Source organism: Mesocricetus auratus, unplaced genomic scaffold (genome assembly GCF_017639785.1).
Source record: "Mesocricetus auratus isolate SY011 unplaced genomic scaffold, BCM_Maur_2.0 Super-Scaffold_100021, whole genome shotgun sequence".
Taxonomy (NCBI): domain Eukaryota; kingdom Metazoa; phylum Chordata; class Mammalia; order Rodentia; family Cricetidae; genus Mesocricetus; species Mesocricetus auratus.
In genome coordinates, this window is record NW_024429202.1 from 21,944,542 (window position 1) to 22,016,630 (window position 72,089).

At 36.2% G+C, this 72,089-nt stretch overlaps 1 long non-coding RNA gene across 1 annotated transcript; it reads right to left on the reverse strand.

Annotated features, from left to right (window-relative positions):
• Window positions 1-41,268: 41,268 nt before the first annotated feature.
• LOC121133267 lies at window positions 41,269-57,237 on the reverse strand. Its single transcript, XR_005870080.1, has 2 exons — window positions 57,198-57,237; window positions 41,269-41,609 (listed from the first exon to the last, which is right to left on the reverse strand). It is a non-coding gene; the product is annotated as an uncharacterized LOC121133267 (long non-coding RNA).
• Between the last annotated feature and the right edge of the window lie 14,852 nt (window positions 57,238-72,089).

Consider the following 72,089-nt stretch of genomic DNA (forward strand, 5'->3'; position numbering starts at 1 on the left):
TGGCAAGATTAGTTATTTGGGCAAGAAACTGCTCTTGCCTGGACTATTTGACTGTTGCAGTACACACTGGATATTCAGGACTCACAGGAAAATGACTACTGAACTTATCGACAGTCCTACAGGGTTTGTGCTTCATGAAAGAGTATGACAGATATTCTGAGGACACAGAAAATTGACTGACAAACTGTGAATATAGATGGACAGTTTAAAATTTCCTGCTTTACTGAGAAGTCTGAGAGACACACTGTGGCCTATGGGCTGAAGATGGATGCCACAACATTACAGTGAAACTTCGGGTGAATGTCCAAGTAGTGAGATGTCTTTGTATATTCTAGCATTTATATATTATGCTTCTGTGGTCTTTGATGGAGTTGAAGACAGATAGTTATAGTTATAACTTTCCTTGGTTATGATAAAAGATAAGTTACATATAAAACTTTAGACTCACACAGATAGGATAGATGATAAAATACTTTCTTTAAATCTTGCTAAATATTAATAGACTAAATATTGTTACTATGGCTCTTACTTGAAAACTGTTCAGTTATATATATAATCTAATATGTTAAAGTTAAAACATTTTTATTTAAACAGAATAGAGAAGATGATGGGGGAAATCCTTCTTTATATAAGCATCTCTTACTGGTTAATGAATAAAGCACTGTTGGCCAATATGGAAGCAAGATGTGTGGTAGTAGGAGTGGAGGAAGATTCTGGGAAATGTAGTTAAGATTAGAGGGTCACCATGTGATCTCCTGGGAGGAGAGGATGCTTCAGGAGGGTGTCCTTGGAAAGATAAGTGTTTATAAAAGTATTTATTAGTAATTATGGGTTAATAATTAAGTCAGAAATAGCAATTAAGAAACCATAACAAACAGCCAACTGCTTCATAATTAATACAGTGTCTCATGTGTTATTTGGGGACAACAGTGGCGACAGGACCCAGGAAGGAATTCTGCAACACTCCTGGGTTGAAAAGACTACATGAACAGGAAATGCTAAATAATGAACTCAGGAATTATGGTAAAGATGTCACAACGACTGTTGGTTAACCTTTGCGTTCGTTTTATCTTTAGTTACCTGTCAAAATAAAATTATCAATTCCTGAAGTGAATCAGAACTCTCTCTCTCTCTCTCTCTCTCTCTCTCTCTCTCTCTCTCTCTTCTAATGTCCTCCTTTTCCAGGTGACTGTGTTGCTCCCTGTTGTGAGGGCCACTTCACCTAACTCACATGAACCTGTGACAGCATCAATCGTTTGCTCATAACCAGAGTAAAGTATTATTCCTTCTAAGTTCTAAACACGAGTAATAGCTTGTAAGTTATATGAACAAGATGGGTATTTTTATGTTCAGATACTTTTTATTTCTGCTTAAGGAGATCAAATCCATAGAACCCTTTAATTCATCATAATTTATTTTTGAACCAACCATTTGGGGACACTTTTATTATCTGAGATCTGGAACTTTTTAAATTTTTTTCATTTAAATTAGAAATAAGCTTGTCAATAACAGGTCATTCTTCCTTCCCTACTCCCCTGTACCCCCACTAATATTCCCACACTCCCAATCCCTACTCTACACCCCAGGGAGGGTGAGGCCCTCCATGGGGAATATCCAGAGTCTGTCATTTCATCCAGGGCAGGGCCTAGGCCCTCCCCCATGTGTATAGGATGAGAGAGCATTCCTAAATGTGGGATGGGCACCCAAAGTTCATTGGTATGCCAGGGATAAATACTGATCTATTATCCAAGGCCCCACAGATAGCCTAGGCCTCCTCAATGACACCCACATTCAGGAGGTCTGGATCAGTCCCATGCTGGCCTCTCAGCCATCAGGCTATGAGCTCCCCCTTGTTCAGGTCAGCTCTTTTTGTGGGTTTAAGCAGCCTGATCTTGGCCACTTTGCTCATCACTCCTCCCTCTCTGCAACTGGATTCCAGGAGTTCAGTTATATGTTTAGCTGTGGGTGTCTGCCTCTGCTTCCATCAGCCGTTGGATGGAGGTTCTAGTATGTCATGTAATGTAGTCATCAAGCTCATTATCAGGTAAGGTCATCTATAATTGATAAGATGGATTTTTAAAGGCATTGATTTTGATGCCAGGGAGTTCTATGAGATGGGCTTCTATAACATGAACATTTTATTATCAAAGTTATGGCATCTCGAATTTCAAATGAAGATTAGAAATATGTTCATTTTTCATTCATTCAATTCAAACATTTGAAACATGTTAAAGATGTTTCTAGAATTTTAACAAAATATATTAGTTTGAACTACAAACAGTAATCTGTATTTTAAAATGTTCATTTAAGATATGAGTAATGTAAAAGTAATGTAGTGTAATGCTCATTTAACTCATCCACATTGGAACTCAGGTTAGCAAAGAGTGTATGAGATCATTAAGTATACCTATAGTAGTAACCATAGAATATGTCAGGGATATTTCATTACTGAAACAAGATTTAAAAGTATTAGACATCCTAGGTAACTAATAACTATGTGAAAATGTTTAAAATATGAATGTTGCAAATCACGGTGCCCAGAAATAGATATAATGAACTTTGGTGTACACACATAATTTTACAGGAGATAAAACTAAAATAAAAAAGCCTTTTGTCTACAAAGTTACAGGTATACTAAATAATTAAAAATATAAGAAAGAAATGAAGTATATGCTATTATAAAATAATTATACTTGTAATAGCTGTACTTACTTCCTAGCATGTGGCATCTGAGTCAATATGCAGATGGGCATGTCTTATTAGAAGAGGCAACTAAGCTGACATAAAAGATCAAGATCACCGGATATTAAGGAGAACAGACATAATTTGCTGATCTTCACAGTAAGTTCATAATTAATTTGACTGTTCTGATATCTCTTGTAATTTTCAGGAATACCTGTTCATGCGGTTCTTGATTTCTGTCGTTTAGTAGACAAGGAGGCACACATATCAAGATGAACAAACTCCACACTAAAAGTTTCATTTGATTCTGATTTCATATTTGAAACACGATCTTGCTCCAAAGCTCTGGCTATGCTCAAACTCTGGCTCCTTCTGAGTTAAGTTTCTGTCAAGTCCAGTTTAAGGAATTTTGATTTTGTTTGTTTTTTATGAATATTGAGTATAATTTGTCTGTATACAGCTGTCTAGTTTATATCTTTTAGATTAACTCTAATTTAAGGAAAACATTCTAAGGAATATGCATAGTAAATTGTCCATGTGACTATTTATTACTTTATTTACAATTTCTTCCATATTTTGGATAATATGGCTATTATTTATTACATTAAATTCACAACATGCTAGCATTTTAATTTATAATTTGTAAGACCAAGATAAAATTTGAATGAATAATTTCTCAAGGGACTTTTTATTAAATACATAATCAATTAGCCTTTCCTCAAAATAAATAAACTTTGGAATATTTTCAACTTGGTTGAAATTTTTTAAAGTTATGTTTAGATTTTGAAAAATTTATTTTATTTTATGGGCATGAGTGTTTTGCCTACATGATTTATATTTGCCACATATTACATACCTGCAGATGTTAGAAGGCATCATAAGTGCTAGAACTAAAGATACAGATGTTTGTAAGCTACCATGTGTGGTCTGAGTACAGAATCTTGGTCTTCAACAAGAGCATCAAGTACCTTTAACCACTGAGCCATCTCTCCAGCACCTTTTTGTCATTATATACACACAAACACATATTTATAACCAAGAAGAAAAAACACGTTAATTTTCAGAATTTACCTCATTACCAATTTATAGCAATCTTATAAATAATTATAAATTATTCCTGTCTCTATCTTTAATTTGGCTGGAGGCTGGTGCTTGTCATTTGTCTTTGTTACAAATACATTTCAAAGTAATCCTAATAGAAATATAATTTCTCTTGGCTCGTATTTTCAGAAATTGCTCCATAACTTCTAGGTTTTCCGTAGTGAGGAAGAATACCAATATGAAGTGCTTATTGATTATAGGAGGCAGAGACTCACCAAAAAGACTGGAAACTGCATATAATTTCCTAGAGCTTGCTCTTCATGATCTGCCACCTCATTGTAGGTTCCAAGTTATTTACAATACTTCCAGAAACACTGCCCAGTTATATATCCACCCGTGGTCTACTGATTAGATCAGAAGCATCTGAATCTCTAAAAGATCTGTCTTTGAGCACTATATCCTGAATAAATGAATCATAAATCTAAAATCAAAATGTAAAATGCTACAAAATCTATGAGTGCTGACAAACTGTCGCTGTCACAAGAGGAAAGTCATCAGATGCCTACATGTGATCACAGGTTCACTAAAAATATTGTGTGAAAACATTTCAGAGATATGGTTATAAGTGATAACAGAAATAAATTTGATGTTAAGGATTGAGTTTCTTTTGTAAGATTTACCATTATGTACATGAAAGTGTTTCGATCTTTGAAGTCTGAATACAGGCCTTTACATAAAGACTGCACATTTATAGAACATGACTGTTGTTTCAGAACTTGCAACTTAATGCATGGACTGTTCTTTGCTTGGGATCTAGGCAAAAAATGTCTCATGCAATAATTTTCCACCACTTTCCTAATGTGTGGATGAACCTGTAACTTCTCAATTTTGTTTATTTGAATATTTCTTAACATAAACTAAATGGTATTTCGATATGTTTGGGAAAACAGGAGAAATTATTATCAGTTAAAGTTGTACACAACAGTAAAATAAAAATGAAAAAGCCCGAAGCTAAAACCAACCTATATATTAATGCTAAATTATTGTCAACTTTTTTTTTGGTTTTTTACGAGACAGGGTTTCTCTGTATTGCTTCGGAGGCTATCGGTCCAGCCCGGCCTCGAACTCACAGAGATCTGCCTGCCTCTGCCTCCCGAGTGCTGGGATTAAAGGCGTGCGCCACCACTGCCCGGCTGTCAACTTTTTTCATGAGTTTGCTAAGTATGAAGTTCATTTCAAATAAAAAGTTATTTTTCTTTAAATGTTCTTTAAGCAGAACATTTTTGTCTGCTTAAAATAGAAAAAATACATCTATGCTTTTACATGAAAAAGATTACTTAGAGGTAATTTTAAAATAAGCTTTTTTAGTCAGTCTATCATAGTTACCATGGTGTCCACTGGAGCAAAATGACATGCCATTTCAAACTATCCTTCTGAAGGCTAAAACCAAGAAATGTTACCAAAGGATGATGATATTATTTAGTAAATGAAAATTGTTAATGAAATTGAGCGAACAGGTTAATTGATGTGGGGAATTTGAGACATTTCAGGTGTCATTTTCTTATAAAGGTGCTAATATTCATCCCCTCCACCCTCTCCTTAACAGATTGTGCTGCCCTGCCACATGAGAGTGAATCTCTGCTTCTGAAATAGCCCTTCTTGACAGAAGGCTCATTTTTATATAAAATAAATCTGAATGAAGACAGAGGTCTGTGATAGACAGAACAGAAAAAAAAGCAAAAATGTAAAATAGAAAGAGATGTTTATTTCTTTGAGTATGCCTACAGCAGGTCACCAAATACTGATAGCAGGAATTGGAAGTATTTTATAATTTGGGTTCTCTTCTGGTATATATTTCCCCTGTCACAATTTACACATGTATGCTAAATGCTCACTAAACTCTTCTCAGCTGTTCATGCCACCCAATAGAAGTTTGTTGTTGTCATTATAAGACTCCACCACCAACTCATCTCCAGCTGCTACTGATTGTATTTCCAGATATATTCCAAATCTAGTTTTCTTCATCTCTCTGTACCTGTGTAAATCTGTTGCTGAGGTTACTGCCATAGTATATCTTATCATAGCATCCTTTCAATCATTCTGGGGGATATTTTTACATCCAACCTTGTTTCATCTCTCCTTAGAAATTAAGTATTTTATCCTCCTTCCCTTACCAAATGTAAGTTTCCTATGAGATTCTCTATCCCTACTCACATTAGTTTATTTCTCTTAGATTCCCAATGGAATACATCATTAATAGAAGTTATTAATTTAGAATTCATGTTATCAATCGCATATTTTCCTATGAAGTCCTCAAGCACACATAGAGACAATATTATATACCTCACACCACAAACACATTCTATATATATGGAAAGTGTCTGCTGAATAAATGAGCAAAGATTTTTCTATTTCTTTGTTTGATCTGGTTTTATACTATGTATTTGCAACTAAATGCAACCAGCAAAATTAAGGTTCAATATCTTGCTTAAGCTAATGTTTTTAATGAGTTAAATTAAATAACCAGTGCCAAATTACTCCCTTATCGTCTTTTTATCTGGTTCTTTTAATTTACTTTTAGAGTTTCTAATAAGTACTATATTAATATGTCATCAAAGACTTTTTGACATGATATAGTTTATTATGCCTATATGTAGATCACCATATATCTTAATTGGGCCTAGAAAGTGTACTGAAGATATTGAAGATGTGAATGAATATAAAAATAGGTATTTTCTGAATCGAGTTTCAGCATGCATATTTTTTAAAATGTATTTTCATAGTTCATACTAGAAATGGATGTAATAAAGCAAAACGGATGTATTTTTATGTTTTAAAATCAAACGTGGAGATTATTTCCTATACTCAAATATCATACAGCTTAAAACTGTAGCTTCATATTGTATTACTAGTAAATATTCAACAAAATATATTAATGTGCCCATCTGGGAAAGTGTTTAGAAATGACATGAAGAAATGAGTGAGTATATTTAATAAGGATTTAAGAGAAATGAAACAAAGGGGAATGGAAAATGTCACTGAATATATGAATGGAGAAATGGAGGACACCCGACGTTAACAAAGAGTAGCATATAATAAATAGGGGAAAAATAAGAAATGTGAAAAATGAGGTGGATCATATGTTTTTGGATTTGTGCTCAGTTGGCAGCTGTCTGTATTTATGTGAGGTAGCATTACAGAATATTACATGTCCAAAGGTAGTTTATTGACCAACACCCAACAAATGAAAATAATTATTTTTCTTTAAAATATATATTAAATTTTTTAAGGAGAAAGGCAAATATATTATTTCATTTGACTCCTTAAATAATTTTGATCTTAATATATACTAGTACAAATAAATTATCTGTAAGTATTAGGGGAACATGTAGTACTTCAGATAGTTATAACATTGGAATGAAAAAAGGGAAAACTAGAGTGCTTTTGGAGCGGTGACTGAGCATGGTCAGTGATTTAACTTGATTGAACAAATTTGTCCCTTATAGATGACAGAACTGAAAGGGCTTGAAGTCATCTGGGCTGACGTATTGAGACAGAAAGTATCCTGGGATTTCTATTGTGGAAAACCTGCTGTACACAGAAGTAGCTTTCAAAGCACTTCAGTGAAAAGAAGTTTCTCAGTCAAATCCAGGCAGTCTATTCTTCTCAAAGCAACTAGACAAAATTAAGGTCATGATCTACACATCAGTCTATGTCTGGTCTGATTGGAGCCAGCTAGACCTGCCCTTGAGAATGGGCCTCACTTGCTGATTTTGAAGACGAGAATAAAAGATGGCAGTTCAAGGATCTTTATTTCTATTGGTGACTTTCATTCTTAGTAAAAGGTGTCTTTCAGAAGAATTCACACTTTAATGTGACATAACATAGAATGCAATCGTTTTTAGAAGAGAAGGTGAATTTCCTCTTCTAATTCTTACCCACCTCCTAGCTGGAAGAGCATTTCTAGCCAAATCATCAATGCCCACAAATGCCACTTAGAAAGCTAAGCTTTAAAGTTCATAGCCATGGTGTTTCTCGACAGTGGTGGTGTTACCATTTTGTTATCTGCTCTTAATATCTCCATGATATTTCCATGTGTGATAATGTCAGTTTGCTTCCTCCCCCATGGAACAAAGGATTGTCATCTGAAACCAAAGTAGCAAAAATTAGAATCAGCCTGTATTTAGAATAAGGAGTCACACTATCTTCACATTGGTATCTTATGACACAATCTAAAACATTGATTTCAATCAATGATACTCTATTTAGTCATTAACACCTAGAAGATGCAGGTCAAAGTCCCATGTAATTTTAAATGTGTCTAATGATATTAATCATAGAATCACTGTTTTATTACAATTCAAATTCCATAGGATTTTATTTATGTCTTGGTAATTAATTTTACTCTGGTATCCCAATCCCTGTATAACATAGGCTTACTATCTACTAAGCACCATGTAGCTTGTTTTACTGGCATTCAATTTTGAGGCCATACAATTCTTCTCTTAAACCAATCTTCTTCTGCTAGATACCCAAGCAACTGCTAAAACCCATGGGTGGATTCTACTCAAAGACAGTTGTGGCATTCATCCATCTACATCTTCCCTTAACATTACCCTGAATCCTGAATTAATAGCTCCTCATTCAAGTGTGTGTGTGTGTGTGTGTGTGTGTGTTTTAGGGTGATGGAGGATGTCCTTCTGTATGCTGTGAATATATATTTCTCTTATTGGTTGATGAATAAATGCTGATTGCCTAGTAACAAGACAGGAAGAACAGGTGGGGCTACCACACAAGGAGAGTTCTAGGAAGAGGAAAGGCAGGAAGCAGTCACCAGAGAGAGATACCAGAGGTGAAACCTCAAAAAAAGCTTAAAAGTTCTACAGAACTTACATGTAGCTCGACATATGGAAAGTATTCTTTCCTAGCAACTCAGTTGGTCTGAGACTCTTCCTGACCGCCCAACTGATCTTTGCCTCTTCTAGGTAGTTCTGCTCCTTTATGTCTCTCCCAGGTAGCTCGGCTTATCTGAGAGACATCCAGGCAGAATGACCAGTATGACATTTACACTCAGCAGTCCTTACTGTTTCATAAAATTGAAGAGGTTAGGAGTTAGTGAAGCTTGTCCATTTCAGGGATTTCTGGAATCCTCTGAGTTCCCTGAAACCTGATCCCAAGGAGATTCTTTGCAGTATGAAATGTTTTATCTCCCTTTAGGGCATCCTGTATCTTTAAGCAGACTCTCTCAAAGATGATATGCTTTATCTCAGAGGAAATTTCCAAACAACACAATTCCAAGTATGTCCAGATGCTCTTAGATCCCAGGAGAGAGCATAGGATACCCTGGATATGGAGCTAAAGTCAAACTTGGGTCCTCTGTATGAGCTGTACTCAGTCTTGACTGCGGACCTCTCTTCTGCCCTGTCAACCATGAAATTGGAACTCCTGATGAATTTAAATTCCTTGAATATTCAGATTCTCGCAGAGTATTTATCATCATATAGTATAGGTATTCAATGAGTGTTACTTATTTCATGATTCAACTATGACATGCAGATTGGTAACAAGGACATTGTGCTCTTAAGTCTACTTTTTTTAAGATCAGCAATATTATCCTCTAAAATATCTCAAAATAATATTGAATTTTAAATGGTAGTTGGTTTTTACCATATTTAGTTATAAAGAACTCAAACATCTGTAAATGTACTTTGATTGGTCATTGCTCATTCAGTGATTATCTAGTTGAAATGAAACTGAAAGAATTACATTTTCAGAGTTAGGTTTTAGCAAACAATGCAGAACAAGTGTTACAGCAGTAGCAATATGATTCAAGTATCATTCTAAGCATTTCATTCATTCAACTGCTCATCATTTTTTGCTCATCATATTCCTAAGTTCTCAGAACTTGTTGTCACAAAGAGAAAGACAAAGAAATGTGTTATGATTAACCCTATGACATGTAAGAGCATCGTGTGTATAGAAGATATTAACTTCCTTATTCAGAGCTGTTAATGACAGGAGTCATCAGAGGTACTGGAAGAATGTCCTAGTCCTACTAGGGCTTCCTGTATGTTCTTATGTGTATTCTATTGGAGAATGTGTAGCCTTTTGTTTCAAGGAGCAGTGAGGAGAATAAACAGCTTACTCATGAGGAAAGATACTCAAATGCAAACTGCTAGAGTTTTAAAAACAAAAAGATATCATCTGAGAGTTAATAGACCTGATGATATTAAAATCCCCCAGACTTGACTTTGCATTGGGTGATTTTGAGCAGAATCACAGAAATCCATCTGTGTTTTAATGTGGTTGCCATTTCTGTTGGGGAGAAAGAAAACTTGCAAAGTAAAAGTATTAAGCAGTGATAAAGTTAGGAAACCTTGTTCAACTTAGGGAGTATGGGTGGAAATTGGGCCCTAGCTTCTGGATCAGGTGAAATTTGAGGCGAAATATTAGTATAATGGTTAGACAATTAATAACAACCTTCTTTGCCGGCGTTGGTTGTGCATGCCTTTAATCCCAGCACTCGGGAGGCAGAGGCAGGCGGATCTCTGTGAGTTTGAGGCCAGCCTGGTCTACAGAGCGCATTCCAGGACAGCCTCCAAAAACAACAACAACAAAAAAAACATACAGAGAAACCCTGTCTCCAAAAACCAAACAAAAACAAAAACAAAAACAAAACAAAACGAACAACCTTCCTTTTCATCCCAACTTTTAAAAGGCTCTATTGTATTGTTTTCTCATCTCAAATTCACAGTCTTTTTTCAATCCAGATATTGTTTTAAAGGGGAACTAGTTAGATTTATTTAGTTCTAAAACATAACATCATATGTATATAATTATTTCATAATACCTATTGCAATATTACATGCCTTACACATATATGTCAAATGGGCATGGTCAGCGCTATGGGTACATAGATTTCTCCCTAAATATATGGTATCAAAAGATCTCTAAATATGGTTTGAAACAGTAATTACCTTACTCTTCTAAAACTGTTAAGATCCTACGTAAAAAAAAAACATGCAGGAAAACTGTAGTTCAAATTTTCAATCCTATTTTCCCTCAAAAGATAAAAAAATATTGAATAACATTTTTGATACCTTACCCAAAATTGAGACAATTTTAAGTGTTTTGAAAAAGCTCTTTATGTGCTGTTATTAGGCTATGAGTCTAGAAGTTAGTTCTAAGTGATACTAGGAATGCTTTTTATCAGTATCATAGGACAAACAAGTAAATACTCAGTTTCAGAACTGTGAAATAACCTTTGTGTCTGCATGTTAAATTCCATCAGGTATATTTTAATTTTTGTAAACTGCTTACTGACGTTTTTTTCTTCTTGTTACAGTGAGCATATTGAGTACACATGAAACTTTAAAATCTGCATCCTGTGATGTCTGTAAGAATATGGAAATCCTTTTAATTTCTTGTTTGCTTATATCTACCCAGTCACCTATTGCTACAAATAGGCATGTACAAAGTGAGTGGTTAATTCTCATTCACTTAATATGTGTAATTTGCATAATTAACTGTGGCTTAAAACACATAATAATTGCTTCATCATTTCCTTCATACTATTGTCTCTAAGAGCACCTGCTGATCTTAACAAGCCTCAGGAATCATGGCATTGTGCCCTCAGTGTGGATCTGCATCACCCAGCCCATTACAGGCCCATTATCTTTACCACATAAATAATGCTATTCACACACAGAAGAGTCTTGTATGGAATACTAATAATCCTACACAGAAAACCTGAGGGCAACAGTGACACAAGGCATTGCCCAGGTGTCTATTTTGTGTTTGAAAATGGATGATAGTGCAATTTTCAAATGAATTTCCCAGTTTTATGACTTAGTTAATAGAGACAGCTGTGTATCCAAGCCAATTTGTTTATCCCATTTTAGCTTAATCCAAATAAGTGTGTTTTATTTCCATGTGAGATAGTTAATGCTTCCAGAGGAAAATATTCACGATTCTTAAGACAGATATAACTACATAGTACTATTATAGGTAGGTATTTATACACATGCAGAAAGCAGCAAATTTTAAGAATAACAACCATTATAAGAAAATATTCTTGTACTGTGTCTTGGAGACAAGTTCTGTTCTAAATGGCTTACAGAAACAAACAAGCTCATATATTCCTGATAGTAGACACTGGAGAGAGATATAATTCTTATCCTTTTTCACAGGCAAGGAAATGAAGGACAGAGAACTCATTGCAGCTTAAGCTAATAAAGCCAGTAAGTCTAACTACAGATGGTAATGTAAAGCACATGACTAACATATCTACTTGTGCCAATGTCCATGAGCTTTCTACATGGTATTACTGACCTTGAAGACACTATTTTCCAATCTACACAACTTATCTATACCAATAATCTTCACTATATCTATTAAATTATGTTAGTCCTTTTAAAATTCCAGTCTCCTTGTTTGGAAAAATATGAATAATCCTATTTGCATAGACATATATTAATATACATATATATTTATTTTAATATTTATATGTATCTTTCTACAAACATATGAAATCTCTAAAGTGAGGAATCATTTTTTACCATTTAAATCTCTGAGGTATCCCTAGGACACTAAGCATGTTATCTGTGGTATATGAAGGTTGTTATCTGAAATACAGTAGCTGTGGTGAGTGCATGCATCCAGTACAAGACTCACAGAGTCATTGGGCAGATGCAATTATTAGTTCAGTCATCTTTCTCATTTAATTAGAAAGGCACAGCTATCCTTGGACATATTATTTACATTTCCCATGCTTAAAACAGAAGTTGCTATTGCTGAGACACACACACACACACACACACACATACATACACACACACACACACACAGAGAGCAGAGAGAGAGAGAGCAGAGAGAAAAAGAGAGAGAGAGAGAATCCAACATCAAAGTGAAGCCCTGAGGAAAACTCATAAAAATAAGCAAGCAACAAGTAACCATAAATATCTACTTGTCCTTTTGGAATCCAATTTCACAAACAGCTTTTTATACATTTGCAAATAGCATCATGGTCTCTCACTTAGAGTGACTACATAGAACATTGTTAATATTTCCACCACCCCTTCATAAATTTCCATGAACTGCTTCTGAATCTGTTTTAATAGGAGAGTGTGTGGATGAAGACACTCCAGGTCATTCATTTGGATTGGCATTTATCACTTTGTTACATACTTGTGAATCTTGACATGACTGACTGATTACTGATAAAACAGGACCCTTTACTTATAAATGAGACATCTTTAGGTCAATAAAACACTAAGTCTAATTCTTGGGGAAATAACAATCAAGAGTTTATCAAATTTTTATTATTTGTCCCATTATTGCTATTGCACTTTTTAAATTTTATTGAAAACATATTCTTCTCTCAAACAAGACATTTTGACAAGATTCCTTGCCTTCTGGTACTCCAAACTTGCTTCCACTTCCCCTCTCCCCGAGATCCACTGCACTTCCTTTTCCTCTTCAGAAAAGATCAAGTCACCAAAAGACTACAGAAAAATGGGACAAAACAAGATACAATAAGGCAGTACATTTTTAAGGACAGTACATTTCAATTAATTCTTTCATTCACGATAATTTCAGGCACAAGTGAACTATAATATAGTTACATAGACACCCTATCACTCCCTCCAACTCCTTCATCATCTCTTAACACATCCTTCACTAACTTTAAGATTTTTTTTTGGTTTTTACAAGACAGGGTTTCTCTCTATTGTTTTGGAGGCTGTCGGTCCAGCCTGGCCTCGAACTCACAGAGATCCGCTTGTCTCTGCCTCCCAAGTGCTGGGATTAAAGGCGTGCGCCACCACTGCCCGGCTAACTTTAAGATTTTTATAGTTACTTTTTTCTTGTTTTTTAAAAATAATTCAATAATTCCAAATATTGTTACCCATGTGTACATGAGAAAGGTGTCCTAAATTGTAGCTTTGGGAGCTAATTTAAAATAGAGGGATACTCTCTCAGCCTAGATACACAGGGAAGAGCCTAAGCCCTGCTCCAAATGATGTGAAAGATACTGATGATCCCCCATGTAAGGGCTCACCCTCCCTGAAGAGCAGAAAGGGGTGGAAGAGGAGGTTGGTGGAGGGTCAAGGAGGAAGGGAATGGAGAGGGAATTGATATTGATGTGTAAAGAAAGCTTGTTTCTAATTTAAATAAAAAAATCACCTAGACCCTTCCTGCCACTGAACACCTCAGAGGGACCAGGGACAGAAAAAAGCAACCACCTTCATTGGCCACAATTCCGGACTTGTCCCTCCAACCTCCAGTATAGAAAGAGGGGGAGGGATAGAGAGAGGAGAGGAGAGAATAGAGCCTTGAACCCATGCCCACCAGGAGAGGGAGTGACCCGACCTATACCCATTGAAAGAAGAGATGGGAAGGCAACAGTGTAAGATCGATGACTACCTTGTATGCCATCCTAGAGTCTTCATTCAGTGGCCAATGGAAGCAGAGGCAGACACCTACAACTAAACACTGAACTGAACTTCTGGAAACCAGTTGTAGAGTGGGAGGAGTGAAGAGCAAAGGGGTCATGACTGGGCAGGTGAAACACACAGAAGCAGCTGACCTGAACAAGGGGGTGCTCTTGGACCCCAGATTGATGGCTGGAGAGGCTAGCATGGGACTGTTCCAGATACCCTGAACATGGGTGTCAGTGAGGAGGCCTCAGCAATCTCTGGGGCCTCGGGTACAAGATCAGTATGTATCCCTGGCATAAGAATGGACTTTTGGAGCCCATTCCACATGGAGGGAAGCTCTCTCAGCCTGGACACATGGAAGAGGGCCTAGGCCCTGCCAGGGATGATATAACAACCTTTAGACAACCTCAATGAAGAGCCTCAGCCTCCCTAGGGAGCAGAGATGGGATGGGTGGGTTGGTTGGGGAGAGTAGGGAGGACTGGAGAGAGAGGGAGTTGGGATTGACATGTGAAGCAAGCTTGTTTCTGATTTAAATTTAAAACTCACCATAAAAATTTTGGCATGGAAAACTTACCAGTTGTCGAATACTAACAAAAGAGAAAAGAAAGAACAGAAAAATGAAGGAATGGGAGAAAGAAGGAAATAAGAGAAAAAAGAAAGAAAATATTTTCTGTTTTACAAAAATGATAAATTGCCAATAATCCCTCATTATTGGGTAAGACCTGGAGCTCATCAAAGAAGCTATGTTGTGATTTTTTTCTTTTTTGTATTTATGTTGATCCAGTGATGGTAAACACATTTGCTGCGAGTTTATAAATGCTATATCCATTTTATTTAATGGCTAGAAGAGCATTCAAAGCACCCTTCTCCGTCTGCATGCTCTTACTTTCTTTCTCATCTTCCAAGAATTTTCTTTGTGCATGTTATGAAAGTTGGCCTTGTCAATAACTAATGATGACCTACAAATTTTAGCATTGACTGAAAAATCATTTCACACACAATTAATAATTTATACTCTCAGGAAACTTATCTTTTTCTACAATTAATGTAAAACTGTCTTTGTGTGCAATCAATAAACAATTTACCCTTATTTCAGGAGTCTGTTAGGGGCACCATGGCCTTCAGTACATTAGACAAACAGGAAAGAGTTTACGCAACTAAAAAGGTATACTATAGATTCTGACCCTAGATATTTAGGATGTGTTATATCCCACCAGGGAAAATCCTAAAACCTAAAAGGAAATAAATTATGGTGTTATTTAATTAAATGGGAAGCTCAATGTGCTCTGGAGGCAATTTATTACAATAACTGGAGCATCCTACCCATGTAGTTCATTGTAATGAATATAAATCAAAGAATCCTCTCTTAGAAGAAAAACATTTACCAATTGCTTATAAACTATACCTAAGGGCCTCATTAGATTAATGTGCTGCTAGATGTTACATTACCTTAGCAAACTTTGTTTGAAACATTGTTGCCACATTCATCATCACTAACACTTGCTGCTCTCTGAGCACCATGCCTGCCCTTACTATTCCTAGGTCTATCTATATTTTCCAGTTCCTCCTCATGATGTCACCTAACAATCGTCTGACTTTTGGGGGTTTCAAGAGCAGACTCTTCATAACAAGTATCTCCAGGTATAACATATTTAAAGGAGCTATAATTTCTCCTGAAGCTATCTTTTTTGATACTTGATTTTTTTTGAGACAGGGATTCTCTGTACTGTTTTGGAGGCTGTCCTGATACTCACTCTGTAGACAAGGCTGGCCTCGAATTCCCAGAGATCTGCCTGCCTTTGCCTCCCGAGAGCTGGGATTAAAGGCGTGTGCCACCAATGCCAGGCTACTTGTTTTTTTTCTTATATGTTAATCTATTCCATCTTGTTCAAATTGGAATATTGTGGAATATTTCCACTGTTGTCATCATATATTATTTATGATTTATGAAAGCTTGCGTCAGTATTTTGAAAGCAAAGGCAGCCACATATGTCATAGAAGCCAGACATACCCCTTTAATCTCAGCAGCCAGAAACTAGAAGATGGTAGTAAACACATTTAATCCTAGGATTTAGGATTAAGAGGTAGAAGGCTCTCTGTGAGTTCAAGACCACCCAAATCTACACAAGATTGAATCAGCTCAAACAAAGATGATCTCAGCCCCTGGGGTCAAACTCATTTAATCCAGCATTAGAGAGGTATATAAGACAGGATCAAGGTCAGTTTCAGTCCTTCATTCTCCAGTCACATTGAGGAAAGGAAGGCATTCAGTCTCAGGATTCTTCAACTGTGCTAAGTATAGGCATCCCTTTGAGCCTGAGGTAGTGGTAAGAACTAGTGGTGCACTATTTTGCTTTTCTGGCCTTCAGCTTAAAGTCTGAACCCAAATATCAAACTATGAGTCATTTTTTATGTTGTGTTACACATTCTTTCTCTAACCTCTTACTCCATCTCTCTAGCAATTTTATACAAAATATTACACTGTTTTGATACATTATTTTAAAAAAAGATTTGTTTTCAATTGTCCTTCTAGCATTGCTTGCAGGAATGTTGATCTCTCTGGTGAATTGCCAACACATATCTTTTAGTCTATACTTTACAAATCTCAAAACAAATTAATTTCCAAAATTGTTCAAAAATAGCTTAATCACATATCTAAGAATATCAATCAACAGCATACCTTCATTCATACATTCTTGTACCACAAGTACTTTTATTACCCAAAAGCAATATAATTTTAGAACACATATCACTCAAAATATTTTATTTTTTGATCATTGTTTCTGAGTTTAACTTTAATTAAGATACTGCCATTTTGCCACATCTTATATTTTAATATGTTTAAATTAATTTTAACCTTTAGCAGTCAAGCATGAAATTCCTGTCTTGTGAAACTTTCTGATTCCCCCTACCCTGCCCTCATTTGACTTCTATTCCACTCATCACTTTCATTCATGTGTCATCAAAATTCAGTTTCATTTCCTCAGTTCTGTAGATTTCCCAAAGCCTAACTCACACCCCAAAACTCTTATTGATTTTTGTCTTAAATATGGTCAATATCTTGTCTTTCAAGATTTATCTACATCCTAGCATTATTACTTGAAAATGTAATTTGTTAATTATGTACTGATATCTATAAATGGCATTATTTCAAAATTTTTAAAAAAGTTTATTCTTGTGACAACATATTTTGTTACTAAGAGTGGATGTTCTCACTCATTATTATTCACAACCTATTTAGTACATTCTGTGACCTATAACACCTTGATATATTTTTTATTTTATTTTGAAGATAAAATTTAACTAGAAATTTTAAAGTTTGTGGATCTTCATGAATTTCTCAAATGTTTTCAGAAAAGATACAGTAGAGAAAGAGAGGGAGGAAATAGGGAAAAAGAACAATAAGAATATTAGAAAAGGACATGATAATCATACTATTTTATTTTTACTTAAAATTATTTATGGATCAGCAATTTGTCATGCAAGAGCTAGCACAAACACTAGTAAGAGCTTTGGGAAAACACATTTCCAGTTATTGGTCAGGAGAGTGCAAAAGACTCCTAACACAACATAGGCTACTGTAACTGCTCTAAGTTCTCTCCAATTATTTGAAGACCCTATTGCTCATGATACCACAAACTTCAGACACAAGATCTAGGGGAATTGAGCTGGGTATGACAAGCATCCTCAATCATGAGAAGTTCTCACAGCCATTAAGTGAGCTATGCAAGCTGCCAAGGGTGATTAGCAAATAATAGCTCTGGCCTAACATGTTGCTTATAGACCACAGCAAAAACAAGATGACAAGATATCCAAAAAGTGCAAAAAATGACACTAATATCCCAGGGTTTATCAACAGGTATCTAATAATTCTTAAGACTTCCCAATAAGAAAAAAATATCTGGCACTATAAACTTAGCCAGATTCATGGCTGGTCATGCAGTAAACCCTAGAAGAGAACCTACTTTTACTTCCCTCACTATACTATCTAATTGAATCCTACATGAGAGTAAGTACCTCTCATGGCTCACCTAAGAAACTTATTTTTGAACTAGACAGACTCCATCACAGAAAGTCACAATTGGTAAAATGGAAAGAACAACTGTCTATGGGCTGTCCAGCCCCCACTGGTATGTTTACAGTAATGAAGTATTACTCCTACACATACAGCTCACATATAATGTTGGAAATGAGGGTAGAAAGATTTTAGGAATCAGAATATCAGGGCATCTTTGTGAAACAGTATCTTCTGTACATTGCATCAAGGCTCTCCCAATGAAATATGGTCAACTAACTGTACAATAACACTAGCTGGCATGACAACATGAATGAGAAAAATCTCAGAAGTTCCCATGTATAGAAGAAGAGAAGTAGGCAATCAATGGCTTCTAAGTGCCAGAGAATCAGGTTTCCTAGAGATGTGCCCTCTGACAGATTACTCAATTCCAAGTGAACAGAGAAAAACATAATCATATGAGTAAAAATAAAGAGAATCAACAGGTTACTTGTTTATAAATTAAACATATACATGTAAAAACCAATAACAAGTAAAGACTATTCATTAAATTTTGAATAAATTAAATAGCTAGTGTTATATATGTAGCAAAGGAGCTTACAAAAAGAGTTAAGATACAATAGAAATCATAGTGGAAATTTTTGCAACATTTCAATAATTTATTATAAAATTGAAAATGAAATATACTTGTTATAAAGCACAACTTATATCTATTCTCCTTCATAAATTGTTTAAAATATAGATTTATAAGTCTTTTAATTTTATCACAACAACTCTTTATATGGTATCATTAAGACTACCTGATAATAATTTAATTTTTTTCTAGAAGAATGCAATTAACATTTAGTTGATGACACCCTGAAAAAATGATCTAGAAGGATGATAGAAGACCTCTTCCATTGTAAATGAATGACATACTGAGGTAGAAAATATAAAACTTTAGTTATGCTCAACTTTAAGAATATTCCAAATTTCCACCACAATTTTAATAATTTTGAGAATTGCAAAACTTCTGGGTACTATTCAGTGGAAAAAGAACAATGTAATCTTGAAATTTACAGGCAAACGGATGGCACTAGAAGAAAGCATCCTAAGTGACGTAACCCAGTCACAAAAAGAGAAACATGGTATGCACTCACTCACTTATGGATTTTAGACATGAATCAGGGGAGTCCCAGCATACAATCCCACTGCCAGAGAGGCTGGGAAACAGAACCTTCATCCAGTGACTACTAAAGCAGAGACAAAAACCCACAGACAAACACTGAATTGAACTCCTGGAATCCAGTGTTATTATCAGAAAGGGAGAACTGATGAGCAAAGGAGTTAAGACTGGGCTGGTTTAACCCACAGAAACTGTTGACCTGAACAAGGGGGAGCTCTTGGACCCCAGATTGATGACTGTGAAAAGCATGGGACTGACCCAGACGCCCTGGATGTGGGTAACAGTGAGGAGGCCTAGGTAGTCAATGGGGCCTTGGGTAGTATTTGTCCCTGGCATACAAATAGACTTTGAGTGCCCATGACACAATATGAGATGCTCTCTCAGCCGGGACTCTTGAGGAAGGGCATAGACCCTGCCCTGGATGAAATGACGTCACTGGAGATCCACCATGGAGGGCTCACCCTCCCTGGGGATCAGAGTGGAGATTGTGTGGGTGACTGGGGGACCTGATGAGGAGAACGGGGAATGAGCAGAAGGAGAGGGAGCTGGGATTGACATGTGACACAAGCTTGTTTCTAACTTAAATTTTTTTTAAAAAAGCAGGAGACAAACAACACTAAAATATACTGATGCATTTTTTTCTTTTGATTACTTTCAATGCACATCATTGATGCTTAATAGATGTCTCCATGCTTTCCTGACCATATTTGTTAAGTTTATAACAGAATGCTCATACATGTGCTATACATCTTTTCAAATTAGTAAATATCTATGTACATTGACATTTAAAAGACCCCACCAATGATTTCTGAAAATTCATAATCTACATAAATTTAAGAACCTGACTGAATATGAAATATTTTATGAAACTTTTGAGAAATTATTTATTTTATCAAATTGACACAAGTAGAATTAGAAACAGATTCATAGCTGGATAATGCATAAAATTTTCAGTTACTAAAATACTTAATTTGGTTGCATATTACAGCTTCTAACATTATAAATTAGGAAGTACTTGATTCCTTGGATAATTAGTCACTGATAATTTTTGAATCTATGTTTTAATAATTTCTAGATTCTCTTTTTTCATATTGACAGATTCTTAAATTTTAATGGTGTCTCAACTAGAACAACAGAGACAAAATTACTGCGTGACACTTTTTTATTTTTAAAACAATCTTATTTTGCATACCCAGTTCCTTTCCACTCTAGTCCTCCCACTCTCCTCCCCATCTTCCCTTAGTATCACCCCATTCAAAACTCAGGGAGGGTGAGGACTCCCATAGGGAATTATCAAAGCCTCTCTCATCATTTGGGACAGGACCGGGGCTTTCCCATGTATCTAGGCTGAGCAAGGTATTAATCCATAGGGAATGGGCTTCTAAAAGTCAGTTCATGCACTAGGGATAAATACTGGTTCCACTGCCATCACAACCATAGATTGCTCCAACCCACACAACTGACACCCAAATTCTGTAGGCCTAGTTTGGGTTTATGCAAGTTTCTGAGCTGTCAGTCTGGAGTCAGTGAGCTCCTATTTTCTCAGGTCAGATATTTCTGAGTTTTTTCCCAAGATGGTCTTGTGTTCCTTTGCTCATCACTCCTTCCTCTCTACCACTAGACTTCAAGATTTCACCCAGTGCTTAGCTATGGATCTCTGCTTCTGCTTCTATCAGTTAATAGATGAAGGCTGTATGATGACATTTAAGGCAGCATCATCAATCTCATTATAAGTGAAAGGCATTTAAGGTATCATCTCTACTGTTGCTTAAATTCTTAGTTAAGGTCATTCTTATGGATTCCTGGGAATTGCCCTAGTCCCAGATTTCTAATTGAATCCTAATGGCTCCCTCTATTAAGTTATCTCTTTCCTTTCTCTCCCTCTCTGTCCATCTCCCAACTCAACTTTCCTGATTCCTTATGGTCTTATAATTCTCTTAAATGTCTTTAATTTATGAAAAGACTATTTTATGGATACTATTAAAATATTACTAAAGAGAAATACATGAGTTATGTTACAGCATAGCACAGAGTAAGAAATACCCATAATAAAAATAATGTTAAAAGTCAGTGGAGATCAGTAATGAGGTAGTAAAATTATGATGCAATTTATTTTTCAAAATGCAAGCAATTTGCTGATAATATGACACATAAAGATTGTTGATTTGGAATTTTCACAGACCTTTACTGAGAAGTAATAGAAACATGTTTTGGTATGCATAAGGAGCAACCTGATAATTTCTTGGTCCTAGCACTATTTGTCTTAAAGACACAGTCACTTACAGTAAAATCTACAGTCATGTTAGATAATTAGAATTTAACTACTATTTATTGCACTTTAATTTGCAATGAAGAAAAAATCTAACTAAAGTTTATTTAATCAACACACATATACATATTAAACTTCTAATAATGAATAGTACTACATAAATATAGTTGAACCAAAATGAAGAACAACTACATTTACATATGAATCAGCCTGGCAGCTTATAACTTTCTGATGAATTAATGAACAATTAAGTCACTTGAGCTAGCAAAAATATATATGCATTTGCAACAAATTTACAAATGTAAAATCAATATTATAATTCCTTATGATACTGTGTTATTGCTAAAATTTTGTTAGGTTCTGTCTCTCAATATTATCACTTATTATAACTACATCATGGATTTTACTCCTAATGAAAAATTGAGTGTTAGTAAGATACAATATTGATTCTATGTCATTTGAGTTTTAAACATTAGTTGTATGCAGTAAGTTTCTAGGTGATGACAAAATATTGTAAAGATTATGCAACATCTTTCATAGATACCGAGATATCTTTGTGTAAAGAAAGGGAAAATTAAGAGGAAGGCCATTATAACTTCCATGACAGAAACTCAATGTGCAACACCAACTACTAGGAATAAACATTGAAGAGACATAACCAGCATAGACAAGCTGTGTCATTTACTCAAAGAATATGAAGAAGTTATAATTCACCTAAAATAATTGCTTTGATCCATTAACTAAAAAAAGGAAAAAAAGAAGAAGAAAAAAAATGAAACCCACTAGAATGGAGTCTGCATTGACAGTTGGAACTGCCTGGTGTGGGACTGCATGCTTTTGATCTCAAAACTTGAGATGAAAATGTAGGCAGATATCCAGGTCAGCCCAACATACCAAGTTTCAGCAGATGCTGATGACTGTTCAAACCCCAAACCAGAACAAAACAAACAAACAAATAAAATCCCTTTCATTTATTCTTCAATGAGTTCACTTTTAGAAGCTTTTAAATTTATGCAAAAATAAGATACAAGTACAGATGGCTCTCATTTATTCTCCACAAACAGGACTTCCCCTAACTACTGAAGCACAGTTATAAATGCAAAAGGCATCATTGACACCTGAATATAATCTGTAACCCATAGGTTAAGTTTGATATCAAATATTGTGTTGTGTATTCTTTGAGTTCTGACATATTCATAATGCCATCTAAACACCCTTATCATGTCATGTAGAATAGTTTCCTTGCTTTAAAACCCTCTTTTCTCCAGTTAGTTATGCAGTCCCTTCAAATCCCTGGTAGCCATTTGTGGTTTTATAGCTTCCATGTTTGTCTTTTTCAGTATATGACACAATTATATTAATTTTATATTTATCATTTGTATGTTGCTTAGTTTCTCCTAAATCACTGGAGTTAATACCATGGAGTGTAAGTACTGAACCACTGGGTCCAGGTTTGTTTAATTCCATCAGACATGGCCAAATTGATTCCTAAGGTGACAGCATTCTAAATTTCCACCAATATTGCAGAGTTCCTCAATCTTCTTTATTGAGGTTTTTTTTTTGCTTTGTTTTTCTTTTCTCATTGCTATTATAAAAACACCTTGACTAAAACAGTTTAATGGAGAAAATGTTTATAGGTTACATCTCATTACTGTGGAGAAGTCATAGAGACAGGAGCTGAATATGTCATATCCACAACCAGAAAGCAGAGCTCTTGAATGCATGAGCTCTGCCAGCACTTTCACCTTCTATTTAGTTCAGAACCACCACCTAGATAATGCTGCCACCCAATTTTAGGGTAGTAATTCTCCCACATCAATTAAAATAATCAAGGCCATCTCTCAAACAGACAAGCTCAGAGGCCCATCTCTCTGGTGGTGCTGGTTATATGTAGTTGATAATTAACACTATCCATTATATCCTACAGTTGTATTAGCATTTGGTAGAGTCAGTCATTTGAATTTTCCCACTATAATGAGTGCATAGTAATTCCATTGTAAAAAAAATTTAACACAATAGAAAAAGAGGAACAATGACTTACTAATTTAAATTAAGTGTAGTAATGTTACTGATACAGTTAGTTAAATCAAACATCTTTCTAGGCTGGCAGAAGGGTTCCAATGCTGAAAAATCTTGATGTGTAAACATGATTTATATTCTACTCTCTAATCCCAAGTTACAAGGAAAGAATAGATTCCTGAAAAGTGGTCTTCCTGCCTCTGCACTGACACTATGGCCTGAGCCTTCCTGCATTTACACATGTAAGTAATAATTTGATACTTATTAAAGATAATGATAATTATAACAGTTACATTTTAAAAAGAAATTTCATCTCACAATTTATATGCTCAGATAATGAAGCTTTGTTTTGCTTTACATCTTCAAAATCATTGTATAACTGAAATTATGGAACAATACAATGACCCATTTCATGACTTTTATATGGAGAAAACAGATGAATACTTGTTCACAGGAGTCAGGAGTAGCCAGCATATATGAAAAACTGGAAAGGACTGCTGATGAGTTGACAAGATGCAAAATTATCTGTAATGACCATAGCAATTGCAGAAGACCATAGCCCTTTGAAACAGAGAGAGAGAGAGAGAGAGAGAGAGAGAGAGAGAGAGAGAGAGAGAGACTAGGTAGTCACTAGAAAGAACAAACTGAGTTCTAACAAGATTTTTTATTGAGGTAGAGTCTGTGGGTGATATTGAGCAATTGTAAAAAAAAAGAAAGATACCTTCCCTCATCTTTAAGGTAAAACTCTAAACACAATCAGCAAATGGAGGAATCAATATGTGTATCCAACTTTAGCAATATTCCATTTCACCTGGGCAGGTAAAAGTAATCTGGTCTTAGGGAAAGTGTGTAATGCACACTTTGCTCACAAGGAGTCATAGAGGGTAACTAAATTGAATTCATGTCTTTGAAACTATAATCTCAGCCATACATATGAGAGACGTCCCTTCAGAATGGAGAATGAAGCTCCTCCTTCTACCATCTTGTCAAAAATTTGGAAAAACAAGCAAGGGTCTTGCTCCTGAGTATGAGAGGAACAAAAAAGGAACAGCTGAATGTAAAGAATAGTTCATGAGCTGAGGATACAGGGAAGATTTCAAGTTTACATTCATTTCTATTTTACACTTCTTATTTGAAAAGCCAATGGGCACCACATACATACAACATATCTTTACCAATAGGTCACAACCACAAGCAGCACAAATACCTACACATGCATCATGCCTTACTAAGTTAACTTCACACCTACACTGAAGTCCTAGTGGCAGAAAAGATACACAGTTTCCAAGATAAAGGCTGTTTACGTCAGTATCTACCCAATCCAAATGGCCACCTAATAGCAATGATGATAATAGATAAATAGATAAATAGATACAATAACCAAAAAGAAATGGGCACTGAAAGATCCAAAGTCATCAGAAGGAAAACCCACAGGTATATTTTAAATATATGATGAACTTAAATTTTTATAGTGTTAATGACTGAAATGCTGTGAATAGATAATATATTTAATATCAAGCAAAAATTGTTAGTACAACAAAACGAAAATCTAATGAAATGCTAAAATTATTATAGGGAAAAAGATATGACAGGAACTTTAATAGACGTATAATAATCAAGAAGGAATTGCTATAAAGTCAGAAGGGGTCATTAAATCTTTACCATGCAGAAACCCAAGAAAATAAATGAGAGTATTTAAAAAATTATTACAGAGGGCTTACATCACCACATAAAAATATATGGCAACGTGGAAATGCTATTCCTACAAGAGAAGGAATATTGAAAGGCATAATTAAAAAGCATTTTCCAAAAATATCAGGTAAAAATAAGTCACACTACAAGAATTTTAAAGAAACAAAAATAATTTACCATTGTAGATATGAACAATCACATAGATGTTCCTCACATATTTATTTATATATCATGGAATCTAGAACACAGACACCCTGAGAAACAGAAAATATTGCAGGCTCAGTGAGATCAATGCCTGTCTGAGTTCATTAAGGAATCTTATCAGAATAGAAAAAAATGTAGTGGAAATATGTAAAAACATGGAAGAAAATATGATTTCTAGACTGAACATACATAACTCATAGGGAAACTACCTAACAACCTGTCTCCTGTGACGCTATAGCCATCAAATGAGAGTCTGAAAAGTGATAGAATGTATAGAAGCATCATTCAAGAAGGAAAGAGCTGATGACTTTGATAAAATATTATTACACAAACACTGAAATGACAGGTTTCTAAGAGAATAAATAATTTATTATAATGGTTTGGGCATCTATTGCCATGAAACTTAAATAATAATCAACATATATGTATATTCAACCAAATGCTTGAAACTGGACATTGTAAAGTACGCAGAAACCAGCATTCAGAATGTAGAGGCAGGTGCATGAACTCAATGGCAACATGGGCTCCTTTGGGAACACAGACTCAAACCTGAGCTTAACAAGAGCAGCAACTATAGACATTCCAAAATGGACATGGAAATTCACAAATGGTTTCTACTCAACACGAAAACTGCCAACATCCAAGTAATGCTGACAGAAGGAGATACAGTCTTTCCTTGGGAAGGAAAAACCAAGTAATTATCTAATTTCAAATGGTCAATTCTTAAAACATGCTTTCAAGAAAATTACACAGACTGAACAGGATATATAAAAGAATATATATATGTATATATAGCAGCATATACACATATCCATGTAATAGAAATTAATGAAATAGGATAAGAATTTGAAAGTGAGAAAGAGGAGTATATCTGAGGGTTTGAAGTGAGGAAAACAAAAGGAGAATGCAATTGTGTTGCAGTCACAAAAGAGAAAAAAGAAATGAAGGACTGTCAGTATAACTTACAGGTTATACCTAGGCATATAGGGTTAGTTTTCAACACTGCTAAAACCACCAAAAAAACAACATGGAGTTTGCAAAAGTCAACATAATTAATTAAAAATATAAAAAGACAAATAAACATTGACAGAATTTCAACACCATAGTCTCAATGGTGGGTAGATCAACTGTGTACGAATCACATATACAGTAAACCAAAGAATAATGCTTCCTAAACTTAGGAAGAGGTGGTACACAACATATCAGAACCCTCCGGTGTGACATTTGAGTGTTACCAAGAAAATAATGTGATTGTTAATGCCTGAGAATTACCATGAATTTGAGACCAGCTTGGGACTATGTAGTGAATACCAGACCATATTAAAGGAGTTCTTTAGATTCTCTGTCAAGAATATAAACAACAGAAAGAAGAGTAGCAAATGTCTCCAGTAGTAATCTTCCTCTTGTGATCCAAACTCTGGAGGCAGAAACTAGAACTGTGGCTTATTCTGAAATCTCATTTCCAAAACACCTCTGGAATGGAAGCCAAATAGCAATGAGAAGGAAGTAGCAAAGAGCCCACACTAGGCTATGCTTGGTATGATGATCCATGCTCAGATGTCTTTGCAAGAATGAATTTAATTTCTCAAAGGTCTATATGGACGTTTTCACTCTGAACCACATTTTGTGGATTCCTCTGCTGAGAATACTTCCTATAACCTATCACAGAACTTCCTGTTTCAGCATGGATCATGGATGATAAGCAGGAACATGTCATGGTCTGGTAATCTCATCACAATTTGGGCCATCTTTTATTAGTCATTACAATTAAGAAGTGCTCTATGCTCATACCCTGGAGCTCCCTGCTCTGCCATATTTTTCCCAAATTCTCAACTTAAAAAATATCAAAAAACAAACAAACAACTACGAAAACACCTATTATCCAATAACCACTCCCTGAAGTACTTCCTACAGTCAAATTCATCTCTTAGATTCCAACCTGATACAGATAGGTGAATATTATTTTTCTTATTTTAGTATAGACAATTCCTTTGTTCATTTATCAGTCTAAGTCTGCAAATTAGCTATCACTTTATCTTTCAGCACTTATCAATTACAATGCTTGGCTGTAACTTTCATCATTTATAAAGCATCATCTAAGCTTTATCTTCCACAAAGTGTCTGACAATTTCTATTCATAAACTTTATATTCAGAAACTTGGGAGGTGAGTCAGATATCACACACACCACATTCTTTGACTCCTCACTAATATTGTCTCAGATTGACCCATCTCAATTTCCTTCTCACACTTCCACTCATTTCAAACTGGAGGGACACCTCAAAGTTATTGGAAATGTATGTTACACTTTTCTGACCCTTCTGAACTCCATTTTCTAATATCAGTTGTTTCAGTCTAAAAATTCCTTCTTTTATTTCCTTGTCTATTGGCAATACCAACATGAAATGATAGCATTCCTCTATGTTCTTCCCACTTCTTAAAACTGTGTCTCATTCCTAACACACAGAAAGCAGTGTATCCAGACCTGTTTTCACTTTTTGATGTGGAAAATTACCTCTGCTTTTCTCTGTAGGAAAGCCATGCTATGAATCACCTGACAATTAGTTATATCTGTGGTGTTCTAAACCACTGTTACATGTTCACTGTATTATCATATTCGCAATTCCATTTCAGTCTATTAAGTTTCTATATCAGGGCTATTAATTTTAATTGTGTATGTGTGTGTGTATGTATGTGTGTGCACACAGGTGTGTGTGTATGTGTGTGCACACAGGTGTGTGTGTATGTGTGTTCATGTGAATTAATTTGTCAAGAATGACATTGAACTGATCCTCCTGTTTCCACAACCTGAATACTGTTTTACACACATATATTACCATGCTCATTTTAAGCAATGTTGGGGATTAAACATTTAGTCCTGTATAATCGATGTAAGTACTCTGTCCACTGAGATACATCAACAGTCCAGGTTAAAGTACTTTAATAATTTTATCTATTAACACTTTCTATAAAAAACCATGACAAGCATAGAGGCACACACGTTTAATACCAGCACTCAGGAGGTAGAGACATGCTGATTTCTGTCAGTTCAAGGTTATCACTGTGAATTCCAGGACATCCAAAACTACATAGTAATACCTCATTTCAAAAACCTAAACAAAATAACTCATATAAAAGTGCCAAAATATATATCTCTATTGTTTTGTTAGATGCAAATCAAACATGACAATGTAAATGTAGTGGCTTGATAGTATTAGAATCACCTTCCTTATATATATATGTATACGTGCATATATTATATGAATTTTCAGGAATCATGGTATGTTTCTCTATGTATTTTTCATACATCCTTAGATATCTTTCCTCTATCTCCCCACTGAATTATAAATATTTCTCATTATAACCCATCAAGTGTAATTCTTATCGCACATCAAAGGAACTTCTTTTTGAAGCAGACAAAAGGTACTAAATAAAGCCATAACTAGTAAAAATGTAAATAACAACTGACTGTATTGCAACCACCCACAATTCTATGTCTACAAAACAACACCTATATCTAAGGTTGAGGGAGTATTTCAGAAGAAGAAGAAGAAGAAGAAGAGGAGGAAGAGGAGGAGGAGGAAGAACAAGAAGAACAGGAAAAACAAGAACAAGAACAAGATGATGATGATGATGGTATTGTAACAACCAGGGAACCATGAACCATAAAGTCAGATATGAGAGTGTACATTGTACCTAGAACAAGGAAGCTATACACTTGTAATTTCAAAAAATTGGTGGCCTAAACTGGACATTCACAATAACAACAACAGCTAACATGCCAACATGATGTGATAAATTACAAGAACCTTCAACACTTTAGCATAGGTCTATATGCAGTTAATATTTATTGATAATTCATCTTTTCCAGGGAAAAGAACTCAATACATTTATCCAATAACAAATGGTCAACCATTTATTTACATAAAAGCAATACTAAATTGTCTCAGCTGCTTGCATATTTATTTATAAACAACCCTACCTGTAATAATAATAATTAAAGGAAAAGAGAAATGTTGATAAAGTAAGAGTATAGTGTAATAACAGTGGAATGAAGATCACAGTAAATTATTTACATATATGAAATTCAATAATGGCATCCATAATATTAGTAAATATCTAGCAAAATGATAAATCAGTAGTATCCAGGACTTAAATGAAACATCATTTTGAATTAAATAATTATGAAAAAGAGTGACTAAGAAGACTGCTAGAAATTTGAGTTAGCATATTGCTATAAGTAAGAAAATATTTTGGTGAAACAGAAACTAAGGAAGAGAACTTAAACACTCTTGACATTTATTCTGAGAGAAAATTTCAATTAGATCACAAGAAACAAGGTCACTATCAGCAGAGTCATCCTGTCTGTACATAGATGTTGAAGCTATAAAAATTTTTAGATTTGTGTAATTGCTAGATATTGTTATACTATATTAATATCATGTGTATATGTGACATGCTTCTTAAATCACATTATTTGTATGAATAAACATTACTTATATTTAATATTTTTCTTTCTAGCTCTATTTTAGTGTCACATTTTACATTATGAGAGATTAACATTATTTTTAACATTTTATACTCTATTTATAAACAGTATGATTTCTGGGTTAATTAATATTTGTTTCCTTTTTGCCATTAAAACCACATCAAGATGTTGTTTTTATATGTAATCTAAATGCTTTATATATTTAATATTACTATAACCCATTAAAACAATTGCAATATAACTAAAGTAAAGAAGCAATAGAGATGTTTTAAGGCATTTATCCTATTATTAATTATTTACTTTTGAATAAATCTTTACTAAAAGATTCCCAGAAGTAATGACACAGATAAGTCATGTGCACAATAGCTTCCCATTTTCGACTCTTTTCTTTCCATTCACGTGGTAACACAGGTGAAGGAAATACTAAATGTTGAAGACACAATAAAATGGATGACACTGTCTACAGGTTGGGCTGGTCATTATAAAGCCAGATGAGATCTAGATGCAAAAGTGGCAGTAGGGATGATTTGCGTTGAAGCAAAGGCTCAGAGGTCCCTCTGCATACAGAGATTAAAAATGTGTTGATTGTGTACCACAAAAACTATTTCCATTCAGCAAGTCACTGCAAGTCAGCATTGCTGTTTCCAGTGAGATTAAAACACAGATGTGTGTATAGGTTTCAGCTCAGTTCAGCGCACACTCTGCTGCACAGTGGTACTAGGTGCATGATTAACAAATAATTGAATAAGGACTTGAGAGTGGCAATTCCTTGTGTTAGGCTACTTTAACCCCTGGAACTTTGTGGCTTGATAGTTTCTATGCTTCAGCTGCTATCTTAACCCTATGTCATTTGTGGATCATGTGTATGTTCACTTTAGGTGTGGTCATGTATGGGAAGCAGTTCAAAGGATCAGCCTTATGCAGCAATAGCAAATTTTTCAGGGTGTATGAATCTTCCCACATGTTGCACATCCAACAGGTATAACACAAGGACTGACAATCAAGGCATATAAAACTGAAAAGTCACTAGCTTGAGCAGCCTTTCCCCAGCCAGGATGCGAAGGAAACCCAGGAGGGAATCTTAAGAGAATCATGGATGTTTGATGGTTTGCCTGTTGTCTAGCAATGGGAGAAGTAAATGGACCTTATTTAGTGATATCGGTTTCCTAATACCCTGAAAAGCATGCTGGAAACTCCGAATTTCCTGGCAGCCTTCATATTTTTGTATCCTATTAAGTCATAATATCTTTTGAACCACAGTTACAATTCTCAGCTCCCTTGATATTACAAGAGCTTAGCTTCTGAGGGCCTGGGGTAATGTTCTTGACAAAGGATATCAAGGAACATGGTCTTCACTTCCAATTCCTAATAACAAAAAGGTTAGGTATTTCTTTGTTTCTGTTTTCTTTTTTTTTTCTTCTTCGCTTTTCTTTTGTAGTAGACTTCACCCTGTTTTTTTTTTTGTTTTGTTTTTTAGTGTATATGTTACTGGCATCTTATACAATCATTTTTTAAATTTTTTAAAATTATTTTTTCATTTAGGTTTGAAACAATCTTGTTTCACATGTCAATCCCAGCTCCCTTTCCCTCCCCTCCTCCCCCACCCTCCACACCAGGTCCCCCAGTCACCCACCCAATGTCCAGTCTGATCCCCAAGGAGGGTGAGGCACTCCATGGTGGATCTCCAGTGACTGTCATTTCATCCAGGGCAGGGCCTAGGCCCTCCCCCAAGAGTCCCGGCTGAGAGAGCCTCCCATATTGTGGCATGGGCACTCAAAGTGTATTTGTACGCCAGAGATAAATACTATTCAAGGCCCCGTAGATTACCTAGTCCTCCTCACTGACACCCACATTCAGCGGGTCTGGGTCAGTCCCATGCTTTCCACACAACCATTAATCTGGGGTCCAAGAACTCCCCCTTGTTCAGGTCAAATATGTACAGGGCTTACTTGTTTCTAGGGAGTGATTGTCTCTGAAAATCCTCAGGAATGGGAGACAGAAGGGGATATGAAAGGCACCCTATACAGATTCTTCCCTTCCAATTGACAATATCCAGGTATTCGATCACTTTACTGTGGCTTCTCTTATTGCATATGTCTATGTGTAAGTATGAGCATATGAGTGCAAATGTGTGCATAGATATCGGGAGGGGTCGTAGGATTTCTTGCAGCTGGAGTTTAGGTGTTTGTAAGCCACCCAACATGGCATCAGTACTCGGGTCCTCTGTAAGGGCAGCATATGCTCTTACAGGCTTAGCCTTCTCTCCGGCCCATGGAGACCTCATTTCCAGGTTCTATATACTCTGCAGAGAACATTTAAGTATCAAATGATAAGCAAGTTTTGTTTCAAGTTCATCTTACAGTAGTTTCAGAGAAAATAACAAGCACTCTAATTTTCATTATTCACAAACAAGGTGCAATTGGAATAGAGAGGTAGCAAGTTAAAGAATCCCCCATCAACGTTGGGATTATTGACTTTTCATCTAGGACAAGATCAACTGCATATAGCCGGTCCTGCAACCAACTAATTTTTCTCTAAAGGTAGTATTTTAGTGTCTAGAAATGGGTCGTCACGTTAAGGATTTGTTAGCAAATAATGTGTTTTTGATGAGTTTCACACTTCAAAAAATTGCAGCTTGTGCTTTAAAATATACTTGAGTTATAGATAAAATGTATAATGTATTAATAAATAAGAAAATGAATAAAATTTACAGGCACGTAATAAAAGTAATTACTATTGTAGAATTTTTGAAGACACTGACTCACTATGTAGTCTAGAACTTCTTCAAACATGGAACCATCTTGCTTTATGTAGCCAAGTGACTGGGTTATTTTTATAAAGCAGTGTGTCTGGATAAATACTTATTTTGAAAAATGTAGATATTCTGTCAAAGATGTGGAAAAACTAAAGAATGCTTATTCTTAGAGTAAATGTCTTTTAATAATTTTAGAGACTATCATATATTTATGTAATATATACATATTATTTGTATATCATTTGATTAAGACTATGAATTATTCAGATTTATTACATTAAAACAATAAGACTATTTTCATTATTTTTGTATTCATCATGTATTTATGTGTGTGTGCAGGCATGCATGCTTGCATTTGTGCACATATGCATATATGTCGTGGTGTGCTGTGGAGGTCAGAAAAGAAACTATTCTCTCCTTCTAACTGTGAGTCCCAGTCACCAAACTCAGGTCCCCAAGCTTAGCAGCAACTGCCTTCACCCAGTCAACCATCTCATTGGATTCTACATCATCTTCAAAATGTAATAATAAGATCTCACTTTTCATGTGTACATTGTTAAATCAATTATTTAATACTGATATGCAGCATTAGTCACAACTTAGAGGCTATAAATGCTATCAAATCATAAGTAATTTTTGAAAACTGATACTAAATTGAAGTAAAATAAAGAAATTACATCTAAATGGGACATATATATATGTACATATATATATTATATCCTATAAATAGCTGTCATTTTCCCACAAACATGACATATAAATGCAAATATAAATTTTTGACACTGTCAGAAGTATTTACAAATAACTGCAGAAACACCAAGGGAATAAAGATGTGAAGGACATGTAAAAACCATGTTATGTACATCATGCACTAAGACTGCTGTAATCAGATGCAACTTTTTCAGATAAACAGGAGAGATCATAAAAATTCAAGCTAGTTGTAGAGGTGCACAGTTATGATCCCAGCAGGAAAATGCACAACCTAGCCTATGTATTAATGTCCAAGCCAGACTGGGCAAGAAGGTGAGACCCTGCAACTTAAAATCCAAAGAGCAACAAAATCAACAATAAAAAAATTAACGTGAATAGCACAACTGCTAGAAATACTATGACATAGTTGTACGACATCTGGAATTTAATTTTTTGCATTACTACCTCAATATGATTTGAACAGACTTTGTTTCCCTGGTTCAAGGCAGGTCTATAAACTAAGATCTGAACAAGGAGGGAAACTATACCTCAGAGGGGTACATAGAAAATACCAAATGAGAGGGCTTGACCATTGTGCAATTCTTTTAGACTCAAAAATTCATAAAGGAAAAAGGAAAAAGACACTCCACTACATATATTTCCTAGTTAATTTGCAACACATTTTCCTTTCTCAATTGAAAGCTGGAGGCTTTTGGTTACTTTATGTAGGCTTATATTATTTCTGTCAAAAATGAAAACTTATCTTTGTGTAGTTAGTTGAACAAAGTCCATCCCCTTGAAACCAATGAGAGATAAGTAGGAAGCAATCTATCTCTGTGAGTGTCAGGCTAGTTCAATGGGTAAGTGATTAAGACAGAAATTTCTTTGATTCTTTGCACTTCTGTACTCTTACATCTTACTTCATAAGTGAGCTGAACAAATACAGGATGGTGAGGGCCCCTGTGTTAAATCTGACATGTACATAATCTCTCCAAGAGAAAGAAAAGGTTTACTGCCACCTACAGCTATCTCCTGGGTCTTGTATTTCACAGCTTTGTAATGTAAACAGATAGCATGATAATGTTACATCATAGTTGCCCATGTCTTCACTAAGGTGAATTTTGAACATCTCCCAGGAAAGCAGTTTTCTTAAAAGAAACCATTAACACTAAAATCACAATCAATTCACTCACACACACACATACACACACACACACACACAAATAAAAAAATAAAAACATCAATCTGTAAAATAAATACCTGCTCAGACAAGAAATGAAAATGGCTGTAGGAAAATTGCAGGAAGACTTAATCTATTTTTTTCAGAAGCAAAGAAAAGCAAGTTTTGTGAGATAATAAAAATACATGTTTTATCACCTTTATTTTCGTTCCTACTGCCTTGGGATGGTTTCATAATTCTCAAGTGAAGCCTGGCATTTTTGGAACTAGAAACTAATAGCTTGCATCAGGTGTGCATCATGCTATTTCAGTGCTGTTTCTCTGAGACTTCATCAACAAGTAGACTTATGAATGATATCTACATGTATACAAACCCTTGTTTTTTATTCTTTGTGTGTGTGTGTGTGTGTGTGTGTGTGTGTGTGTGTGTGTGTGTGTGTGTGTTTCCTGGGTTGCTGCTGGCATTCCTCACATTCCTCATTCCTCTTCCGCTTAAATGTATTTTTATGCTCTGTACATCAGAGGCCTGGGATAAAATTTGTAAGATTTACTTGATTCTGTGTATTATATGTTCTAAAATGGTAATAAACATGTGTGATTCTATGATTAACACATAATTGGGAGACAGATCCCAAGCACCTCTACTTATCAATATCAAGTTAAAGAGTAATATACTCAAGGTATTATACTTAATTTGAAGTTAAACATGTAAAGATATTTTGATTAGAAATTTTTATAGTACAAGAAGGGAATATTTGTTTATCTGTGTCATCTATATATCCTGTAGTTAGACTTTATTGTTATAAGCAGAAAAATAATACACTTGAAAATAAAGTCATACAATTCCTCGTAAAACAGGCTAGAAAAGTGGTAAAATTCATGGGACATGGAAAAAGAGAGTCAATTCTGAAGTCTGATTTAAGTTTCTTACTAGCTGAGAATCAAGATTCTCTGGACTTTCAGCATTATAAAGATATTTTACTGTGGAACTTGCCTACATAGAGAATATTTTTCTTTCAAGTAGTGATACTTTCAAGTAAAAATGTTAAACTAGCAATGAACAATACATTTAATGAGTAAGAACACTCAGTCTTAATTCTTTCCCACGTGTAAACCTAAAATTGTCTAGGAATTTCATTATTAATAATCTTCAAATTATACTCTGCAACCTTTCTGACTTTGAGTTTTACCATATCAACTGAAATCCCATCTACCACTCTGTAGAAATCACAGTCAGCTACTGTTTACATTCATTAACGAACATCTGATTTGTAAAATCAGAAACCAACAAAATCACACTTGTTTATTTTAAAGTCATTTGAGAAGACATTTCTTAAAAAAGCAACACTCAGAAATTATTTGATGTTAATTACAAGTTTTATTTTATTATTATTAGATGGGATAAATGAATTATTTCAATTTTTCTGAATTTTTAAAGATTGACTTCTGTTTCAGGATGTGGACTAGTTCATAGAGACTTCTGTGTTGCTTCTTTGCAGACTGTATATTCTTTATTGTTTTCCTGGAATATTCTGTAGATATCTGATAAGACAGTTTGGTTTATGATGTCATTTAATTCTGATATTTCTCTGCCTAAATTATTTTTTTCAGATGATCTATCTGTTGGAGAAAGTCCTTGAATCAGTAGTAAACCTTTCTGATATTTTTTAAATTAAATGAGTACAACAGAGTTTGGTGCACATAATTGTATTTTTGATTAACTGTTCCCTTGATTAAAATAAGGTATACTATTTTTTCTCTTTTAGTTAGTTATGAAGTCATTTTGGCACAATTTAGGGTAGTGATTCCTGCTTGCTTCCTAGTTCCACTTTATTGGATTAATTTTGTCAGTACTTTTACACTAAGATATTAACTATCATTAAAGCTAAGATGGTATTCGGACAGACAATAGATATATTATGTTACTTGATCTATTCAGACAGCCAGTGCCTTTTTATTGGTGAATTGAGGCAATTAATATTTAAAGTTATTATTGGAAGTTATATGCTGATTTTAGTTCTGTTATTTTTTGGTGGTAGAGTTCTGTTCTTAATGGTACTATATGCTTTAGTAATTATAACTTTATATTTATTTCCATTCTCTTGACTATGCTCATTCATCTCCTTACTATATTTTATTTAAGTTTGGTATTTCGTATATACAAATTAAGGTGTTTTATACCATGGAAAGTTTTTCGGTGTCTTCAACTGTGGAAGATAGTTTTACTGGTCACCGTAATCTAGGTTGGCAATTGTAGAGCATAAAGTTTTCAAATATCTGTCCATCACCTTTTCTTCTTTGGCACCTAGTACATTAGCCACAACTGTCATTTCAGTTGGATTGAGAAGCACCAATAATGCAAAAGTAAGTTACTAAGAGAAGACTTCCAGAAAACAAAAAGGTGTATGTGTGTGTGCGTTTTGATGTCTTCGTCTTTCACCCTCTAAAAACTTTATTAGAAACAATTCCTTGATAACAGGTGGGTAAAACCCACATTGCTAATAAGAACAATTATCTTGGTTTCTTTTCCTGCTGTGGTGACAAAAATACCCTGACAAAAAATTACGGGATAAATGGTTTTCTATGCATGACTCCCAAGTCAAGAACACAGTTCCCCATGGTGTGGAAGTCATGGCATAGGAACTTGTATCATCTGGTTACATGGAATTCACAATCAGAAAGCAGAGAACAGTAGCTGGGCTTTGGTGGCACATGCTTTTAATCCCAGCACTCGGGAGGAAGAGGCTCTGTGAGTTCAAGGCCAGCGTGGTCTACAGAGTGCGTTCCGGGACAGCCTCCAAAACAATACAAAGAAACCCTGTCTCAAAAAAAAAAAAAAAAAAAAAGCAGAGAACAGACATTGCCATTGTCAGGTCACTTTCTTTCTTATACACCATAGTTTTCCCTCTCAAGACTTGCTCACAGATAAGATGGGTCCCTGGATCTCAATTAACCTGATGAAGAATTCCCTTCTTGATATGTCCTGAACCAATCCACAACTAACAATTCATTACACATGTGGTGTGCCTCAAGCCCTGGTGATCGAAGATGCTGTGAAGTTGAAAATCAGTGTTAAGCATCACAACAATGTTATGTAAGTTCAATGATGGTGACTGGCACCAGTATTGCAGCTTTCAGCAGTGACTCAGTAAGGAAAGTATCTTGGTTTTTACTTAACATAATTTAGTGTACCTGACCTCAAAATCTAATTGCAGAATGGAAGGTTCTTGCATAATGTTTGACAAGGTCATTAATTCCCAGTGGGACATTGGACTGGGAAAACCCAGCAGCTTTCAGTATAAAGGAGGAAAGAACTAGTAAAGTCATTATGTAAATGAAATTAAGACTAGCTACTGAAAAGAGTTTAAATACCTACAACCCCTCTTTGTTTTTAAGGTCAAGAAATATGATGAAGCAAACAATGTACCTGTCTCTTATTCAAAATTCATGAGAACTTGGGCTTCAACAGCTAAGAATACTTTCTGGTTTCGCAGAGGACCAGGGATCTGTTCTTAGCACAAATTCACTTATAACTAGCTCCATGGGAATTAATGATTTCTTTTGCCCTCTGAAGGCATATAAACACAGGAACACACAAATGCTTTGGCATTCACACACACACACACACACAAACATATAAATAATAGTAAAATAGTTTTAATTCAGGGCAATTTTACAATAGTGAATAAACAGTAATTCACTCAGGTAGTAAATTGTATCTCAAAGTTACATAGGCCATTAATGCTAGTGAGAAAGATACATTTTTCCAAATTAATGTTTATGGATGCATTTTTCTGCCCCAAGTATGCATTTATATATCACCTATTACTCTCTAAATTCATAATTTGTGACATTGTATACTATTCTAACAATGTTGTCAGATATACCTCTGGATGGGTCATTTTTGAGAATGGATAACTTGAAAGACACAAGCAACCCTTTAAATATTTTTTTTTACTGTACATGGTAACTCCATAAAATATAAACTTTGAGGAATTATCAAACACAAAGTACCCCCGAATCTAATCAGAAATAGAGTATATTTAAGCACACACTGCAGCCAACCAACATTAGAATCATTATGGGATTCAATGTTTCAGTTTTGAAAAATTTTATGACTCCTCAGCTACCATTTCTGAACTCACATATTTTCTAAAAATTATAATCATACATAAGGTTTTCCTTTGTTTTTATAGCACTTGTCATGACAAAGGTTGTGGTGGTGGCAGCAGCAGGAGCAGAGTGAGTGAGGAAAAGGGCCAAACACAAATCTTATTGGGAAGGACTCTTTGTAATTTAGTTTATTTGCAGAGAGCCTGCATACAACCACTATTTCTACTCCAGTTCAAAGGATGGAAAGGAATGTGAGTTACTCAATATAAATCTGCACTGGAGTTAGTTGCATACTCTCTGTTGATTGCATTTTGCCATACTGTTGTTCCATTATAAATTCACATTACTCTCATGGATAATGGCACAGACAAGAAATCTCATGAAATGCTGCTTTGTAAACAAAAATGAGAGGCCTGATAGTTTTCCATTATGAAGGATTTGTTGCCTTCAATACTAAAAGAATTACTGCATTAATACTGGAGAAATAATGTCCTCATGAGTTCTTGTTTCTAAAATTGTCAGAGCTTCACAAGTTCTCATTCAGAATGTTACATTTATATTGGATTGTAAAACAGCCATCCTGGAGACAAGTGTAAAACAGGTGCTAAAGCACAAAGACTTACGTTTATATGTCAAGTGATTATTTCCAGGAGCAAAAATCAAATTCTAGCTGCAATGCAAAGGAATGGAATTTTACGGTAATAGAAGACACTTTCCAACAAGTCTCACTACAGTATTAAAATATACAAAGTTCTCTACTTCTAAACATTGCTTTTATAAGTGATCCATAAGTAGTTGCTTTGAAATCCTCCCTTTCCTATTTTCTAAGCTTCTCATTTCTTTGTGATTCTAGTTGCTTATGCACAAACAATATACAAAATGGAGAAAGGCTATAGCTCCAAAAGTATAGCAGGGTTGGAACACCAACAAAAAAAATCTATGTAACCTTGTAATTCATGGATTTGCCCACCATACCAGTGGCTAGAATAGTCATTCCTCTGTGATTTCATCCTGGGAACTTTATATCCAAAAATGAATAAAATGCCCCCCATTCTAGACAAAACAGCAATGTATAAGGAGAGACATTCCAAGTGAGAAAAGAGGTTACTACATGTCCCATGAAACTAAAAATGCGTACCAAATTAAAAGTGTTAAAAATATGTAAGGCCCAAATATATTGATGCATACATTTCTTAAGTATAACAGGCACATAAGTTGTTCTTTAGAGACAAATACCATGCAGAAGTCATTTCAAAATGTTTTGGTAACCGCTTTTCAAAGATGAACTAAAGAAGGAAGCAAATTCTCTAGTCAATTACCTGCTGATATGAGGACTGAAAACTCTGGCTTTAAAGAACAGTGTGATCCAGCTAGGGAGATGATTCATTGGGTAAAGACACTTGTTGCTGAACCTAAAGACTGAAACTCTGTCCCTAGAGAGAACATGATATAAAGAGAGGATCAGCTCCCACACTTTGTTCCTTGTGGTCAACATGTGAGCCATGGCATGTTATGCTCTCCAATATAAATGAATAAATGTGAAAAAATTTTGAAGAACTCTATCATCTTTTAAGAGGCAGAGTAACTAACTATACTTGGAAAAAGGGCTAAACACTCTGCATCTTGCCATTCAACTAGCAAGTTGATTTTCCTACTTCTGGTTACTTTGCTAGGCAAATACAAAATAAAACTCTCCCCCCCAATCTATGTAATTCCTTTGGATTCTGTATCAAAGCAATTATTCATAAGTATTTATACCTCAAAAATGACCAAAAAATCAATCAATACCCAGATAATAAATTTAAATAGGTAATTTGGTTTTAATAATTTGTATGTTTTATTTCAGTCTGTCTGAGTTACTGCTGGGGTACTGCGCATAAAAGATAAGCAAGGCTTGTATTTGGAAGAAGTTAGGATGAGAAACCTCCTATTAGCATCAAGAACCAAGAGTGAAAATCAAGGTCGGAACTAATATTGGCCTCATGTAATGATCTGAGGTTGTTGCCCATGTCATTTTTCTTTTTCCCAGGAGCAGTGCTTTCAAATCCAACATAATACCTGTTTAATTCATAGATAAGAGGCAGGGAGAACAGCATGTTGAGGAGAAGGAAGAAGAAAGAGGTGGGAAGAAAGAAGGTAAGAGAAGAGATGGTAGAGGAGAGGAGAAGGGAAGGGAAAGTGACAGAGATGAAGAAAGGAGAGAAGGAGGAGGGGGATTAGAGAAGAGTTATGGGAAGACATGGAAGAGAAATGAGAAAAGTGTAGGGTAGTATAGTGGGAGGGAGAGATACATAGGGATTCACAAATTACTTAGAATTGTCTGAGACTGTGAGAGGTTTAAGAATATAGCCAACTTCTCTGGGTTCAAGAGTGTAAAGCACTCCTCCTGGAAAGAGCCCAATGCCAAGGCAATCTAGGGAACCCTGCCTAATTTACCTCATGTATCTGATCAAAAGGATCCATGATGGGAAAGTAAAAACTCACACAACAAACTGTGAAACCACAACATCCCACAGCAGTAAGGCAGCAGTTGTTTATTTTTAGTGACTGTCACACAGTGTTGGTACAGGGTGGAATCACATTATGATGTAATCTTCTTGAGAGAGGTTTTCTAAGGTAAGATTTGAAGCCTTCCACACTTATCAGATGCTTTCTGTCAGTTTTCTCCAGTTTTACAATTCTAGATCCAAACTGCATGGCCCCCTTCGGCAGGAGGGCTGAGGTTGTGAGGCCAAGTTCAACAGCTGCAAGGCATAGAAGGAGCTTCTCACCAAGCCCTCGCGGCAAAGACTGGTCCGTCTTCTCCCACACCACCAGGGAGTTTAGGAAAGAAACAACGTTCTCATCCAGGAAAGGAAACCTAAGTTCATTAAAAAATGGATAGTGACTACTATTAAAAAGTAGTTATCTGTCATTATTCACACAATGGCTAAAATTTAACCACATTAAAACGGTATTTAAAAACATATATGATTTACAAAAATATTCTAAAATCTAAACAAATTAATTGCCTATGGTATAAAGAAATAAGTTCAAGTTGTTTTAGAGTACTTCTGAGGATGACCCTGGTATACAGCATGATCATGAATAACCTAATTTATGTTTGACTAGAGCATGTCTACAGAAACTGAACTTTAGGGGCATGAAACCAGTGTAAAGGGTTCCTGGACTTGTAACACTGTATCAAAATTGTTTATTTATAATTTCTGTGTGGTAACAAATTGGTCAATATAATAAATACTACATTTAAAACAGAAAAAAGAGTGTAAATCACTCAACTGACAAATAATTCTATGCTGTTAATCCACATTTAATGATTGAGTAACTGTATGTTCTAAACCATAACCATTTTACAAAGAAAAACAAACACTAAAACATGGTGCATAGATAGTTAAAGAGAACATCTCTGAGAAGGAGAAAGTATTTTTCCACTTCCTTCATAACAGTATTATTTGTTTTAAATAAATACCTTGACACTATTATTTGGGGCAGGTGGTAATTGGAAATATATTCAAGATCTATGACCTGAGAGCAAAAGGGACAGAAGACAGCTCTTCTGAACAAAACTGATATGCTATCCACAAGAGTCTGGCATTTAATATTTCCAAAATTATTGTTGTGTGTCTCTCTGGGTAAAAATTTTAAACCAATGGCAGTACCATGCTTTGTGACATAAGAAAAGAGACACAATGATATAAATGTTAGAATACATATGAACAGGCAAGTGATCACTCAAAGGAAAATGTCAGTTCCACCAGCCTGCCCAGCATTGTTCACCAGTTTCTTCACCTCATGAAAATGTTGAATTCAGTTATGTGTCTCTCTAGAATAAGGAGATATTTACTCTGTTATGGTCAGCTTGTCCTGGGTCCCATGCCCTGCATATCATAGTTTCATTCAGTAATTCTTCAAGGAGCCTAAACATAGGAACAAATATTTTGCTATAATTGTGTTTTATGTTTAGAAATGGGAGGATATGTTACCTTAAATTTATACTTTATGAATGTTATATCCATATAAGAAAGCTTTCATCAGCTTCTACCTGATTATCTTTTAAGAAATGGACACATCCTCTCCAGCATAAGCTGTAGGTGTTTTTTACTTTAGTCATTCTGACAGGTGTAAGATGGTATCTCATAGATGTTTTGATTTGCATTTCAATGATGGCTAAGGATGTTGAGCAATTTCTTAATTGTCCTTCAGCAAAGGATTACCAGTCTATGATACACAACTCCAGAGAATCGAAGAAACAAGGAGGACCCTAACAGAGACATATGTGGTCCCCCAGAGAAGGGAAAAGGGACAAGAACTCCTGAACAAGCTGGGAGCATGGGGTAGGGGGCAGGGTGAAATGAGGTAGGAAAAATAGAAGGGGAGAAGATAAGGGGGGAGGAAAACATGAGGCATCAGGAAGATTGAATCAGGGGATGATCAGAGAACAAGAAAAGAGACACTGTAATAGAGGGAGCCATTGTAGGTTTAAAGAGAAATCTAGCTAGGAAAATGTCCAGAGATTCATGAGGAAGACCCCAACTAAGAATCTAAGCAACAGTGGAGAGGCTACCTTAAATGCCCTTCCCCTATAATGAGGTTGATGACTACCTTAAATGCCATCCAAATAGCTGATGGAAGCAGAACCAGAGAGCCACAGCTAAACTCCTGGAATCCAGTTGTAGAGAGGGAAGAGAGATATGCAAAGGGATCATGACCATGCTGGGAAACCCACAGAAACAACTGACCTGAACAAGTGGACCATCATGGGAACAGCAACATAGGACCAAAACAGACTCCCTGAATGTGGGTGACCGGAGGTCTGGGCAGTCAATGGGGCCTCTTTCAGTGGAATCAGTATTTATCCCTATTATGACAAACTTTGATGATTCCCTATAGAAGGTCGCACTCTCCAGTCTCCCTGGGGATTGGATGGGTTGGATGGGGTGGATGGGGGGATCAGTGGGGGGCATGGGAGGATGGGAGGATGGGAGGGGGAACTGGCATTCATATGTAAAATAAGATTGTTTCTAATTTAAATTATATATATACATATATATATACATATATATATGAAATCGTCACAATTTATCCATACTTTATTTGACTTAAACTTATCACTTTCTGAAGGACATAAAAACATCCTCTTTGGAGAAAAGAAAACTTCTGTATCTTACATATGAGGTCAAAAAATAATTCCTCATTTCCAAAGAAGTATACTTGTTATATTGCATTTATTTTACTAAAATTCTCGTCAAACTTGAAGTTTCTTTGTAGAAAATGTATACAGTCTAGTTAAGCTTTCAGGTTTCTGTCCACCGCCTTCATAATAGTGATTGGTAGAATATAGGAAGGAGGGAGAGTAGTGATGAGGTCAAACTTAGTGTATGAATATCACACTGAATCTTATTAAGATTTAAAATTAATGTTGCTTGTAGTTAAAATATTTAAGTTACCTAAAATAATTACTGTGCAATTATTTTAAGGAATACAGATTAATTCTGAAAATATAATGGCTAACTGAAAATCATACATGTGTGTACACAGAATCCATACATAAGGACTCACACACACATTACACAAAGTATATTAAAATTTCCTATATTTTATGACATGATATAATTGCAATATTTCTGAAGACAGTAAAATTGCTTTTCAAAGTCAATATTTTCTGAAAATGATAAACACAAAAGTAAGCAAAAAAATTTTTTTGCTTTGTTTGATTTCCAGTAATATAAAATTAACCTATTTTCCAGTTAAAATATGTTCTAGCACTTTTTTTAGTATATAAAAACTTAAAGGGAGCTTCCATAGTTTTACTAACTTAGGTAAATGCCATGACAAGATTTAAATCGTGGGCAGTTGACAAATGAACCCCAGAAAGGATGGTCAAAATAGAAATTATAGAAACAAATCTTCAACTTAATCCCCCACCTTTCTTTTTGTTTTGAAAATGCACTGAGTTTAAATTGGATTTTGTTTTTCAAAAACTGAACATCATGGGCTGTCCAGATGGCTTGTAGATGAGGGTACTAGCTGTGAAAGCACTGGAATTTGAATTTGATTCTAGAAACCATATAAAACCACATAAAGTTAGATGGAGAGTTCTAACTTCACAAAGTTTTCCTCCATGACACAGTCTGGTTAGTATTCTAACACACCCATACTTATTTTGAAGTTTAATTGTCTTCTCAATATTTTCACAAAAAAAAGTACAGCAGTATCTTAAAGACTCAATTACTTCCAGAATGCGTTGGTGGAAACGGAATGTAAGACAATAAATAGTTTGCCTTACGTAATGGACAATCCTTTAATTAATTATAGTGACTGATTACGTTTATTCATAGTGTGTGTAGTACAGGTTTCTGTTCAAGTAGCATAATAAAGGCCATAATGGTACTATCCTTTGGAAATTTTAGGAAAAGCCTGGTCCCGCTTCTGATTGAAATGTGAACACAACAGTTGAACATGTAATATAACTCTTCTGCCCAAATTCTCATTTTCAGGCAACTTCCCTTTAATTTTTGAAGTATTTTTCTCTGTGAGTTGGTTTCAGCTTCGGGGTACTGAATGTCAAATGTCTCAAATTTTTCCCTAGATGCCATCTCTTCTACTTCACAATTTGTGCTTACTAAAACTGTTAGGGCTAATGTAATAAATGTTAGGGAACAGTTTTTCCAAATAGAAAAAGTGAATTTGAATCCAGGGTAAATTTTTAGATACTCACTTATTGAATTGTGAAAACATTTTGTCTGTTGTTACTTTCTAAAACTACTAACAGATGATAATCACAAAGCATGATTTTTTTTTTTTTGGTTTTTATGAGACAGGGTTTCTCTGTATTGTTTTGGAGGTTATTGGTACTGCCCGGCCTCGAACTCACAGAGATCCGCCTGCCTCTGCCTCCTGAGTGCTGGGATTAAAGGCGTGTGCCACCACCGCCCGGCCATACAGCATGATTTTGAATACACATTATTAACATATTATTAGCCTGGAAAGTCAGTTTACTATATCTTTGGAATTGATCCATGAACACTGAATTGTACAAATCTGGACGTCTCTGATCCAGTGAGAAATAAGATAAAAATACAACTGGGCAAATTCAAGGAACAATAGGATACAAATTGAATAAACAAATAAACAGTGATATTTCTTGCCATTTTTTCTCCACTTTTTCAAGACGGAGTCTCTCTGTATAGCCTTGGCTGTCCCGGAGCTCACACTGTAAATCTCACTGGCTTTGAACTCACAGAGATCCACCTTCCTCTGAAGGTGAAATGCACTGAAATTAAAGGTGTGTGTCGAGCCGGGCGGTGGTGGCGCACGCCTTTAATCCCAGCACTTGGGAGGCAGAGGCAGGCGGATCTCTGTGAGTTCGAGGCCAGGCTGGACCGACAGCCTCCAAAACAATACAGAGAAACCCTGTCTCGTAAAACCAAAAAAAAAAAAAAAAAAAAAAAAAAAAAGGTGTGTGTCGAAACAGCCAGGTTTAACTATGGCATATCTTACTTGTGACTGATAGTCATAAAAAAGATGTGTATAATCAAAGCTGGCAGGCACTCTCTCTCTCTCTCTCTCTCTCTCTCTCTCTCTCTCTCTCTCACACACACACACACACACACAGAGCAAGAGAGAGAGAGAAACACAGAGACACACAATTAATAGGAGCTGATAGGGGATATTACATCCCAGTGAGTCAACATGGTGTAATAGACTTACTTTAAATACTACATTACATGAAGTATGTCAAGCCTTTTCTACCATCTATCCATTCTTTAGCAAGATAAATGAAACCAAGCACTACAAAGAGAATCAAGCCCTAGAAAACATGAAAATAATTTAAACTCCACAAACTATTTTCTACTCACAGACTTCTCTCATTTGAAAACAGTAACAGAAAGATAGCAGGAACAATTTCTTACCATGAAAGCTAAATAAAGAATTTCTAAGTAACCTAAACAGGGCTCAGATTATATCATGCAAAGTTTTAAAAATGTATATGAAACAGAATGAAAGATGAAACGATAACAAAAAATAGAGAGCATTTAGCTTGAATAGTGACAAATGTTTATATCATTAACTCGTTAAATTAGTAAAAGAAATTGTTTCGGGGGTCAACATTAAGAACCTAGATGCATAGAACAAAATAAGCCAAACAAAGGAACATGGGACAGAATCAAGACAAAGCCATTAATATCAAAGTTGACAACATAAGGAAAACACAAACATGGCTCTTCCAAAAATCAATAAAATTGACCAACTGTGGTATGGCTAAGGCCAAAATGTATTTTCCTTCTTATGAACAAGACTCCACATGCTTTGTACTATTCAGATTCAGGTCTATGGTAAGTGTGTGGCTGATTCAGAGGCCAGGTGAGAATTGCTTTTGAATTTTGAGGAGCACTGGGGATGATTTTAAAACTTGATTCTGAAGCATAAAATTACGTAAGATACTTTTTCCATTTCTAATACTGTTAAACAAATTGTAAACTTAAATATAAGGTAAATATTTTTTAGAAACTTCCACTTCATTTTGGAAATGAAAGATTTGTGTTAAGATAACATTTCAAAACAGGAAAATGAGAAACAGACATACACATAAATGTTCAGAAAGATTAGAATACAGTCTTTGGGAAGTGCTTGTCATAATATGAAGTATAAACATTAAGAAATATTTATCAAGACACCACTGTTACTATAAGAACACTTTCCCTTGGCATTTCGTCTGCATTTACATTAATATAAAAGGAAATATGTCTTGTTATCCTAATCATCCTACTGCAATCATCCCTCCTGTTTGCATCAGTGTAGTATAGTTCATAGAATCAGACTCACTGAAAGGGATGTATTTTTCAATTGTATAAAATATAAACAAGAGGCAAAAGTAGAAGAAATATAGGTGTAAAAGGTCAACTTTTGAAACATTTAGCATTGTGAAAAATGGCATTTTCAATTTTTTTGTAAAAAGAAGCTACAGACAAGTGCAAAGAAAGTGTGGTGCAATCCTAGAAGGCAGGAAAGGGTATGATTTGAAGTCTAGGCAAGTTGCCCTCTGGTCACAAACCATCAACTTTTTTGAGTTTAAAAGATAGAATGGCCTTTCACTCTCCACAATTAGAAGTCCCCAGTTGTTACGCTACATGGCCACATACTCTGGGGCTTGGTTTTCTCCTTCAGTTAACAAATCGTGAGGCAATAGTTGACAGAACTTTTTTTCTAAGTCAAACTTACAATGATGTAAGTTTGGGCTTCTCAAATCTGTGGACTGTATCTTTTCTGTATGAGATTTTCTCTGTGTGTCTTCAAATGTCGGATTTATAATTTATTGAAGCTGCACACATCTCTACTATCATTCATCACTCAGCACTGTTTGCTGTAAGAATGATGTTAAGACCTGTTTCTGTAATTCTGTGATTTTTTTTCTAAATCAATAGTTAAAGGTGGGTATTTTTAATCCACATTTAAAAATGAATTCCTTCACTAAATTAAAGGAAAATTTTTCTCAGCTTATTCTGTTTGAAGATAACATGTTCTTTATTTGCTTCTTTGTGTAACAGAAGGGTTTTCACTGGAAAAAATAAGAAAAGTTTTAAGGGATCTATAAATATATCATATAACATTTGTTAGTTTTGCCTCTCTCTCTCTCTCTCTCTCTCTCTCTCTCTCTCTCTCTCTCTCTCTCTCTCTCTCTCTCTCTCTCTTGTGTGTGTGTGTGTGTGCCGTCAGGAGTTGGTTCTTAGATTGTCACACTTCATGGAAAGCACTGAAGGACAGGGAAAAGAAATTAGGCAAATGGCAAAATCAAGAACAGATTTCTTTAAGAGGGCTCCTTCCCAATCCCAGTGGACTTTGTGACTATTAATAGCAAGAAGAAAAGACCTCCCCAAGAGATTATAAGGACCAGTATGGAAGAGGGAAGGAAAGTCAAGAAAGGCAAGCAGGTTTAAGTCCTATACATCATCTATCCAGAGTCCACTGAAAATTCCCTCAGATCTGGGTCCTCTGCTTTCTGTATGAGCTGTCTGTTTAATAATGTTTGTTGGTTTAGGTATCTCTGCCAGTATTGCTTTCCCTTTCCCAACATCTTTTGCCTTATCTTGAATTATATGTTTTATTTTTTTTCCTTTTGAAAATATTATCTTTCTTTTTTTGGCATTTTTGTTATTTAAAACAATCTTACTTTACATATCAATCCCCCACAATTCCCTCACCCTCCCATCCTCTCATGACCCCCACCAATTCCACCAACCCACTGCCTACCCACTCCCCAAGGACAGTGAGGCCTTCAAAGGGGATCATCAAAGTCTGTCACATCATTTGGGGAAGGGTCTAGTCCCTCTGTGTATCTGGCTGAAATAGTATCCCTCCATAAGGAATGAGCTCTCAAATTCCATTTGTTCACTTAGGAAAAATACTGGTTCCAATGTTGGAGGTCCCATAGACTTCCCAGGCTTCCTAACTGACACATACAGAGAGCTTGATTCAGTCCAATTTCAATGCTGGTTCCCAAGCTTTATGACTGGGGTCTTTTTGCTCTCACTAAGTCAGGTCAGATGTTTCTGTAGGTTTCTTGGGCACAGTCTTGACTGATGTGCTCCTTCCCCTCCCTTTCTACAACTGGATTCCAAGCAAGTGGGACCTCACTGACTCTAGACTGGAGAACCTGCATAAGACCGAATTAGGCCCTGAACATGAGTGTCAGTTGGAGGAATTGGGCAGTCTTTGTGGTCACTGGCAGTGGAGATAGTATTTATCCCTAGAGCATGAACTGACATTTTGGAGCTCATTCCCTATGTATTGATACCTTGCTTAGCTGATACACTGGAAGGAGGGCCTTGGTCCTGTCCCAAACGATGTGACAGGCTTTCATGACTTTCCATGGCATGTCTCACCCTTTCTGAGGCATGAATGGGGTGGGTGGGGAGATTGTGGGTGAAGGAGGAGGACAAATGGCTGGGAGAGGGAACTGGGATTGGTATGCAAAATAAGACTGTTGTAAAAGTAAAAATGTGGCGTGATATGAATTTTTTAAAGATATAAAAACCCTGATCATGTGCCAAGGTCCCACATGATATAAGAGAACAGAGCTGTCCTTCAACTGACTTATACAAGCCAAGATATATGCCAACACGTACACTCAGATAAAATAAATAAACATAAAAAACATTCTGAAAATTAATAATTAAAATCTAAAACATAAGCTAAACAATAGGGTTGTAAAATAGGCTGTGATGTCACATATTAGCCACAAATAGCTCAATATGGTTTACCCCAGTTTGTACTCCCCTTTCTTGCTATTATTCTTTTTCCAAATTATTTTAGTTTATTTGAATATTTAACAGAAACTATGGTAATTATGCAGTAACAAAAATATGACTAAGGGCCATACCATTTACAGGAGAAACACTGCAAATTTATTATTTATCATACCAAAACAAGTACTACTAACATCTTTACTCAACAGAAATTTATTGAAAGCCAAATATCTCTCTACCAATTTTCTTGGGATTTGAAAAACAAGATAAAATATATTCTGGTTTTGAAGCTTAGGTTATACTATAAAATTGGATAATATTGAAATTAAATGTTTGTGAGATGATTGTCCCAAAATGTCAGGTTATTTTTAATCATGCCACAATATTATTTTTATATGTAAGTAAAATGATCTTAATATTTCCTCAACTTGACTGAACTCTAGAGAGTTTGTAGCACATTCTAAGACAGGAACTCCCACTTCCTTAAAGCTTTACATTACAAAAATCTGTGCCTAGCCCAACCATAATCACAGAGGCTTTCTCAGGCAGCTGGTGGGAGCAGATGCAGGGACCCACAGCCAAACATTAAGGTGAGAGATCCCAAATTGGAGATATCTTTTGGGTCCCAACACTCTGAACTCTAAGAGCCCTAGGAAGACATAGATGTAGGCAGAATTGTAGGCACCAGAGGGATTGTGGATGCCAGAAGGACACACACAATGGAATCCACTAAGTAGGGCTCACAAGGGCTCAGAGAGTGTGAAGTGAAAATTCGGAGCATGTATGGGTCTGACCTAGGTTCTCTGCATATATCTTAAGGTTGTATAGTGTGTTGTTCTTGTGGGATTCCTAACTGTGAGCGTAGGCAAATCTGTGATTCTTCTGCTCTCGGGAACCTTTCCCTGTCCTGGATTTACTTGTCCAGCCTTGATATTATTTTCATGCCTAGTTTTATTGCATCTTCTTATGCTATGTTCACTTGATATTCCTGTGACACCTGCTCTTTTTTGAAGGGAAACAGAGGGGCAGTGGATATGGCTGAGAGTGGAGGTTGGGGGGGGGAAGGAGAAGCAGAAGGAGGGGAATACTGTGGCAGGGATGTATGAGAGAAAAATAAAATTTTCAAAAGAAAGGAAAAGAAAATTTGTAATTGTAGATTCTGTACCTTCCCTTTGAAATGTAAATGTCTGTTAGACCTTTCCTCCAGTTTTATGATCTAAGAATGTCTAGAGAACCTTGGAGACTTGACAATGAAAAAACACTCTCTAGATAGATAATACCATGTAGAGTCCTGTCTCCCAAATACCAAATATAGATGCTTGAAAAACAGAGGGAAAAATAAACTCTTCAATATCAGGGATTGTACAGTATGATCATTGTTCTTTCAGGTTTCTCCCAAAGATCTATGGTACATAGAATTCCTCCTCTTTTTTTGTTTCAGAGAATTCTGTTATTTCTTCTCTTCATTGCAATAGTTTTATTAAAGTCATCTTTATTTATTTCCTTTTACCTGGTATAGTTTTGTTGGCATTGCTCAGTATATTCACTGCATTATTAATGTTTGATAAAAACTTTGTTTAAAATTCTGATATCCTATTGAAAGAAGAGAGAACTGAGTATGCTAGTTAATTAGTCTTAAGTCCATGCTCATGATAGTGTTAGTGAAAACACTTTTTCCCCCATATCTGGATATTCCTGAAACAAAGCCAGTGACATAGTTGTTATTTATTATTCTTTAAGATAATACATTTTAAAATAACTGTCAAACAACTTAATGTCTGACAAAATTGAAATCCAAAAGCAGCTGATCTTAAAGAGAACCATACAGCCAATATATCCATATATGGTTATTAATACACAGCTTCTGAGTAAAAGGTAAAGGGCAGTGGTTCTCAACCAATGGCTTCTGACCCATCTGGGTGTTGCATATCAGATATTCTGCATATCAGATATTTACATTACGATTCATGACAGTGGCAAAATTACAGCTATGAAGGAGCAATGGAGTAATTTTATGGTTGGGATTCCCCACAACATGAGGAGATGAATTGCAGAAGCATTAGGAAGGTTGAAAACCACTGATCAAGAAAGGGTAAAGCAAGTGTACTGGAAGTATGTAAATGCTTTTTCTCTGGGAATGAAGTGATTCTAATTAATAAGAATAATTTTAAACTTGTGTATTTTCCCAACAAGAAGGGAAAAATTTAACTGTGAAACTCATAACATGTATCCTATCAACAATTTAGAATCAAACTATCATATATATTAGATCTATTCCACACAATAGACAAAAGATACATTAATTTGTGCTTTCAGGGTGATTTTCAGCACCTAAGGTTTTAAGTGCAAGAAATTTAATATGCTTCTATAGCTTGTAGTTTAAGTGGTGATGGGTAAGTAATGTTTCAGTACCCACAAAAAAAAGCAAACCATTAAATAGTGCCCATCATTTTTCCCCAGGAATGCATTGGAGCCCAGTTGGTACTAGCTAATGAAACAAAAATACACAGAAGGAATCCAGAGGCAATGTTTTCTATCTTGAGTTGGGTGAGTTGACTTGGCAGCTGACATCAGTGATTTACTATCTAACAGACATCTCAGAAGCTGCACTGATTTATCCCACACATCAGTGGGGAGGGTAAGGGGGATTCTATCACATCTGCATGACAGTGATAAGCACAGTTCAGTTTCTGAATTTATGACAGGAACAGAAAAAATCCCTGTTTAAACTTAAAATTATATAAATTTACCTTCCTTCCCTAAAAATATAGTGTAGTAATCTAACTCCCTTTGCTCTCAGACCTTCACTGAGTTAATTTGAACGGATTGACATTAATCACGTGTTTATATTTTGCATATCTTGCAACCTAATGTTTAAATGGCATATAAATATATCATAAAATCAGACTGAGAATATGTGTTACTGAGATAAAATCAAAACAAATTAAGGAAGAGGTTCTACTACTTTTCTTTCAAGATTAAACAACAAGAATTTACATATAAGTGGGAGAAGAATATATCAATGCTCTTCTGTCTTATTGCATATTTCATCATTGATAGTTGCCACATTTTGCAAATTTGGTGCATGTTTCATTTAAATCGAAATATTTTAAGAAGAAGTCATCAAGATCTGGAAAAACATCTCAGCAGTTAATAACAACTGCAGTTATTATTACACAGAATAGAGACAGATTTTGGTTCCTAGCACCCAAAATGGGTGATGCACTGTGTCCTAAAAAAATTCAGCTCCCAAGTGTACTTCACCCTTGCTTGGCCTCTGAGAGTATTGGACACACACTTGTATTTTCTCAAACAGACACTCCCATACACACATATACTTAATTAAATATGATATAAATAGTTTATAAAATGAAACCCCTGGATAGATGGTTTAGTTATTAAAATTATTGGCTATTCTTCCTAAGAACATAGGTTTGTGGTCCAGTACCCAAATGGCAGCTCATAACTACATGTAACTAGTACTTTTCGTGTAATGTAACTCTACTGCCTTCTATGAGAGCAAGGCACATATGTGGTGTGGGAGAAACTGAGGCAAGCCTACCCAAGCTACGAGTGCACAGGCCAGCCTGCATGAGCATCTGCAACAGACACTTCCTCAGTGAGCCAAACCTGCCTCCACACCCAGTAACTGCTGAAAAGGAGGTACTTGACCAGAGACACCAACGAGGAAAGACCAAGGCAGCAAAGTCATCTACCTGAGCCAATGGGACTTTGGGAGGGGCTATAGAGGCAGACAAAACTTCCTTAATAAATGAGTCTACAGAATGCTCTGCTACTCACTCATTCCCAGTGCTGCTTCTTCTCACCCACTCCCTCAATGGGTGTCTCAGCAGCGTAACTCTGCAACATTTGGTGCTTAGATACCAGACTCATGGATCCTGTGCTGGCATGGGACTCAAACATTCTTGAATCAGAGCATGCTTCTTCCCATTGCCAAGGCCATTTTGTGGGCTCTGATCTTTGCCTTTTGTTGCTGGCTATGCATTGGCGGATGGATCCTATATCGGTGTACTCTTGCTTTCACTATCAGCACCCTTTTGGGCTCCTCTTCATGCTTGTGCAGCCTTTCTGCACCCCCTCTTAGGTGACTTGTTCGATGAGTTGGCCGTGTCTCTTTTATGACTTTGGTCCTCTTGAAGGTGAGCTTGGGCCCCTCCTTCTTTTCTGTCTTTTACTTTGAGTCTGTCTGGTATCCTTGGTGCATTGGGTAGGAACATCTACTATACTTAGGTCTGACATACTTGCTGGGTTTGTTCCAGTCTGTTTTTTTTTCTGTTTTAGACTTTGTTCTGAGTCTTCTCACCCTGTCCCACAAGTGGTGTCTGAACAGGGTAACCCGCAACAGCATAGTATACATATAGATATGCAGGCAGAGCACAACAAAAGTAATTTATTTAATTTTTATTTTATCTTCTTTTCTCAAGTCAGTCCCCTCTCCTGGACCTCTCATCCCACCACCCCACAATTTACTTCTCTGTTACTATTCATAAAAAAGCAGGCCTCCAAGGGTTATCAACAAAACATGGCTATTAAGTTGTAGTAAACACTTAGCATTTCTGCTTGTATTAAGACTGGCTGAACAAGGCAACCCAGTATGAAGAGTCAGAAACAAGCACTATTCTCAGTGTTAGAAGTCACACAAGAAACCTAAGCTATACAAGTGCTATCTATATACAGGGCTTAGGTCAGTCCCATGCAGGTTCCTTTGTTGTCAGTTTAGTTTCTGTGAGTTCCTATAAGCCCAGGCTAGCTGATTATATGTAGGAGGAAGTCTCATGCCGCCATTAAACATGTGACTTACTAAGTCTATGCCGCCATTAAACATGTGACTTACTAGAGGCGCACTAGAGGCGCATACAGATGAGGTAATAAAAGGGCGGTTTACCACACCGCTAACCACACCCACTTTAGGCAGGACTAAAGACGTATACGGCTGGACGTAAAGACGTATACGTACGTAGGCGGAACTACGTCACTAGCCAAGCCCACTTTTGGGCATGGCTAGGGGCGTTACGGGGGAAGGCATAAAAGACAGCGCACAGGAAGTCTCGCTCTCTTTTTCTGGAGTTCGGCTTCCGGTCCAGTCGCTAGCTGAGATCTACTGGGCTTCTCTGGGTTTGGTAACTTGTGAGTAATTTTCTACATAAAATACTTAGCGTTACTTTCAGTAATTGTGTGTCGCGTATCGTTACAGCGTCCGTTGAAGCCAACAATTATATGAGTTTTCTTCTGAAGTCCTTGAACCCTCTCTCTCTTCACCATAATTCTCCAGCCATGGCCTGCTGTTTGGCCATGGGTTTCTTCTTCTATTTCAAGTTGCTGGAGGAAGCCTCTCAGATGGCAATTGGTATAGGCACAAATCCATGAATATAGTAAAATGTCATTAGGCATCATAGGCCTGTGTGACAAGGTCTTCAAATCTTTGAAGATGGAAATTGGAGAAGATTTCAGAAGATGGAAAGATCTCTGGTGCTGATGAGTTGCCAGGATTAAAATCGTTATAAAAGGGCCACCTTACCAAAAGCAATCTACAGATGCTACACAGTCCCCTACAAAATTTCAACACAATTCCATACAGACTTGAAAGCACAATATTCATCTTCATATGGAAAGATAAAAAATCCAGGATAGCTAACATAGTCAGGTACAATGAAAGAATTTTCAGAGGTGTCATTATCCCTGATTTCTAGCTGTACTACATAGGTATAGCAATAAAAAAACTGCATGCAATTAGTATACAAACAGACAAATGAATCAATTGAATTTAACCAGAAATAAACCCACACACCTATCTACACCTAATTTTTAACAAAGAAGCCAAAGTATACAATGGGAAAGAAGGAAAGCATCTGCAACAATTGGTGCTGTTATAACTGGATGTTGGCATGTAAATGAATACAAACAGATCTATACCACTCTGCACAAAACTGAAGTCCATGTGGATAAAAATCCCAAAATAAAACCAGATACAGTGAACCTGATAGAAGAGAAAGTGAGAAAAAAACCTTGAACACAGTAACATAGGAGAGAACTTCCTGAGTAGGACACCAATATAACAGACATTAAGATAAACAATTAATAAATGAGACCTTGTGAAACCAAAAAGTTCCTGTAAGGCAAATGACACTGCCAAAAGGACAAAATGTCAGCTTACGCCAACCCCACATCTGACAGAGGGCTAGTTTCCAAAATATATAAAGAATGCAAGAAACTAGACGTCAACATACCAAATAATATAATTAAAAATGGAGTACACATCTAAACAGAATTCTCAACAGAAGAATCTCAAATGGTCAAAAAACATGTACAGAACTGTTCAACATCCAAAGCCATCAGTGAAATGCAAATCAAAACAACTCTGAGAATCCATTTACACCTGTCAGATTGGCTAAAATGAAAAACACTGATGACAGCTTATGCTGGAGATAATGTGGAGCAAGGTGAACAATTTTCTGTGGTTGGTGGGAGTCCACACTTATGCAGTCAATCAATATGGGAATTGATTTACCTCAAGACACTGTGATACCACTCTTAGGCATATAATCAAGGGATGCTCAAACATACCACAGGGACACTTGCTCAACTATGTTCATAGCAGCTTTATTGGGAATAGCCAGAATCTGTAAACAACCTATACACCCCTCAACCAAAAAAAAATGGATAAAGTTAAGGTGGCACATTTACAAAATAGATTATTAGTCCACTATTAAAAACAATGACATTATGTAATTGGAAGGCAAATGGATTGAACCAGAAAAAAAATGTTGTGAATGAGGTTAACTGAACATAGAAAGACAAACATTATCTGTACTCACTTATAAATGGATATTAGCTGGAAAGGAAAGAAAAACCACATTACAATCCACAAACCTGGAGAGGCTAAGCAACAAGGAATGTGAAGGATCAGGTGGGAGGTTGGGTGGGGAGAGTACTGAAAGAGACAATTGGAAAGGGCACATTTCAGAGTCAAGTAGAAACCTGATTGTTAAGAGAAGCTTTTTCTTTGCTAGCCGCTTTGGTTTATCCCCCGCCAGCCGCCTGGGCTATGCCGCTTTGAAGTCCCCAAATAAACACACAGGAGGCTGTATTAACTATGAAGCTGTTGGCCTTGCTTGTCTCTTACTGGCTAGCTCTGCCTTAAGTAATTACCCCATAATTGTTAATCTAAGTATGTTTCTTACCAGGGAATAGTTCCCGGCGTCCTACCCCCATGGCGTCACATGTTGACTCTCTTGTGTTTCCCCTTCCCAGAATCCTCCTCGACTCCTAGTCCCTCCTATCTAGGTTTTCTATTGGCCAGAGAGTACTTTATTGACAAATGCACAGGCAAATAACAGGACTTCCCCAACACCTGATGTAAGGGAAACTCCATGGTGACCCTAGTTTAAACTGCTAGCAACAGGGAATATATTCCCTATTGCTGTACACCTTCTGAGACCAGACAAGACTTCCAGGGGAGGGACTGGGACACCAACCCAGACACACAACCTTTGAACTACAGTCTGTCCTGCTTACAGGATGTGCTGGCGTAAGGGTAGCATGGAGTGTGTGGGAGTGGCCAACTAATGACTGTTCAGCCTGACACACATGCCACAAGGGTGAGTCTACCCCTGACACTGCCAGCAGTGGCAAGACATGGAGGCTAGATGACCCAGAGACCTGGGATTAAACCAAACAGGACTGGAGAAACATTTCTTAATAAAAATAATGAATAATGAATCTCCATCATAAGTATGCAGATTCATTGCACTATTAATAGTTTTGAAGACATTCAAAATTCTTGAAATATTTAAGCTGTAACCTTATTACAATTTCTCTGAATTGTAGTATATTTTAAATTAAGCTTCCTAGATATAATTGGTTTATGCTATCTTAACTTTAAAAACCTATTACTAGTAGTAATAGGGTGTTTTGTTTTTCAGTATAATCTTACGTGTTTATTTTTATTTAAATTAGAAACAAGCTTGCTTTACATGTCAACTCCAGATTCCTCTCCTTCCCTGCCTCCTCTGCCTCTCCATCAACCCTCCCCAGTCCCACACTCAATGCCCCTCTGCTCCCCAGGGAGGGTGAGACCTCCATGGAGAAATCTCCAGAGCCTGTAATTTCATCCAGGATAGGGCCTAGGCCCTCCCCCATGTGTCCAGGATGAGAGAGTATCCCTCAATATGGGATAGACACCCAAAGTCCATTTGTATACCAGGGATAAATACTGATCTGCCACCCAAGGCTCCATAGATTGCCTAGGCTTCCTCACTGATACCCACATTTAGGGGGTCTGGATCAGACCCATGCTGGCCTCTCATAGGATGTTTTCTTTACTGAATCACAAAAGGAATGAAGGAGGGATCCACAAATATGCAACCCTTACCTAAAAAAGAAAAATGAAAACCACTCCCTCAATATTATCCCCTAAGTTGTTTTTATGTGGTTAATAAAAGGCACATAAGCTACCTTAGTTTTATCTTTCTGTGGATTGTTATATATTAAATGTTTTCCTTAGAATCCCAGGGTATTATGGTTACATTTCAGCATTAAGAATATCAAATGTAGCTGTCTGAGCTACAGTCAAATAGACCTACATTTTCTTATTCTAAGGGGTTCTCATTTAAAATGTATAAATTCTTCCACAGAAAGTAAACTGATAAGTCTGATTGCCATCCTTATCATAAGAAGTAGAAGAAAAGCTGAGGACATCCTTCCTTACTGTACTTGAGGGTTGTAATACCAATGCTTTTGATCCCACACTTTATAATGGCACATGAAACAATACAACAAAAGTTTGCAGATATTCATTTCTGAATATCAACACAGCATTAAAAGTACCTGTATTGATTTTTATCAATTTTATGCAGCTGCACTTTGAATCATTCAGAATAAAAGAGATTTAATTTTTCCTATATGCTTTACCTTAGTGAACAATTATGACTGTCAAATCTAATTAATATTAACTATTTTCTTAGTAACATTAATTTTCTAGGCTTGACTTTTAATCTTCATACCCAATTATGTGATATGCTTAGTAAGATAACTGAGAGTTTCAGATTCCAGGCTAGTTAAGATCAAAAACTTGAAATTATTTCTATGAATGCTGATTCTGCAAAATAAATACCTAGGATTGCTAATCACTACTTAATGAAGTTAATTCCATGAGAGTCATACAAGCTCAATCATGTATGTATTTGGGGACTATACTACTTGAGTCAATCTGAACTTGATATTCTCTAGGCAATTAGCCTGATAGATTTTAGATGAAATTATTGGACTCAACAATATTGATTCTCTGGAAAACTGCATAAACAAAAGAACTCAAAGGCTAAAGCAGGAAAAATAAGCTGGTAAACCAACCTAAATACCTGGTCAGTAAAACACGAACCATAGTGTATGGATGCCTACTATGCAGGTTGAAGATTCTGTGTACATTGCTATTTGGTATTAATCGTCATGTTCAGGAACTTTTTGGTGTGCATCCTTCTTTCACTTGCATCTTAAAATTAGAAATAGGAATAACACAAATTGCTGACCTGTGTAATCTGGAAAATTAATACCAAAGACAGTCAATCAGAGATGGATAGATTGGTGACTTAGAAAGCTACAACTAAAGATAAACAGGAAGAGCATCCTGAAAACATGACTCCAATATATGATGGCAAAAGCAATTGTAACAGGTGATGAGCAGAAAAAAGTCACCATGATGAGCTTGCAAACATCAGTGTTTATAGGTAGCTGGAATAATGTTTCAATGCACATGCTCATATAATGAGTTTAGTAAATTAATCGATTCGACTTTTCAGTCAAATAGTATTTGCGCAAAATTTATCAGTACCTCAAATGTGTGGACTTTATCTTTGTCAATATTCCCAAATAAATGCAACAACTATTCCCATAGTATTCACATTTTTGAGCAAGTAGGAAGCAGATGACTCATTAAACAGACAAAAAAGGAAAGGAGCCCACAGGCAGATTAATGCACTTTACTTTTATTTATTCATTTTTATTTTTTGGAATAATGTTATTTTCTTTTATTCATTATGCATACCAACTTCAGTTCCCCTCTTTCCCCTCCCCCCACTTTTCCCCAACCCACACCCATCCACTCTTTAGAAATGGTAATGTCTCCCATGGAAAGTCAACAAAGCCAGGCATATTCAGTTGAGACAGGATCAAGCCACTCACCACCCCTTCCGCTGAACATGAAGGTTGAGCAAGGAATCCCACCATGTGGAATGGGCTTTAAAAAGCCAGCTCATGCATTAGGGATAGATCTTTGTTCTGCTGCCAAGGGTCTCATAAAGAGACCAGGTTATAAAACTCCATTGCCTAATGCAAAGCGCTTGGTTCAGTCCCATACAAGCTCCCCAGCTGTCTGTCTAGAGTTCATGAGAAGCCAAATCAGGTCAACTGTCTATGTGGGTTTTCCAATAATGATCTCGATTGACCCTCCCCCCCTTGCTCATATAATCCCTTCTCCCTCTCTTCTACTTGACTCCAGTAGCTCAGTTTGGTGCTTGCCTGTAGGTTTCTGCATCTGCTTCTAATAGTTCTATGATGACAGCTATGGTGTTGTCCTTTTGTTTAAATTATGGGCACAATCTCGATGGAACACAAACAAGAGATTCACTAACCATGGAGTTTATTAAAGGGGAGAGAGTGAGAGGTGGGGTGAAGAGAGAGAGACAGGGAGGGCGAAGGGTGAGAGAGAGAAAGAGAACATGTGGAGATATATGTTAAAAGTGGGGAGCTTGAAGATGCATGCTGAATCCTTACACAGCTCTGTAATGTATGACACAGTCATGATGTGGCCATGCAACACAGGGCCCTTCGAGCTGCCTACGTATCTGCCTGAATGCCAGTATGCATGTCCCACCTATCTTCAGGCTGAGATTCCAACACACACTGTGTTTGTGCTTTTGGATCTGGTTTCCTTACTCAAATTGAGTTTTTTTTAGTTCTATCCATTTGCCTGCAGTTTTCATGATGTCATTGTTTTTCCAGCTGAGTAATACTCCATTGTGTAAGAGTATAATATTTTCTAAGAGAAGTACAGTCCTATCTGACTCATGAACATTGATACAAAAATACTAACTAAAATACTTGCAAACTGAATCCAAGAACACATCAAAAAAATCATCCACCATGATCAAGTAGGCTTTATCCCACAGATATAGGGACTGTTCAATGTACAAAAAATCTGTCAATGAAATCCAACATATGAACAAACTGGAAAAAAATCCACATGATCATCTCATTAGATGCTGAAAAAGCCTGTTACAAAATCCAACACCCCTTAGTGATAAAGGTGTTATCACTTAGGGATACAAAAACATAACTAAACATAATAAAGCAAAATATAGCAAATCAACAACCAAAAGCAAACTAAATGGAAACTCAAAGCAATTCCACTAAAATTAGGAAAAAGACAAGGCTTTCCCCTCTCTCAAGATTCAATATAATACTGGAAGTTCTGGCTAAAGCAGTAAGACAACAAAAGGAGATTAAGGGGATAAAAAATGGAACAGAAGTCAAACTGTCAATATTTGCTGATGATATGATAAAATACTTATGCAGTCCCCAAAATTCTACCAGGGAACTCCTACTGTGGACAAACACCTCAGTAATGTGGCAAGATACAAGATTAACTCAAAACAATCATTAGCCCTCCTATATACAAATAATAAATGGGCTGTGAAACAAACAAAGAAACATCTCCTTTTAGAATAGCTACAAATAATAGAAAATATCTTGGAGTAACTCTAACCAAACATGTGAAGGACCTGACCTGTATGACCAGAACTTTAAGTCTTTGAGGAAAGAAATTTAAGAAGACATAAGGAAATGGAAAAATCTGTCATGCTCATGGATAGGTAGGATCAACAAAATAAAAATGGCAATCTTACCAAAAGCAATCTACAGATGCAATGCAATCCCCATCAAAATGCCAACAAAACTTTTCATAGACCTCAAAAGAACAATATTCAACTTAGCATGTAAAGACAAAACAAAACAGAAAACAAGGATAGTTAAAACAACCCTGTACAGCAAAGGAATTTTTGGAGGCATCACCATCCATGTCCATCACTTTAAACTCTACTACAGATCCATAATTAGAAAAACAGCTTATTATTGGCATAAAAACAGAAACTTAAACCAATGGAATTGAAGTGTAGACCCTAAAATTAATCCACACACCTATGAATACTTGATTTTTGACAAAGAAACCAAAACTGTATAATGCACCAAAGATGGCTGACTTCCTGCTTCTTCCCTCTTAGTGGTAGAGGTAGATTGTGAGAATGAGGATCTAGTTGTGGAATATAGTTAGCTTTCCTTTCTTTGTCTACATAATCCAATCCCCTGTGGTAGTTAAAAACAATAAGGGAAGAAGGAAATTCATCCTACCATAAAACCATAAATATTTGACTTCTGCTTTTAGTAAAACTTGGCTGAGTGTTGAGATCTTGCTTTTCTTGTATTTTTACTCATTCATAAAACACAAGTGGCCACCCCATGAAAGCATCGATTGTAATATAAGTTATCTAGTCAAAAAAGTGGGTGTCAGTGAGGAGGCCTAGGTATTCTATGGAGCCTTGGGAAGTAGATCAGTATTTTTCCATGGCATATGAATAGAATTTGGGTGCCCATCCCACAATGAGAGATGCACTCTCAGCCTGGACTCTTGGGGTGGGGATAGCCCTGCCCTGGATGAAATGACAGACTATGGACACCCGCATGGAGGGCCTCACCCTCCCTGTGGAAAGGAGTGGGTATTGGGGAAGTGGTGGCAGGGTGTGGCAGGATGGGTGGGAGAGGGGGAGTAAACTGGGATTGACATGAGAATCAACCTTGTTTCTAACTTAAATTTAATAATAAAAAGACAAAAAAAGTTCTGTCAAAGTTAAATGCAAATATAATTTTATTTGAGCATCCACACATTGTTGAAAGAGATCCTGAACAGATATTGAGGGCTCTGAATAAACAAATTTGATGCACTAATATTAATGGTGATTGATAGCTTTCTAGTTTAAATAGCATTATGTGGCAGTTTAATAATACTGTCACATGATTATTAACCAAGAATTCCTCATGTGCATAATTACAGAGCTATAAAAAACCAAATAGCTTTTGAAAGTTAACTTTATAAAAATATAAAGGAGATTAAAGTTGAAAATGTTATTTATATTCATATCTCAGGAAGGAACTTTTAATTATCAATTGTTTACTTTTAAACATTACCAAATGATCTTACTTGGAAATTCTTATTCATCTGTCTGCTTAATTCTTACTCTCACACACATATCTGTTTTCATGCTGTGAGAAAAATTTCTAAACCTATTTTTAGTATTCCCATAAGTAAACAAGTAAGTCATATTTTCTATTAAGATTCTAATAATACTTAATTTATCATTGAGTTTAAAATAAAAGGCATTTAAAAAGATTAATTGAAATTACCAAATAAATTATAAATTGTCAAGAATATTCATTTTCTATTATTGTTATTTACATGTGCTTCATGTATATAAAAACTGCTTAAAATTACATTTTTATGTTGCAAGTTCATTACACTATTTTTCTGATAAACAAGACAAGTCAGTTTAACACTATTTAAATGTATAATCTTCATTTTCAATGTTAGAAATGCCTTAGATATTGAAAATCTATCCTTTAGAATTTAGCTACAACCTCATACTTTACCTAAGATAATAAAAAGTTGTTCTTAACATTTATGTGACAAAAAACAATTATCTGTCTTTATCAAAAAGCATATTCAGTACAGGCATCCATGCTACTAAATCTCATCAGCTACTATTCCCTTCACTGAATGGCAAGTCCTCTTTGGAGGTGACATACAACACAGAAGTTTAATGTTCATTAAAAAGCAGAGTTCAAGATGAAGGTTTCTTGAAGAATTCATTCATGGTGGAGAGATATTTTGCATTGACACAGAATTTTGAAGTAACTCAGATTCCTATAAATAACACCTTATCTGTATCCTGTAAGAAAGGCCTTGGTGAAATGCTTCTTTGGGCTGTCATTTGTGTGAATTGGAATGACTAACTACATACTTTGTGCAAGAAAAAGTAAATATAACAATTCCGGAATGAGCTTGGCATGAGCCATTAAACCATTGAAGAAAGTACTGCTTCCCCATCAGAACGATGAGGCACAACCAACACTGACAAGCTTATAGGTTTGCCTATATACTGTTCATGCTTTAAACCACAGACAATAATGTGGTGATATCTTTCTTGTACAAATAAAATCTGTCTGTGGGTCAGAGAATGGAGCTTGCCACTAGCTAACCATAGAGGTCTGGAGGTCTGTACAGACAGGCAGGAAGTGGCTTAGCTGAGCAATAACAGTATATAAGCAGGAACAAACAAGTAATCACTTTCTGTGGAGACACTTAGGACGTAAGGTGTGCTGTGCCTTGCTCCTTCTCTCTGATCTCTCAGCGTTTCCTTTATGTCTGACACTGGCCTTTTATTATCTAGAACAACTAAGGACTCCATTTACATACTAGTGCCCATGTGGCCAGAATATTAAAGGTAGGACAGAGACAAATCACCCTTAAAGAAATAGTTTGAAAATGGGGCTAAGAATAAAGAACTTATAGAAAGACACAGTTTAAAGATTGACAATCATAATGTGACAAACAAAATTCACAAAACAGAAAACGATAATGAAATCTTAATAGAAAAAATTCATTCCATGACTAAGAGTATTGATAAGCTTGCAGATGGAACATTGTTTTTGGAAGATAATCTGCAAGTCATTCAAATAATCTCTAAGGATGAGAATATTAAATCATATATAAATGATGAGAACAAAAATCTGATTTAATAAAATCCTTGGAAGTTTTTACTGTCCAGGAAGTTCAAATGCTCCAAGAAACAATGGAGAAGAGATTACAGGTCATAGAAAACCTTCTTAAAACTGATACACCAGGAGTTATTGTACAAATGAAAGAGAATAAAAAAAGATTTAATATTTCCAGTACCTTTAAAAGTCAGAGATGACATACCACAAGTTGAACCATCTTTATCTGCTATGGTCTATCCTGTTACTATTACTAAACAGCCATTAAATGATGAACACTCAGAAAGATTTACAGATTGCAAATCAGAGCCCATACGTGTGAAAGATTTAAAAGATGTTAAGGAAGCTGTAGTTTCTTATGGCATGCATTCACCATATGTGAGGCAGTTAGTAAAGTCATGGGCTACAGGAAACAGACTAACTCCAAATGACTGGCTTCAATTAATCTCTGCTGTTCTAGAACTGGGTCCACAACTGCAGTGGAAGTCTAATGGGAGAGAGGAGGCCAAAGCCCTTGGACATCAAGGTAGAATTAAGCCTTATGAGGAATCCCAAGATCAAAGTGAGGGTCCTAATACAGATGCAAATACTCAAGCTACATACAATGAATGCATCTTGTCCTTATGCTGCACAGCATCCTTGAATGCTTGGGACAAGGATTCAACAAACATGGAAAAGAGCTGAGTCATATATTAAGGTTATACAAGACCCAAAGGAACCTTTTAGTATCTTTTTGCAAGATTGACTAAAGCTGTACAAATAGGAATAGCAGGCCCAGAGGCTAGACAAGTACTCATTGAATCTGTAGCTTTTGAAAATGCTAATATAGAATGCAAAATTGTGCTTGGATCCTTAAAATTCAGATCAGCATGGATGAATGGATCCTGCACAGAGCCAATATTGAGTCTTTTGATTATACCACTGAGGCTTGGTTAGGAGAAGCCATCTCCAAGGGTATGAGGAGCCATCAAAATACCAAATCCTTAATTGTGGTAGAGTAGATCATCTGAAGAAATTGTAGAGGAGGCATAACCAGAAAATATACTTCTTCTGGGAATAACTCAACCAGAAGGCCCCAACCTTCTGGACTATGTAGAAGATGTGGCAAAGGCCAAAACTGGACCAATGAATGTAGATATACAGAGCACAAGCAAGGAAGTCAGAATTATATGCTTTTCTCATGGTGTTAATGGATCATAAAGAAACTCTCAACATAGTTACTGACTCACTAAATGTAGAAAGAGTTGTTTTATATATTGAAACTGCTGAATCTATACCAGATTACTTTATTGTTTATTCAGTTACAAGACATAATCTGGAACAGAAATCTTCCCATATATACAACGAACATCTAATCATACTGGTCTGCCAGGCCCTCTTGCACAAGGTAATGATGAGATCAATCAACTACTGATAGGAAATGTGATAAAGGCATTAAAATTTCATAAAACACCATATCAATAGAAAAGGTTTGAAAAAAAGACTTTTATGCCACTTGGCAACAAGCCAAGGAAATGTCCTGCTTGTTCTTTATACAACCAAATTCCCTACCTGCAGGAAGTAACCCAAAGGGTACATAAAGAAATGAAACTTGGCAGAAACAAGACTCAATGAACTGGGCGTTTAAGGGGAAAATTAAGACTTTACCTTGATTGAAATAAATGCAGTTCATTTGAATATTGTAAGAAGCAAATTTGACAGACAATGAACATAAATAGAAAACACTGGGAGGTTTATTATGAAAAATTATGATTGTGAAGTATAGTGATGGTTAATGTTACATATAGCCTGACTGGAATATATGCTATGTCATAGGAAATAATGTAATATTATTTAAATGCCGTTGTGGTTTGGTTTTTCTGTTAAGTGAATTTTGACAAACACATGCAATTGATTAACTTCCACCACAAGACAAATATAGAACATTTCCTCACAATTGTAGCTAATTCCTCTGTTTCCTTTCTTGATAGTTGTTTCATTTTAATTATTCTTTTATTCTTTTAAAGAGCTGCACATAGGAGCTGAAGAAATGATTACCCAGTAATAGGCTTGTGGCTCAAGTATTAGATCCTCAATTCAGAACCCCTCTACCACAAAACACCTGGATAAGCAGGATATGACTATGACCCCAACACCACTGGCAAGGGAGTGAGCAAAGTAGGCAGATCCTGGAGTTCCCTGAAAAAGTCAGTCAAGCCAAGTTTGTAAGATCCAGATTCAATAAGAAACCTGATATCCGTTGGTGGTGGCACACATCTTTAACCCTAGCACTAGGGAGGGAAAGACAGGTAGATCTGTATGTCAGTCTGGTCTACAGAGTGAGTTCAGGACAGCCAGGGCTGACACACACACACACACACACACACACACACACACACACACACTTTGGACACATAGTCAGCGACACACCAAAACAAGCATAAATACTTTAAAAAATCACTTTTTTTTTCCTTAGGGAAGAATAATTTATTTTAGCTTAAAGTTTCAGGATACAATATATTGTGTTTTTTTTTGTGTGTCAGAAAAATCATGGCAATATGGACATGAAAACGATTGTCACCTTGCATCTGCAGGGAGACAGATGCTGAAACAGCTCACTTTCTCTTTTTTATTCACTTTGGGCCACCAGCCATAGATGGTGACCCCCCACTCTGGGGGAGGTCTTCTCACTTCAGGTAAACCTTCCCAGACTCTTAGGGGTATGCTTCCACCAAGATTCTATTTTTTTTAATTTAATTTTTACACATATCACTTTCATTTCCCTCTCCCTCCCCTCCTCCCCTACCCTCCAACCCTCCCAACCCCTCACCCCTACTCCATGCCCCCTCCACTCCCCAAGGAAGGCAAGGGCCTCCATGAGGAATTTTCAGAGTCTGTCACATCATCCCGGGAAGGGCCCATGTTCTTCCCCATGTGTCCAGGCTGAAAGATCATCCCTCCAGGTGGTATGGGTACCCAGAGTCCTTTTGTACCTTTTGTATGCCAGAAATAAATACTGCTCCCCTCTCCAAGGACCCACAGATTGCCAAGGCCTCCTCTCTGTCACCTAGGTTTGATGGGAGGGTGTCTGGATCAGTCCCATGATGGCCCCTCAGTCAAGATTCTATTTTTTTTTTTGTTTTTTCGAGACAGGGTTTCTCTGTATTGTTTTGGAGGCTATCAGTCCAGCCTGGCCTCAAACTCACAGAGATCCGCCTGCCTCTGCCTTCCGAGTGCTGGTATTAAAGGCGTGTGCCACCACCGCCCGGCTCTATTTTTCAAAAAATTAGAAAATTTAAAAGTTTTATTTAAAAATTTAAATATTTTTATTTAAAAATTTAAATATTTCTTATTTAAATTAGAAACAAGCTTACTTAATATGTCAATCCCTAGCTCCCTCTCCCTCCCCTCCTGCCCCACCACCCAAGAATCCCCCAACACCCCACAGGATCCCCCCACTGCTTCCCAGAAAGGGTGAGGCTCTCCATGGGGAATCTCCAAAGTCTGTCATATCATCCAGGACAGGGAGTTTTTAACCATTCTCATAAATTATGTATTTGTATTTTTGAAGATATAAGGAACACAACATTGAGAGAAGCAGAAATATTTCATAGTGTTTTTGCCTGTGCTTTTTTTTAATTATCATTTTTATTTTAATTTTAAATAGCTTGTTTTACATGTCAATCCCAGTTCCCTCTCCCTCCCCTCCTCCCGCACTCTCCTTACCCCCCTTCCCCCCCTCCCACCCTATTGCCAAATCCTTCCACATAGGGGATATCTAGAGTCTGTCACTTCACTCTGGGTAGGGTCCAGGCAGCCCCCTAAGAGTCCAGGCTGAGAAAGCATCCCTCTTTGTGCTATAGGCACACACTGACTGTTTGTATTCCAGGGATAGACACTGATCCACAACTCAGGGCCCCATAGGTTGCCCAGGCCTTCTCGCTGACACTCACATTCAGGGGGTCCAGATCAGTCCCATGCTGGCCTCCCCACTGTCGGTCTGGGGTCCAAGAGCTCTCCCCTGTTCAGATCAGCTGTCTCTGCTAGTTTTGCTAGCCCAATCTTTGCCAATTTGCTCATCACTCCTCTCTCTCTGTCACTGGGTTCCTTGGGTTCAGTTCAGTGATTAATTGTGTGTTTGCCTCTGCTTCCATCAGTCACAGGATGAAGGCTCCCAGATGGTTATAGACATCAAGTTCATTATCAGGAATGGGCATTCGAGGTGGTCTCTCCACTATTGCTTGGCTTGCCAATTGGTGTTATCCCTTTAGATCACTCGAGGTCACTCTGGTGCCTGATCTGTCTTCTACACTTATTGTCACCTTCTCAGGATATGGAATCCTCTAGGAAATAAGACTTTGGGTCAGAATTCTGAGTTAGGGCAATTGAGGTGGACAAGTCACCTAAAACTATTGTTTTGTTCCATTGACTGCTGTCTTGAACCAAATCCAAAAGGAAAACCAGTAGTAATTACAGTCTACTATCTTCTGAAAGGGGGAGACATGTCTCATGCTCCTGTGTGTGTGTTTCCCTGACCCCATGAGACTGGGCCTTTGGTATGTGAGCCAAAATAAGCCTTCTAATCTTAAAGAATTTGGTCAATATTTTTCTTTGAAGTACTTGGTAGTAACAGTGTACTATCAGAAGAGTGCACATTTTGAGTTCTGCAGTATATGATAATGAAGAAGTCCCAGAGCATTGCATATTCTGTTTAATCATTCTGACATTCATTGATGAAATTTAACAATTATTTCAATTTTTGTGGGTCCTTTGATATTTAAAGAAAACATTTAAGAAAGGAAATAAATTGCTATCGTACAGATGATTGCATCTCAGTAAAATTTAGACACTGAAATCTGTTCTCCAAGATGTTGGCCTTGGAAGATAAGACATGTGGGGATTTGTCAGATAAGTGCCAGGGTACTCATGAAAGTTATTGAATCCCTCTTGTACGGAGATAAACATTTTTCTCCTTGTGAAAGAACAATGCATAGACACTCCTTGTGTTAGTTTACATCCCAGGCTATTGCTTAGAAGATGTCTAGTTTATGTTGTTCTCCTATAGAAGTTTGAATGTATTGATGGGAGTGAATGGGAGGAACTTCAAGTTAGTCCTTTGTTGCATAAAATATCAACAGACATTCCTCTGCAACTGGGTCAGTGAAAAGGAATAACACAATAAGAAAGTTTATTATTTTAGAATACACAAGAACAGAATTTTTTTTAAAAAAAGGAAGTCACAGTCAAAGCATTAAGTGAGAAAATGAACACAAGAACCAGCGGAAACCTAATCCATGACAACAACTGGTAACTTGGGCAGATACTCCCTGAACAGCAGCTTTAAAACATCTTTTCTGGAGACCAGGAATGCCAGAAAAGCATTCTGCTTTCTGTGTCTTTGTTATAACAAAAATGAACACATCTTCCTTCAGGCTATACAAGACAGAAACTTAGAGGAGGAACTGAGACACTCAAGGTAGAACCAACAGTGCACAGCAGCTCATAGTCCTACCTATACTCACCAAAGTTGCTTCTAAGTGTCCTTTATAAAGCTCCTAGAGTAGCATAGAAATGGCACCATGTTTTCCTAAAGTCCTCAGCTATTCAGGTGCTCTACCTTCTCTCTCTTCCACTTAATATTCCACCTATGGATCAATAATACATTCCTTACTAAATCTTACCTCTGTGGACTCTGAATTGTGTTCTTCAAATACTCCAGACCAGAACTCAAAAACCTTTGGCTCAGTGTGGCTTTGGTGGCTGCTGAGTTTTCCAATTCTCCAGCACCTTGGGAAAACCTTCTTTATTCTCCAGAAAAGGAGATCTTGACTATCAACTTGACAAAGCTGGGAAAGAACTCAGTTGAGGAATCTTCTCCATCAGATTAGCTTTTGGGCATGCGTGTGGGACGTTTTCTTCATTTCTAATTGATAAAACAAGACAGATTCATGATCAGTGATGCCATTCCTAATAAAATACTCATAGGTTATATAATAAGGGAGCTTAGCAAACCTTAGAGGAAAAGCCAGAAGGTAGCATTCCTCCGTGATCTTTGATTTAGTCTTGTATCTTAATCTCTGACGTGAGTTCCTCCTTTGACTTTCTTCAGTGATAGATTATGACCCACCAACAAAATAAACCTTTTCTTCCTTGAAGCTTCTTTTTTGTTGCTGTGTTCAGTGCTTTAATTACAGCAATGGAAAAAACAAACTAGAATTGAAGCATTTAGCAGCTCTTTGAAATGTTTTAAACTTTTCGATTTATAAGCCATCTGAGAAGTGAAACTAGGAGATTTATAAAACTTCAATCTGTTTCAAAGGTAACTATAGATGGATGTGAAATATAATCACAGATGTTAGAGAAGGGGTTTATAAAGCCACTTGAAGTGGTTCCAAGGGCATTAATGATCACCAGTGAGAAAGCCATTTCTGGATAGTGTGGAGGCCTGTAGGAGATTAGAAGAGATTTAAAAGTAAGCAGATCTGGAGAAAGTGGAGCTTTATCTTTAAGAGTTAAGAAGGAGGAAACAGAAAACTACCTCAAGGGATCAATGGTGTCAAAGGCTAGATCTCCTGGGAGGGAAGGAATTAAATTACTAATGGGCAGTCTGCAGGGAATCAAGTCTCACCAGCTATAAACTAATTCCTAGTAAGTACTTTCTTTAGCTGAGAATTGGGTTATGTATTTGAAGATGATATTCAGTATCTTCAAATAAGGAAATTTTAAGATTTATTTTATTTAACTTCTAACATTGCATTTATATTTATGAATAAAAATTCTTTCCTGATAACCAATAATATTATGTTTATGGTAAATATCTTGGAAAGCTAAGGTAAAACTTCCACTACAAAATGATAGTGTAAGAATTGTAAGAAATAAAGGCAGTTATTACATTTTAATTTAAGAGTTTTTAATTATTTAAAATCAAAATATAATTCCATATTTTCCTCCCTTCCTCTTTCCAATCTCTCCTGTGTAGCTCCCAACATTTGCCCTCCCTCACATTACCCTTACCTATCTTTAAAAAGTATTTATTTTTGGAGTAAATTATTATTCCTGTATTTTCATTTTTGTCTGTTTGTTTAAAGCTTATATTATTGTGTGTGAGTGTGTGTGTGGGGGAAGGGGGAGGGTGAGATATGTCACATCTTTTCTTTAAGGAATAAATGTGGATGGTCAAGAACAAATAAAGAACAAAACAATACATCTCCATCCCACACTTTGAATAAACTATAAAATAATCTTTGTTGTTGTGTTAGTTAGTAGAGATGAAAAAT